The sequence below is a fragment of the Pseudonaja textilis genome, chromosome Z (genome assembly GCF_049901715.1).
Source record: "Pseudonaja textilis isolate UNSWEBS1 chromosome Z, rPseTex1.2, whole genome shotgun sequence".
Taxonomy (NCBI): domain Eukaryota; kingdom Metazoa; phylum Chordata; class Lepidosauria; order Squamata; family Elapidae; genus Pseudonaja; species Pseudonaja textilis.
This window is the reverse complement of record NC_142008.1, coordinates 1,268,469-1,329,416: the sequence shown is the minus strand read 5'-3', so window position 1 is coordinate 1,329,416 and position 60,948 is coordinate 1,268,469. Positions and strand designations below refer to the sequence as shown.

At 49.6% G+C, this 60,948-nt stretch overlaps 2 protein-coding genes across 3 annotated transcripts; one reads left to right on the top strand and one right to left on the bottom strand.

Moving 5' to 3' along the window:
* Positions 1 to 4,681: 4,681 nt before the first annotated feature.
* Positions 4,682 to 33,734, bottom strand: KIF9 (kinesin family member 9). 2 transcript variants are annotated; one of them, XM_026723410.2, is made up of 21 exons: positions 33,490 to 33,734; positions 30,667 to 30,773; positions 30,393 to 30,558; positions 29,510 to 29,616; positions 28,211 to 28,435; positions 27,820 to 27,903; positions 27,077 to 27,169; positions 26,474 to 26,621; positions 25,535 to 25,599; positions 24,344 to 24,421; positions 23,114 to 23,182; positions 21,864 to 21,968; positions 19,960 to 20,015; positions 13,744 to 13,834; positions 13,414 to 13,544; positions 12,508 to 12,708; positions 9,205 to 9,413; positions 7,155 to 7,334; positions 6,632 to 6,747; positions 5,413 to 5,517; positions 4,682 to 4,940 (listed from the first exon to the last, which is right to left on the bottom strand). In XM_026723410.2, the coding sequence occupies exons 1-21, from the start codon at positions 33,521 to 33,523 to the stop codon at positions 4,833 to 4,835; spliced, it is 2,478 nt and encodes an 825-aa protein (XP_026579195.1). In that variant the 5' UTR covers positions 33,524 to 33,734; the 3' UTR covers positions 4,682 to 4,832. The 2 variants fall into 2 exon arrangements, with proteins under 2 accessions (XP_026579195.1, XP_087773063.1); XM_087916937.1 differs by lacking the exon at positions 28,211 to 28,435.
* A 36-nt stretch (positions 33,735 to 33,770) lies between these two features.
* On the top strand, positions 33,771 to 59,679 carry KLHL18 (kelch like family member 18). The gene is given in 12 exon segments (XM_087916936.1): positions 33,771 to 34,014; positions 44,878 to 45,008; positions 45,963 to 46,103; positions 46,844 to 46,880; positions 46,883 to 46,925; positions 46,928 to 47,043; positions 49,686 to 49,846; positions 52,649 to 52,785; positions 53,832 to 54,069; positions 54,232 to 54,336; positions 54,417 to 54,528; positions 56,921 to 59,679. Coding segments are annotated over 12 exon segments (1,749 nt in total). The 5' UTR covers positions 33,771 to 33,873; the 3' UTR covers positions 57,308 to 59,679.
* Positions 59,680 to 60,948: the final 1,269 nt, after the last annotated feature.

The following is a 60,948-nucleotide window of genomic DNA, read 5'->3' as shown; positions in this document are numbered from 1 at the left end:
TGGATAATGTCAGGCTGGTTCTAACACAGATGTTTACCAGAGAAAGTTCTTCACGCCATTTACTTGAACTGGAAGGTTCTTTCGTTGAAGTCCAGTGAAAATAAAACTAGATCTGAGTATCTCCCCCTTCGCTGCCCCCCTTTAGCCCCAACTTAGACACTTAGGAGAGAGCGAGCCTCGGGTTTTTACTTCTTTTACTCAAGTGCTTGCGGCTAGATGTCAGTATTTCTCCCCCCACCCAGCAGGCCTCCCCCCGCTTGGCCAGTCCATCAGGGTCCAAGGGGATGGCTTTGGGGTGTTTGGGGAACGGCTGGGTTCTTTGGCGCCTTCGGCCGCACTCTCCGTTCGGTTCCCAAGCCAGGTGTCCTTGGCGGCTGGGTTGTTTTGTCGACATGGCTCCACGCCGGCCCTTCGCGTCCTCGTTCCTAGGTCCACAGGGTGGGCTGCCCCAAATTCCCTCCGCTCCCGATTTATGGCAGGAGGCCAGCGAAGCTGGAGATGGCAGGCCTGAGAGACTGGAATGGATGGATGGATGGATGGGGAAAGAGAGAGAAAGAGAGAGAGGGTGGGAGAGAGAGATCCTTCTGGACATGGGTGGCGGAGAAGACACTTGAGAATGGGAAGACGAGAGACGGTCAAGCAAAGTTTTACCCTGGAAGGAACCAAGGCAGGGTTCTCACTCAAGGACCAAACCATGGATACGGTCACCAAGCCCCAAAAGCCCTCCAGCTCAAAAGATCTGGGCTTGGCCTGTGGTAACATCAACTCTGCCTTGTTTGATCTCAAAAACTCAACCAGTTCAGTCCAGAAAAGGCCAGAGAAATATTTCAGAAGTCCGAGTCTTTCGGACTATTGAAAACCGCACGGATGGGTCCACTTTGAGTCCGCTTGACCTTTTTTCAAGGGAGGGATGGGGTCAAGACGGAGAAAGTGGTGGCCACAATAGAGGAGACCCTGTCCCCTCGTTCAGTCGCTAAGGGGTGTCCGGTTCTTCATGACTGCATGGATCACAGGATGCCAGCCACTCCCCTCCCTCACCCCCTGCTCTCCCCCGCCCTCCACTGTCTCTGAGGGTTACCTAAAATCACGTTCATTGCGTCGATGACACCTATGGACTATCTACTATCTCACATCCTCTGTCGTCCTCTTTCGCCTTCCATCCTTCCCAACACCGGGGCCTTCTCCAACGAGTCCTCTCTTCTCCTTTGGTGGCCAAAGTATTTGTGCTTCAGCTTCGCTATGGGTCCTTCCATGGAACGATCGACTAGCACTGATGAAGAACACGGTTGTGAAGCGAATCTGGCTTCCCCGTGGGGTTTGCTCGTTGGAAGGTCGCAAAAGGGGATCGCATCACACACAAACACACACACACACGCACACAGAGGGGATACTGTGACCGTCACAAGTATGGGTCAGTTGCCAAGCATCCGGATTTTGATCACATGACCTTAAGGGGTGCTGCAAGAGCCAGAAGGCACTTTTTTTTCAGTGACGTAACTTTGAATGATCGCTAAACGAACAGCTAATCTTCCGAATTTTGACCGTGTGACCATACTGCAGGGATGATGTTCCCCAGTTGGGTCCTGAAACACTTGCAACAAGCTCAGAGAGCACCAAGGACCCCACAGTCCTCCCTCCTCCTCTTCCTCCTCCACAGACACCTCTCTTTTCTAACACTGATGATGTTAGATAGTTGGATCCTGAAATGTCTGCAAGAAAAGTACCAAGCCCAGAGCACAATCGTTCTCCTCCTCAAACCTGCTAGCACAGATGATGTTCCCTAGTTGGGTCATGAGATGCCTGCAAGAAAACCACCCAGCTCAGAGAGCACCAGGGACCCCGCAGTCATCTCCTTCCTCCCTTCAAACCTCCCTCCCTTCTAGCACTGATGATGTTCCCTAGTTGGGTCATGAGATGCCTGCAAGAAAACCACCCAGCTCAGAGAGCACCAGGGACCCCGCAGTCATCTCCTTCCTCCCTTCAAACCTCCCTCCCTTCTAGCACAGATGATGTTCCCTAGTTGGGTCATGAGATGCCTGCAAGAAACTCACCAAACCTAGAATACGATAGAATAGAGGAAGAATAGTATAGAATACAGAATAGAACTTAGAAATAGAGAAATCATAAAATAAATACAGAATAGAATATTGGAATTAAGAATAGAACAGGACAGAATTCAGGATAGGATAAGATAGGATAGGATAGAATTCTTTATTGGCAAAGTGGGACTGGACCCACAAGGAATTTGTCTTCAGTGCAGAAGCTCTCAGTGTACATTAAAAAAAAAAACCAACGTTCACCAAGAATCGTAGCTGTATATAGAGAGCACCAAGGGTCCCACACTTCAACCCTGAGCTACGCCTATTTTATTGATAACCCGGTCATTGAGTGGCCACCTGACCACGCAAATTGCAGGGACAGAGAACCGCAGTCTACCCCTGAAGGACGCCCGCCTTGAGGCAGGCCTGACGTCATCCCCGCTCTCCCTTGAGAGCCACCCGAGATATTTCAGAGGCATCGCTGCTCCCGCTTCGAGTTCAGATCCTGGAAGTCACCGCAACCTCAACATCAGCCTCCCTTTTGACCTAATCCTAATTAAGCGCCTGGCTGTACAGGTTGTGCAATCTTTCTCCGGAGCCTTTTCCAAAGCAGACCCAACCTTATCTCTCTTTTGCCTTCTCTTATCCATTTCAATCTTCCCGCTTTTTATCTCTTCGCCCTCGTATCTTCGGTTTGTTTTACATTCTTGGCCGGTCTATTTTACTTCCTTAATCTCTCAGCTGCTACCTCAGACTTTGTTGAGGCTCCAAGGAAGATACTGGGAATGTGTCCCCCCGCTCCAGTCTTTCGAATGTGGGAAAGAGGTTTCTGTAGATAAGCCAGAAATGAAGGGTCAGGCAGAAGTTTTGACCTCCGGGGAAAAAAATTAGGAACTGACCATGAGCCCAGAGATGATAATTAAAGGGACTTTTTCTCTCCTCCCTGTTCTCTTCTCTTTAAGAGCAGGGGAGAGGCCACGCAAGCCTTTTAATACACCGCTGGGAACTCAATTTCTGCTGCAAAGCAAAGCAGGTGTTAAATAAGTCACCCCTGATTTTATGACTTTTTTTTGCCACGGGAGTAAAGCAAATCGCTGCAGTCATTAAACGAACCAGGCGGTCGTTAAGTGAATCGGGCAGTCTCCCCCACTGCTTTTTGGCAGCCAGCTGGGAAGTTTGCAAACCCCACAACCATCATAAGCACCCACGACTCTTCTGGAGGCAAGCTCTTACAGGCGGTCTCCTTGCTTACGGCCCCAAGATTTCTGTTGCTAAGTGAGACATTCGTTAACGTTGACACGAACTTGTTCGTGTTAACTTAAGTGAGTCTTTATTTTACGGCCTTTCTTGCTCCCATTGTTTAGTTGAATCACTGCTGCGGTTAAATTAATAACGCGGTCGTTAAGTGAGCCTGGCTTCCCAAGCAGCCAGGCTTCCGGCTTGTCAGGTCGCCAAAGGGGATCACGTGACCCTGGGAGACCCTGCGACCGTCGTGAGTGTGAATCGGTTGCCAAGTGCCTGAATTTTGATTACGTGACCAAGGGAATGTTGCAACCGTCCTGAGTGTGGGAAACGGTCACAAATCTGCTTCTTCTTGTCTTGCCTTCAGGTGCTTTGGAGAATAGCTTGACCACTTCTCCTTTGGGGCAGCCCCTCAAAGACTGGAAGGCTGCTATCATGTCCCCGCTTCTTCTCGTTAAAAGCAGACAGGCCGAAATTCCAGCCACCGTCCATCGTATGTTTCAGCCTCCAGCACCGTCATCCTCTTGGTTGCTCTTCTCTGCACCCTTTTTCACATTGTGGTGACCAAAACTGGATGCTGGATCCCAAGGGTGGCCTTACCAAGGCCTTATAGAGTGGGGGTTAGGACCTCCCTTGATCTTGATCCTATCCCTCTGTTAATGCAGCTTAGGATTGCATTGGCCCTTTGGGCAGCTGCAGCACACGGCTGGCTCCCATTTAAGTGGCTGTCCACAAGGACTCCGAGATGCCTCCCACGGCTACTACTACAGGTAGTTCTTGACTTACCAATGCAATTGAGGTCGCTAAGGAGACATTTGTCAAGTCAGTGTTGCCCCATTTTAAAACCTTTCTTGCCAGTCGTTAAGTGGATCCCTGCAGTTGTTCAGATAGCCACCCGGTCATTAAGTGAATCAGGCTTCCCCTCTGACTTTGTCTCATGACCCTGGGACACTGCGACTGTCCTCAATGTGAGCCAGTTGCCAAGTGCCTGAATTTTGATCGCGGGGATGTTACAACGGTCATAAGGGTGAAAAAAAAAAACTGTCACGCCACATTTTTCAGTGTTACTTTTAACGGTCACTAAATGGACTGTTGTAAGTCAAGAACTGTTGAGTCAGGGACCTCTCTGATTCTACCCCTGTGCGTTTGGTTTTCCCTGCCTCGGTGTAATTCCTCCCTTTCCTCACCACTGAACCGCATCTTCTTGAACATGTCCCGGTGTTCAAATCCGCCAAAGTCCTTCTGGAATTTTAAGCCTGACTTCCAAAACTGTTGACTAATTTCCCCAGTTTGGTGTCATTGGCAAATTTGATGACTCCCTGTTCATTGCTGCTACACCCTTGTTAGTTCTCCTGGGTGAAGTCACCCCCTGGTGTGTTTAGGAATGTTTGCCATACGTAGAAATCCTCAAATATTTATTATACTGTAAATTCTGAACGTTTAACAGGAGGGGGAAAAAAAAGAAGAAAGAAAGTAAAAGTTGTGACTTGCAGGCTGCGAGCGTTTTTACTCGCCTTGTAAAGAAAGGAGACGGGCATCGTTCTCGCTCGGCTACACAACGTCCAGCACGGATGGAGGCTTGTTCTTCACGGCAGCTTGGACGGATCCTGGCTTCTTCCTCATTTGCTCAAAGGCGCTCATGGCTCGGGAATACTTGTGCTTTCAAAGAAGAAAGAGAGAGAGAGAGGATGTTTTTTTTTTTTGCATCACAGGGAATCCTCGACTTGTGGCTGTTTGTTTAGGGACGAAAGTGGCAACAGCCCTGAAAAAAGGGGATTTGGGATTGTTTGCCATGACTGCCGCAGCATCCCCACAGTCACACGATCCGCACTCGGACCCTTGCCAATTGGCTGGGATTTTATGATGTTTGCGGTGTCTGGAGGTCGCGTGATTCTCCTCTGGCAACCTTCTGACAAGCAAAGTCGATGGGGGGGAAGCCAGATTCACTTAACGACCACGCTGCTAACTGAACAGCTGCCAGTGATTTACTGAGCGATTGTGGCAAGAAAAGGTCATAAAACGGAGCAAAACGCACTTAATGGCCGTCTCACTTTGTGGGATCCATCGGGGTTGTTAACGTTGAGGACTACCCGTGGGGCTCTTTGAACAAGGGTCAACCTGGATGGTTTACCTTACGGTCCACCTTTGCTTTGGCGTTATAGAAGGAAACGGAAGCTGGGCAGAAAGGCAAAACCTCCTGCTGCATTCGGTCGAATCTCTCTTGCTCGTCTTCATCCTGTTGGGAGGGGAGAAAGGCAGGTCTGAAGGGGGAGGGCCGGGAGATTCCCGGGAGCAATGGCGCAGACGTTTGGTGGGGGGAGGGTTTTTCGGCTTGCGGTGCGCGAATCGTGCGAGGATCGGTTGAGGCTGGGCAACTGTGGGGTCCTTGGTGCTCCCTGAGATTGGTGGTTGTCTTGCGTACGTTTCATGGCCGTTGAACATCATCGGGGTTAGAAGGGAGTAGTGGGGTTTACAGGAAAGAGGAAGAGGAGGACTGTGGGGTCCTTGGTGCTCTCTGAGCTTGGTGGTTTCCCTACAGACGTTTCATGACCCAACTAGGGAACATCATCAGGGCTAGAGGGAAAGTGGGATTTGCAGAGGGGAAGAGGAGGAAGATGATTTCGGGGTCCTTTGGGGCTTTCAAACTAGGAATCACCTCGGCTGGCTGTGGAATTCTAGGCGCTGAAGTCTCAGCGCTTGCTGACAAGTCCCCAAAATTCAACGTAGCCCTGAGACTGCCGAGATGGAGAGTCGTCTCAGTCAGGAGGAAGATTTTAGGAACCACCAGGAGAAGCCGTCAGTGCGCAACTGTTCACACACGTGCACAACAGCATCCTGCAACCACCCACCCCGAAAGAGAACCCAGCCTGGTTCAGGAGATCAGGAAGCCTGACTAGATTTTAAGTCTCTGCGACAGGAAACCAAGAAGAAACAGGATTCCACTCTAGATCCTTCTCTCTCTCTCTCTCGCCGTTCGAAGTTCCACAGTTTTTCTGGTTTTCCCCGCTTCGAGCTGCTGAGTGCAATGCCAGCCAATCCACATTTTCCTGACTTTGTAGGGCCAGAGTAATATTAGCAATATAACCGATTTGAAAGGGACCTTGGAGGTCCTTTAGTCCAACCCCCTGCTCAAGCAGAAGACAATCTACCATTCCAGACAAATGGCTGTCCGGGCTCTTCTTAAAAACTTCCAGCGTTGGAGCATCCACCACTTCCGGAGGCAAAAATCTTTCCACTGGTTAACTGTCCTCACCGTCAGGAAATTCCTCCTCTTATTTCTAGGTTTTTACTTCTCTGCTTGGTTCGTTTAGAGCTGCTCCAAACCGGCGTGGGGAGGTCAGGTGACTTACCAGAGTCAGGACTCTGTTCATGGGAATCATGCCAAGCCTGATGGATCCTCCTGGCCGCAGGGCTTCCTTCACCTCTTCCGGGATCAGGAAAGATTCGTTATACCAGATGTCGAACTCTGCAGGGCGGGGGGCGGGTGGGGGGAGAGAGAGAGAGAGAGCGCCAATGGGGGTCACCGACAGGCAGGCTGGGCAAACCACCCACCCGCAAAGCAAGCCCATCACACGCCCACGTCCACCATGCTTTTGCACGCCAGGATTGCACGCTGGCTAACCTCAATTTGGGACTCACAAACACCCTAAAGTAAGAGCTACGGCAGGTTCAGTAACCAACCCTAGAAATGGGCAGCCTGTAACCTGAACCAAGGCTGCGAAGAATTTGGGGACTTGTGCTTGCTTGAAACCTGTCTGGAAGCTCACAGAAAGTGGCATCAAACACCTGAAAATAATTGGCGCGGAGAGTGTATAATTTCTTTCTGGAAACTTTTGCAGAACCTCTGGTTTCACACCCAGCGCCCTGCCTTACCTGTGAGCAGCCGATTGCGGCACTGGTCCACCAGGTTTTGACAGTACTGGACCTCGGAGCGGAGGTCCTGCAACTCGCTGAAGTCGTCCCGGTACTGCTTCCTGAGATCCTTCAGCTTCATAATGAGGAGGAACTCTTCTTCGTCGATGATGATCTGCCCTTCATCGTTCAGGTACTCCCCTAGGTGAGAAGGAGGCATCGCGAGGTGGACAGGCGCCCAGCAGAAGGCGCCAGGACATCAGCACAGGGCCCCGTGTTGCATCCTTAGATCATCGTTCCAACAAGGAGGAGAATATTTGCAGCTCAGGGTTTAAATGAGGGGGTGTTGGTGCTCAATAATTAGGGGGCTGCCTCAAAGAAGAGGGAGGGTCAACCTATCCCCCAAAGCCCCTGGAGGCAGGACAAGCAGCAATGGGTGGAACGAGGAATTTCCTGAGAATGAGAATAATTAATCAGTGGAACTGCTGGCCACCAGAAGTCGTGGGTGCCTCCTTCACTGGAGGTTTTCAAGAAGAGGTTTGACAGCCATTTGTCTCTTGCTTGAACAGGGGATTGGACTAGAAGACCTCCCAGGTCCCTCCAAACTCTGTTATTCTGTAATTCTCTAAGGGTCTCCTGCTTCAGCAGGGAGGTTGGACTAGATGACCTGCAAGATCCCTTCCAACTCTCTTGTTCTGTTATTAACCAAGGAACCAAAGAGCCTCTACGAGCGCCCGCATTGACGCTGACAGGGCCAGCCCCAAGAACAAAAACAGGGAGCGTAATATCCACTCCTTTCTAGCACTGAGGATGTTCCCTAGTTGGGTCATGAAATGTCTGCATGAAAACCTCCAAGCTCAGAGAGAACCGAGGACCCCACAGCCCTCCTCCTCCTCATTTGCACAAATCCCACTTCTTTGTGGCGTCTACTTGGGTCACGAAACGTCTGCAGGGAAACCACCAAACTCAGAGAGCACCAAAGCGAATTCAGAACTAAACCCAGTGATGCGCAGGTAGTCCCTGACTTACAACCGGTCGCTTGGAGATTGTTTAATGTTACCATGGATCCTGATCTGAGGTTCTGACGGTGGGCCCCTCCCCACACCGCAGCCCTGTGAGGTTCGGCAACGCAAATGTGTTCATGGCCGTCTGCAGCATCCTCAAGAGTTGTGACTCTTCCATGAGGGTTCTGCCTGAAACGATTCCTTCTGGGTTTTTCTGGCAACACTGCAGCCGTCGCGCCTCACTGCTTCCCTTAGCCGCCATGTTCGCTTAAGGAGGGCGGGGTTCCCTTTACAGCCGTCACCTTCGCTTAACAACCACTGCAAAAAGGCCCGTCATGTAACAAACCTGGGTTATGACCGTCATGGACCTACCACCGTCACGGGAGGGTTAAGTGAACGGTCATAAGTTGAGGAGTACCCGTAATGCCGATTTCAAAAGGTCATGTTAAGGGAAGGCCCATTTAGTCTCGGGTAGTCCTTAAACTTACGACCGCAATTGGGCCCAACGTTTCTGTTGCTAAGCGGGAAAGTTGTTAAGCCAATTTTGCTCCATTTTATGACCGTTCTTGCCACATTTGTTAAGCGAATCACTTGACTCGTTAAGCCAGGAACACGGAATCTGGCTTCCTTGTCGACTTTGCCTGTCAGAAGGTGGCAAAAGTGGGTGTAACGTAACCGGAGAGACTCTGCAACCATCATAAACACGTCACTCCGTTGCCAAACGTCAGGATTTTGTTCACGTGGCCGTGGGGAGGAATGCGATGGTCATGAAGTGTGAAAAACAGTCCTAAGTCACTGCTTCTGTTCTTTGGACTCCGAAGGGTCACTAAACGAGCCGCTGTAAGTCGAGGACTAACTGTACTTTTCAAACCCTCCCATACATGGCAACTAGAGGAGCCTCTTTCGAAGCTGCCTGGTGAAGGAGGGAGGCAGCACAAAAGCTTTAATCGATACAGGAATTAAACCTGCATTCCCAGCTAGGGGAAAAGCCCAGCTCAGCCCACCCGGTGGCCAGGAGTTCCGCCGGCTGCCCAACCGGGATACGGAGCAAAGTCCCTCCTGCTCACCCTGCTGCTCCCGTTCCAGCTTCTGGACCTCGAGGGCCTGGCGGGTGACGTCCATTTCCTGCTTGACCAGGTTGATCCTGTGGGTCACCTCCCCGAGTTTCCTCTTCCGGTCGTTCAGGATGGTTTTGTTCTCTTTGAAGATGCGGTTGATCTCGCTGCCTCGCTCGCCCTTGAAGTCCTCGAAGGCCGAGGTCCTGGCTGGCGGGGAACTGTCCCGCGTGGGGAGAGGGAGGGGCGGGGGTGAGAAGGAGATCTTTTAGTTTAGTTTACTTTAGTTTACTTTATTGTCCTTGCACCTCATATAACGAAACCAAACACCATCTTCAGGGCACACCATGACCGTGAAAATAAACACAAACACACATCCTTCACTCTCCACACATTGAACCGAAAACCCCCGACAGCACACCAACGCTGCACTATACAGCAGAATTCAAAAGAGCTCCTGCCCTGGGATAGACGCTGTTTTTCAGCCTATTTGTCCTTGTTTTTATTGTTCTGTACTGCCTGCCAGATGGTAATAGTTCAAAAAAAGGCTGGTGCCCAGGATGAGGTGGAACTTTGAGAATGTTTTGACCTTCCTTAAGGCAGCGGGAGCTCTAAAGCTCTTCCAAAGAGGGGAGAGGGCAACCCAGGATCCTCTGGGCAATGGTGCAGTAAGTTAAAATGCTCTCTCTCTGGTGCAGCGGTAGAAGGTCACCAGCAGTTTTCCATTCCGTGGTTGTTTCCTGAGAAGCCTCAGGTGGCATAATCTCTACTGGGCCCTTTTGACCAGGGCTACAATGGGGGCACCCCAGGTCAGGTCCTCTTTTAGGGTAACACCCAGAAACTTAAAACTGGCCACCTGCTCCACTCGGTCTCCACTGATAAGCAAGGGCTGGAGGTCTGATCTATTCCTTCTACAGTCCACTTTTTATTTTTATTTGGCTATGCATAGTCCTCAACTTACAACCATTAATTTCGTGACCATTTGGCATTACAACGGCACTTTAAAAAAAAAGGGACTTCTGACTGTTTTTCGTACTTACATCATCACAACATCCCTGTGGTCACACAAACAAAATTCGCACTCTTGGCAACTGACTCGTATTTATGACGATGTCCCAGGAGTCATGTGATCCCTTCTGCGACTTTCTGAGAAGTGAAGTCAATGGGGAAGCCGGATTCGCTTAATGACTGCAGTGGTTCACTTAACAATTGTGGCAAGAAACATCGTCAAACGAGGCAAAGGTCACTTAATGACTGTCTTGCTTAGCAAATTTCGGACTCAAATGAGATCGTCATGCCAGGACTACCTGTAAATAGTCGATTTATAGACTGCTCATGCGACCGGGGTGACCCTTGTCTGTTTGGAACAAGTGTCCTTGAGCCACAGATCTGCGCATCCTTTATTCTCTGTCAGTCTTTCCAAGCAGGCAGGCAGGCAGGAAACAGGCCCCGATAAAGCAATTCTGCTTTGTGGTTAAGTCTTCGGTGACAGAACCTTGCAAGTCATAGAATCATAGAGTTTGAAGGGACCTTGGAGGTCTTCCAGTTCCACCCCCTGCTCAGACAGGAGACCCTAGACCCGTGATGGTGAGCCTACGGCACACCTGCCGCAGGTGGCAGGCAGAGCCATTTGTACGGGCACGCAAACCCCAGCCACGCTTAACTGCGCTGTGTATGTGCGCATCTCCCAGCTGGTTTTCAGCCCATTGGAGGCCATTTTCACTCTCCTGGAGGCTCGAGGGGAGCCTAGGGAACCCCAGGAGGCCGAAAAAGGGGCCCTCCGGAAATACCGGAAGTGCTGAAAAGGGCCCATTTTCGGCCTCCCAAGGCTGCAGAGGCTCCCCTTGAGCCTCTGGGAGGGTGAAGGCGGCCTCAAATGGGCCGAAAATCAGCTGGGAGGAGCGCGCGTGCCCAGTGCAGGTGAAGGGGCTTGTTCCGCGTGCATGTGCAGGGGAGGGGGCACACTGCATCGTGGATGCTGGCGCGCACGCTTTTGGCACACCACCACAGAAAGGTTCACCATCGCTGCCCTAGGCCATTTCAGACAACTGGCTGTCCAGTCTCTTCTTAAAAGCTTCCAGTGAAGCGCCCACAACTTCTGGTGGCAAGCCGTTCCACTGGCTAATCTGTCTCACGGTCAGAAAGTTTCTCCTCTAGTTCTAGCCTGGATCTCTCCTTGATTAGTTTCCATCCGCTGCTTCTTGTTCTGCCTTTGGAGAATAGATTGCCCGCGCCCTCACCCTTCCCTCTCAGTATCCCTTCGATATTTTGAAACTGCTATGGTGTCACCCCAAGTCCTTCTTTTCATTAAACCAGACAGACCCCCGTTCCTGCAACCATTCACCGTATGTTTTCGTCTCCAGGCCTCTAATCCTCTTTGTGGCTGTTCTCTGCGCTCTTTCCAGAGCGTCAACATCCTTTTGCGCATCATGGCAACCAAAATTAGATATATTATTCCAGGGGTGCTCTTATAAAATGATATTAACACTTCTCGTGATCTTGATTCTATCCTTCTGTTAACGCAGCCTAGAACTGTGCTGGCTTCTTTGGCGGCCGCAGCACACGGCACGCCCGTCCTTAAGTGATAGTCCACTAGGGCTCCAAGGTCCCGCTCGCAGTTACTGGCATTAAGCCAGGTCAGTTTCACCGGTATTGACCTTGATGTAGAGGGGAAGATGCCGCGAGGCCTTTCGCTGCGGTCTGACAGTACAAATCTCCAACTATCTCTTTTTAAAGCCTGATAATTTAGAGAGGTTTCCGTCTGCACCTTTCTCCGTCCATTATATAGTTGTGGGCTTTAGATGTCCGACCATTAAGAAATGAGGAAACAGACTATTAAGGCTGTGCTCTCTGTCGCCTGAAATACTAGGGAGAGTCCCTTCTGAATTTCTTCCGCCACCCATTACACAGCTGCGGGCTCTGCTGCCTCTTATCAGGCTGTTCCCTAGGCAGCATCTCTGCTCTGTCTCCCAAGGCCTTTCTCATATAGTAGAATGACAGAGTTGGAAGGGACCTTCAGGGCTTCTAGTCCAACCCACCACTCAAGGAGGAAACCTATTATTAATGCTGCCTTCTTCACAGCCTGAGAGTCCGGGGAGGGCCTCTTTTTCTGCCCGTTACAATGTCATGGGCTCTGCGGCCTCTTATCTGACCGTCTCCCAAGGCCTTTCTCACATGCCACTGCAAGTCCTTGGTGAAAGAAACACTGCCCCCTGCAGAGAGGGATGGGGGACTTGCAGGCTAGAGATGGGTTACGAAGAATGGCCCAGAGGTAACCCAGGAAGCCGAGGACAGGAGACCACTGCGACGGGCTACCTGGGCCTGAGGCTGCTGTCGTCCCTCGGAGCGGAGTCGGAACGATGCGTGTCCAGGCTGGAGACCTCCTGGTCTCGGAACAGACCATCTCTCCCTTCCAGCTCCTTGGCGGCGGCCACCACTTGGCTGCGAGACGCCGAAAGGGTTTCCAGATCCTTTCCGGAGAACGGGCTCCCCAGACCTTCCTTGCGAGTGGTGGCGCTGGAAGGCAGAGACGAGGCAGGCTCAGAGGGCCAGCAGGGCTGGTGGGGAGCAGGCTGAGGTCAGTGGAGGAGCCCCCCCCCGGGAGCCACTTGGGGAAGGTGGGCTTGGCCGCCTGAGGATCTCAGGGGCTCCGGGCTGGGAGACCTCATCAAAGGCCGCCCTGGGTGGCAAAATCTAGGGGAAAAGACAAGGACAGGCAGTCCTCGACTTACAACCATACAGTTAGGGACAACAACACTGATAAAAGTTACTTGTGGCAGGTCCTTGTGCTTACACCCATCCTGTGATCCTCCCCAAGGGAGGGAGGGAGGATCACCTAGGTGGGAAGGATGGGAGGAAAGGAGGAAGGAAGGAAGGACTGAGGAAAGGAGAGGAAGGAAGGGAGGGAGGGGGAAGGGAGAAAGAGGGAGAAGGGAGGAAAGCAGAAGGAGGGAGGGAACGAAGGAAGGAAGAGAGAGGGAGGAAAGAAGGATCACCTAGTGGGAAGGATAGGAAGAAGGGAGGGAGGGAGGACGGAGGAAGAAGAGAGAGAGGAAGGAAGGGATAAAGAGGAAAGGAGGGAGAGAAAACAGAAGCAGGGTGGGAAAAGGAAGGCGAGGAAGGAAGGAAGGAAGGAAGGAAGGAAGGAAGGAAGGAAGGAAGGAAGGAAAGAAAGGGAGGGAGGGAGGGAGGGAGGGGAGGACAAAACAGCCTCCAACCAACCTGGTCTGTTCTTTCCCCTTCTTGGCTTTCATTTTCTTGCCAGGCTTGGAGGAGAAAGGGGCCGTGCCAACGCCGAACCCTTGTCCATCCATTTCTCCAACCAGATGTCCCTCAGCGTCCACGATTCCTGCCTGGGGAGAGTGAAGACCAGGAGATGGGTGTGAGGAGGCCACCCGGAATCAGCCTCCTGGCTGGACCAAATCTCTCAGACCAAACTCTGAACTTCACCCCACCCCCCACAAAACCAGGGTTTGCCTTAGAACTTCTGAAACCGGGAGAAGATTCCCGAGGCAGGAAGCCCCCCCACGCTGCCTTTTTCCCCCGGCTCACCTTCTGAATGGCCGACAGCGTCGCAAAGTCGTTCTTGTCTATCAGGGCGTATTTGCTCCGCAGCCGGGCTTCCACTTCCTGATCTTGTTGGCTGAAAGCGACACACATTGGCCCGGATCACACGAGACGCTTTAAACCCCGAAGAACGCACAAGGCGGCCACGTTGCCGGCCGTGAACAACAGTCACCGTCAGAAGAGAATATTTATAGCTGAGGCTTGGAAGCTGGGCTCTCCCTGGTGGTCCCTGAGACAGGTGGGTTTCTTGCAGACGTTCCATGACCCAGCTAGGGAACATTATCAGTGATAGGAGGGAGTGGGGACTGTGAAGAGGAGGGGGAGGGGGAGGAGTGTAAGGTCATCGGGGCTCTTTGAGCTGGGTAGTTTTGTTGCAGATGTTTTACGACATCCTCAGTGTGGTAGGTGTTAGGAGGAGGAGGAGGAAGAGGAGAAGGAAATGGAAAAAATATGTGGAGCCCTCTGAGCTTAATTGTTTCCAGGCAGACCTTTGACTACCCAACTAGGTAACACCATCTGTGCTAGAAGGGTCTATATATAAATAGCAAGCAAACCCTCCTCCCTCCTAGCATTGATGATGTTCCCTCGCTGGGTCATGAAATGTCTGCAAGAAAATCATCAAGCTCAGAGGGCAACCAGGACCACCAAAAATGTCAGCTCCATTAGGAGATAACAAGAGGTGGGCTGACCCCGGCCAGGCCTGGATGCTTAGCAGGATCAACAGTTGATAGATGCTTGGATGGAACACCACCTGGAAATCTAAGGACCGAAGACAAGACGGAAGGTAGAAGAAAAAAAAAACTTCTGAAGAGTCCACAAAGGTAGAATAGAATAGAATCAAAATTAATAGAATTAAAAGTGTGATGGGACAGACACACGAAACAAGGAATTTGTCTCCGGTGCAGATGCTCTCAGGTTACATACAAGCAACAACTGATAAATCATGATCATCATCATAAAACACAAGATACAACGACAGAGGCGGGATGCTAACGGAGCGAACACCGTAAATCATAATAGGATGCTAAATAAAACAATATAAATCATTAAGATACGAGCAACAGAGTTAAAGTCATAAGAAGATAAGGAGACAGGTCACGGGAAAGATGAGAAGAATGGTGGTGATACAGCCTTACTAGGTAGTTGGACAGCGTTGAGAGAATTAGTTGCTTAGCGGAGGGATGGCACGAGGGGGGGGGGGGAAACTGCCCTTGTGTCTACATGTTCTGGCGTGCAGTGCCCTACAGCGTCGCCTTGAGGGTAGAAGTGGGAACAGTTTATGTCCAGGGTTTTAGTGGATGCCGTCATTTGCCAGGGAGCTCCGCCTGAGGGTCTCTCCAAGCGCCATCTAGTCAGCGTTGACTGCCCGAGGGAATTCTGGGAGCTGAAGTCCACACAAGTTTTAAAGTTTGCTTGACAGGAGGGGCCAATTCTATACGGCCAGAAGCGATGGCTCCCTCCACCACAGAACCCCCAACTGCTCCCCGGGCTTTTGGTCTGATCTAGCCTGTGGGTAGTACTAACTCAACTGCTTTGGTGTAGACCGGATCCCTAGAGGCTGGAGGGAGGGAACTTGCTGGAACGGTCTTGGGGTCAGACTCGGAGGTGGGACACACACACACACACACACACACACACACACACACACCCTGCCCCAACTCCCCTGCTCCTCAGGAAGAGGGTTCTCCCACCCCGCTTTCAACGACGGTCCACTTGTTCCCTGAAGCCTCTTTGATGTCATAATACAAGGGCACCGTGACATCACGAACCGAAGAATGGAAGGAAACCAGCGGTCTCTGCCCCCTTTGCTGCCCCACCTACCCACAGCTAAGCATTCCTTGGCATAACCTCGGTTCTCCATCTTTCAAAATGTACCTTTGGGACTGACTGACTGACTCTCTCTCTCTCTCTCTCTTTCCATCAATCCACCCATCCACCTGTCTCCCTTACTCCCTTATCTACTTATCTATCTATATACAGGTACTCTTCAACTTACATTTAGCGACTGTTCAAAAGCGAAAACGGCACTGAAAAAAGTGAGCTATGGCTGTTTTTCACACTTACAACCTTTGCAGCATTCTCCATGGTCATGTGATCGAAACTCAGGTGTGTTTGGCAACTGGTTCATATTTATAACCGTTGCTCTGTATCCCGGGCTCATGTGGAAACACCCCTCCCCCCAGTTTGTGACTTTCTACCTAGAAGATGAACAGACCTATGGAACAGCTGTCCTGCCCTACACAAGAGATACTACAAACAAAATCAGCAAGATACTACACAGGCATCACACCAAGACCGCCTTCAAAACAGAAAAATAGCAGCCATCCTAAGAAACCCCAAAGATAAAATTGACCTGGAAAACCAAGGCATATACGAAGTCCCCTGTGCATCATGCCCGGCCACATACATTGGACAGACCAATAGAAGAATAAGTACCCGCCTGGGTGAACCCAAAAATGCAGTATAAAAGCTGGAATACACTTCCTCACTAGTTCAACATATGAAAGCCACAGGTCATAGCATCGACTTCAATGGCACCAAAACCCTAGCCACTATAGAAAACCCCAGTCACAGAATCATCAGAGAAGCCATAGAGATAGAAAAAAGACCAGAAAGCATGAATAGAAGAGATGACTCCACCAGACTGTCAATTATTTGGAAGCCTGCACTCACAAATGAAAAAATCTCCACACCACAAGCCAGGCAAACACCTGGGCACAGACAGATCCCCCCCCTGATACCTCCAGCTCAAACACACCCCAACCAGGCACCCAGATGAAACCTAGCTTCCTAACTAATGATAGCCGTCCGTTTACTCGGAGCCAAGCTGCACTAAATGCCTCCAATACAGGAAACACAATGTTGCCAGGCAATCAAGACAAAACTACAAAACAGACAGAAGATATTAGAAACACCAATCAAGCAGAACACAGCAAACTCCAAGACCAATAAACACAGACCAAGACTCCCAACCAATCAGGATGAAGAAAAAACCATTCTGGCACAGCAGTAGGCTAGCCCCAAATTTAAAACTGAAACAACTATAAAAGTCTGACTCACAGACAAACACAATGCAGAAGCCTGATGATGGCAGATGAGATTCTGCCAAAATGTTGCTACAACTTTAAAAGCACAACTATAATGACGGGAAGTATCTAGGCGACATTTGGATGAAGTCTCATTCGTCATCTTCAGGCTTGTGTAATTCGGTTTTGTGCTTCTTGGAGTAATGTGAGCTTGCAGCTTCTTCCTTTTAACTGCTAGTGGGGGTGTAACTTGATTGGGTGGGGGCTTGGCTGTGTTCTGATTGGGTGGGAGTGTGTTCTCATTGGTTGGGGCGTTGGCTATGTTCTGATTGGCTGGGGATGTGTTCTGTTCAGGTGGGGTCTTGGTTGTGCTCAGGTTAGCCTTAGTTGCCGCGGGATTTGAGCTGGTGAGCTGTGATCCTGTTGTTTGGATTTGCGTTCGTGGTCATGCCACATCTTCATGGTGGGCGTCAGTTCGCTTCATGTATGGGTCGGAGGGGTTTGAAGCGGGTAGTGATGCAGCTGCGGTACGGCTTCTGGTCCGTGTGTATGTATGTATGTATGTATGTATGTATGTATGTATGTATTTATGTATGTTCTGTCTCACCTTTCTTCTTTCCCAATAGATGAAAGAGTACAAACTCACACAAAGGCAGGCAAGCTGTCTCGGACTTCACAGAGTTAATTCTTTGGAACTGATAATGTCCTTGCCATTCCAACACGCTCTGCCTGCCAAGTCCGAACTGATACCAAATAAAAATCTACTCACAGAAAATTGCAAGGCAGTCCACAAAAATCATTCACGAAGAAAATCTGAAGTAAGATTAAACTTTGTCCCGTACAAAGTTCCAGCCAGCTACACCCACTTTTATCCCCTGTGGTGTGGCTCAATGACTCAGCTCACTCTCTGACCCTCCCACGCCTCCTACGTTGCTGCTCACGTTTCTCCCTACGACGCTGCTTAGGATCAAGCCAACACTCTTCCTCTTGACTCCCTGTCAGGGGCTGCTCCGATATGCCTTCCTCCTAATTAATCCCAGGCTGTTCCTCTCGGTTGTCTGATGAAATCAAACTGTCCACTTAGGTAGCAACACTGATTGACAATCAACTTCACACGCTGTTGTGCAAATGGAACAGACAACAGGTGGAAAGCAGAGGCAGTTAGCAAGACATCCCCAATAAAGGAGTGGTTCTGCAGGTGGTGACCACAGACCACTTCTCAGTCCCTATGCTTTCTGGCTGATGGTTTGGTCACTTTTGAATGCTGGCGGTGCTTTCACTCTAGTGGTAGCATGAGACAGAGTCTACAACCCACACAAGTGGCTCAGTAGTGTAGCTCATCCAGGACGGCACATCAATGCGAGCTGTGGCAGAAGGTTTGCTGTGTCTGTCAGCGTAGTGCCCAGAGCATGGAGCGCTACCAGGAGACAGGCCAGTACATCAGGAGACGTGGAGGAGGCCGTAGGAGGGCAACAACCCAGCATCAGGACCGCTACCTCCCCCTTTGTGCAAGGAGGGGCAGGAGGAGCACTGCGAGAGCCCTGCAAAATGACCTCCAGCAGGCCACAAATGGGCATGTGGCTGCTCAAATGGTCAGAAACAGACTCCATGAGGGTGGTATGAGGGCCCGACGTCTACAGGTGGGGGTTGTGCTTACAGCCCAACACCGTGCAGGATGTTTGGCATTTGCCAGAGAATGCCAAGATTGGCAAATTTGCCACTGGCGCCCTGTGCTCTTCACAGATGAAAGCAGGTTCACACTGAGCACATGTGACAGACGTGACAGGGTCTGGAGACGCCGAGGAGAACGTTCTGCTGCCTGCAACATCCTCCAGCATGACCGGTTTGGCAGTGGGTCAGTAATGGTATGAGGTGGCATTTCTTTAGGGGGCCGCACAGCCCTCCATGTGCTTGCCAGAGGTAGCTTGACTACCATTAGGTACTAAGATGAGATCCTCAGACCCCTTGTGAGACCATTTGCTGGTGCGGTTGGCCCTGGGTTCCTCCTAATGCAGGACAATGCTAGACCTCATGTGGCTGGAGTGTGTCAGCAGTTCCTGCAAGACGAAGGCATTGATGCTATGGACTGGTCCACCCCTTTCCCAGACCTGAATCCGATTGAGCACATCTGGGACATCATGTCTCGCTCCATCCACCAAAGCCACGTTGCACCACAGACTGTCCAGGAGTTGGGGGATGCTTTAGTCCAGGTGTGGGAGGAGATCCCTCAGGAGACCATCCGCCACCTCATCAGGAGCACACCCAGGCGTTGTAGGGAGGCCATACAGGCACGTGGAGGCCACACACACACACTACTGAACCTCACTTTGACTTGTTTTAAGGACATTACATCAAAGTTGGATCAGCCTGTAGTGTTTTTTCCCACTTTAATTTTGAGTGTAACTCCAAATCCAGACCTCCATGGGTTGCTAAATTTGATTTCCATTGACAATTTTTGTGTGATTTTGTGGTCAGCACATTCAACTATGTAATGAACAAAGTATTTAATAAGAATATTTCATTCATTCAGATCTAGGATGTCTTATATTTGTGTTCCCTTTATTTTTTCTGAGCAGTGTATATATCCTTTATCTACTTTTATTATTTATCTAAATATATTCCTTTATCTATTCATTATCTCCCTCCTTGTCTGTTTCTCTTTCAGGATCTTTTTTCAAAACATTCATACTGTGTTCAAAAGTTCAGTAGGTAAAGATAGCCTGAAGTTGGTGTTGTGGTCCTTTTGATACAAGTCCTGGCTCCTGCCTCAGGGCTGGTTGGAGGCTAGTCTGCCAGGGAAGGCCCAGACCAAGGGAACCCTCCAACAGCCAGGCCTCCAGCCTGCTCCTTCTGCTGGCAGGAGTTTTGGAGGTGCAGGAATAGATGATGTCCCCTCCCAAGAGGGCATTTTCTTGCTATCCGTTCTGCCCAATGACATTTTTTCAGCTAGAAACAATCAAAATCATGGTCACATGGCTGCACGTGGCCGTAAATGTGAAGCACCCATGTGATTTTGTATGTGTGTGGTCTCTGTGTGTGTGTGCATGTGTGGGGCAACCGAAACTTTGGAACTAAATTGTAAGTGCCTCGTTTCGGGGCATCCACCATAACGCTGAACAGTTGCTAAGCAATCAGTCGTTAAACAAGGACTAGCTGCATTCCCCAAAACCCCTACCTTAAGATGATTTTGAACTGGTTAAAGATCTCTTGGATTTGACGGATGCTCGTGATCTGTAGGAAAGAGGGAGAAGCTGTGAGCTCAGCAGAACCCTTAACGTTTCTCCCAGGAGTGACCCACACAAAACGTGCCTTATTGTACAAAGCTGGCTATTTAAACAAAAAACAAAAAATAAATCACAGACCCCACCCCCCCCCACAAAGCCAAAGGAAGCAAATTCTTTGCCTCAGGGTGTACCCAATAGTTCTTCCTGTTCCCAACCCTACGGAGATCCACTTTACAGGTTCAACTTCCGGCCACTTAGATCCCATCTGAGCTCCAAGGAATCCCATCGACATGATCCCTGCCCTGGGTGGGTAAGTTTTGAATTCACCAAAATGGATACTGCAGATTTAAATAGAGGAGCGTAACCCTACAACCCCCCATCTCTCTCACTCTCTCTCTCTCTGCAGTGTTTCTGAACCTTATCAACATTAGGAGGTGTGTGGACTTCAACTCCCACAATTCCACAGCCAGCGCCGAAGTGAAGTGAAGGACTTCCTGTATTTCATAGAAATCTTCCTAGACTGGCAGGTTGCAGCTGGAACAGACAACATAGCTGCCTGGGGGATTCTGGGAGTTGAAGTCCACCTCTGTTTAAAGTTGCCAGGGTTGAGAATCAACCTTCTTCTCAGGGAGGCTTACTCCCTCAGTGGCAATAGATGTTTCCAGGCTGAATACTGGTAGTCCTCAACTTACAACCAAAATTCCTGTCACTAAGTGAGACATTAAGTGAATTTTGGCCCATTTGCCGACCTTTCTTGCCATTGTCATTAAGTGAATCACTGCAGTTCATAAGTGAGTCATAGCTGTTAAGTGAATCTGGCTTCCCCCTTGACTTGGCTGGCGAGAAGGTCACTGAATCCGGGAGGCTGCGACCGACATAAATATGAATCACCTGCCAAGCAGGTGAATTTTGATCACGTGACCTTGGGGATGCCGCAATGGTCCTAAGTATCAAAGTAAGGTCATAAATCACTTTTCTTCAGTGCCGCTTTAACTTCGAACAATCACTAAATGAACTGTTGTAAGTTGAGGTCTACCTGTACAGCTTTTCCAGACTGGATATTTGAAACCGGGTGACCCTGAATTCTAGTCCAGCTTAGGAGACAAAGCCAGCTGGGGCGGGGAGGGAATCTTCAGCCAGTCACCTTCTCTCAGCCCAGGAAAAGAAGCAATGGCGAAGCTCTTCCGAAAAAACTTTCTTTCAGAATCAGATGGGCTTGAACAGAAGAGGAAATATATATCTATCCAGGGGTGGGATTCCATTCTTTTAACAACCGGTCCTGTGGGCGTGACTTAGTTGGTGGGCGTGGCTTGGTGGTCATGTGACTGGGTGAACATGGCTTGGTGGTCATGTGACTGGCTGGGTGTGGCTAACTCAACATCACTCACATCGAGGCACGCATCTCCTTTCCTGGCCTCTCGTGACTGTGGTGATGCTGTAACAGTCGTAAACGTGAAAAAGGGTCATGTCAATTTTTTCAGTGCCATTGTAACTTTGAAGGGTCCCTCCACACAAGCAAAGTACCAGCAAAGGAGGGGGAAAAAACTCCAGAGAAGTTCCTGAGACAAGAAGTGTAGTCCTGCCAAGAATGTAATAAGGGTTAACAGAGAGGCAGTTTCTGTAAGCAACACCAGAATGTTTCCTTCCTGCCTTCCTTACAGGATTAGGCCAGGAATTTCTTTTAACAACCGGTTCTCCGAACTGCTTAGAAGGTTAACAACCGGTTCTTGCGAATAGGTGCGAACTGGTAGAATCCCACCCCTGTATGTGTGTGTACACTGTATATATATGTATATGTCCAAACCCTGGAAAGGATTTAAATATCCTTCGTATTATCCACCAGCAAGTGACTCACATCTAGCTCATCAATGGTGCCCTCCAGAAACCGACGGACTTGGGAGTTGATTTCTGTGATCTGGATATCATTCAGAGGCTCATAGGTCACCGGCGGGCGATTGAGCTAAAGGCGGAAGATCAAAGCAATCAATCAAGGAGTTCCCAGGAAACTTTATTTAATTGCCTTAAGTAGGGCATAGCATCATAGGATGGGAGGGGACCTCAGAGGTCTTCTAGTCCAACCCCCTTGCTCGGGCAAGAGACCCTTACGTAATCCTAGAATGACAGAGTTGGAAGGGGCCTCGGAGTTCATCCAGTCCAACCCCCTGGTTGAGAAGGAGACCCTACGCCAGGGGTCTCCAATCTTGGCCACTTTAAGACTTGTGGACTTCCAGAAGTCCTCAGCCAGAAAAGCTGGCTGAGGAATTCTGGGAGTTGGAGTCCACAAGCCTTATAGTGGCCAAGACTGGGGACCCTTGCCCTATACTTATCCAGAATAAATGGTAGCCCAGCCTCCTCTTCTTCAAAGCCTCCAGTTTACCACTGACTCTTATCTAGTCTGGCCCATGTGTAAAACGGTTACACTGGCAAAATTAAAGCCAAGTGGAGTGGCGGGGAAAAACCAGACCCACCTGTGAAGAGTTCAATTGGCTACTGTATTGCTTAATGCCTTAATGTTCTTGACTTACGACCACAACGGAGCCCAAGATTTCTGTCCCTAAGCCAGGCATTCGTTAAGTGAGCCCTTTCCCGTTTTGCAACCTTTCTAGCCATGGCTGTTAAGGGAATCCCTGCAGTTGTTAAGTGAGTCCTACGGGTCGTGAAGTGAATCTGGGTTCCCCGTCGAGTTTGGTTGCAAAAGGGACGCTGTGACCGTCATAAATGCGAGTCAGTTGCCCAGGGTCCAAAGTTTGACTGTATAACCACAGGGACGCTGCAACGGTCACCGGTCCCTTTTTTTCCCCCAGTGCCGTTGTAACTTTGAATGGTCACTGAGTGAACTGTTGCAGTGAAGGACGCCCTGGGTTTCGCAGGAGTCTTCCCAGTCTGCCGGTCTGCAGCTGGGACAGACTAGACAAGGTACAGTCCAAAGGCATTCAGGTCTTGCCCTCTTGTGCCTACGTTTAAGGGATGCCAGGCTAACTGCTCACTTGACTCCTCCTCCCCTCCCTGGCTCGGCCAGTCTCCCTCTGACAGCGAGGGATGAACCTGGGCTGGGCCATGTCACCAACCCATGAAGGGGCACCTTCCCAGGGGGCTGGTTCTTACCAAACTGTTGTGCATCGCCAACTCCTCCTTCAGGTACAGCACCTCCTTCTCCAAGTTCTTCACCATCCGCTAAGCAGACAAGAATGGCATGGACTAAGCGGTAGGAAAGTCAAAGTCAAGGGCAGCCAAAGATGCTATCAGAGCCCAGGAAGGACAAGGCGTTCCCTGGAATCCGTCAACAAGGATAAGGGACTATTGTCACGGCACTGATGACGTTGCCTAGGTTGGTAATGAGAGGTCTCCGGGAGAAGAACCAAGTTCAGAGAGTGCCAGGGACCCCACAGCCGTCGTCCTTCTCCTCCCCTTCATCCTCAAACCCTCCCTCCCTTCTAGCACTGATGACGTTCCCTAGTTGGGTCATGAGACATCTGCAAGGAAGCAACTAGTCTAGAAGACCACCAAGGACCCCACGGTCTCCTCCTTTTTCTAAAACCAGCTCCCTTCGAGCGTGGATGACGTTCCCTGATAGGGTAATGAAAGGTCTCCAAGAGAACCACCAAGCTCAGAAGGCACCAGGGACCGCATGGTCCTCCTCCTCCACCTCCTCATCCCTTGTAGCACTGATGATGTCCCCTAGCTGGGTCATGAGACATCTGCAAGGAAGCAACTAGTCTAGAAGACCACCAAGGACCCCACGGTCTCCTCCTTTTTCTAAAACCAGCTCCCTTCGAGCGTGGATGACGTTCCCTGATAGGGTAATGAAAGGTCTCCAAGAGAACCACCAAGCTCAGAAGGCACCAGGGACCGCATGGTCCTCCTCCTCCACCTCCTCATCCCTTGTAGCACTGATGATGTCCCCTAGTTGGGTCATGAGACATCTTCAAGAAAACACCCACCTCAGAGAGCACCAAGGACCCCACGGTCTCCTCCTCCTCCTCCTCCTTTCTCCAAACCCAACTCCCTTCTAGCACTGATTGTGTTCTCTAGGATTGAAAGGTCTGCAAGAAAACCACCAAGGCGAAGGAGCACTGAGGGTCTGACGACTGCCTACCTCCTCCACTTCTCCACACACCCCACTCCCTTCTATCACGGAAGATGTTACTTAGTTTGGTCATGAAAGGTCCGCAGGAAAACTACCAAGCTCAGAGAGCAACAAGGACCCCAACAGTCCTCCCCCTCTTTGCAAACCTCACTCCCTTCTAGCCCGGATGATAAACACCCCATGTACTTGATATTTTCTTACACCCGGTCACTCCTTCGAGGCAGCAGAAAGATGGCAGGAGGACATACCTCCGAGTTGATTTTTTCATTGACGATCGGCAGGGTTGTCACCCACTTCATTCTGGTGGCAAAACGAAGTGTGGACAGCTGGAAAAAAAATATGGGCATCACCCCATTTGCGACGTTATTTGGGGCTCCCAACAGTTTGTCTTAAGAGATAATCTGAATACAAAAGTCTACTTGCAGACAGTCCTTGACTTATGACCACAACTGAGCACAAAATTTCTCTTGCTAAAAGAGACAGTTGTCAACTTGTTTGCCTCGTTTTGCAACATTTTTTGCCACCGTTGCTAAGTGAATCCCTGCAGCTTTTAAAGCCGGTAACACGCTTGTTAAGTGAATCTGGGCTTCCCCGGACTTTGTCAGGAAAGGGGATCACGTGACCTCAGGATGCTGCAACTGTCATAACTGTGAGTCGGTTGCCAAGCATCTCAGATTTGATCACTTGAGCGAAATGCAACGGTCATAAGTGTGTGAAAAACGGTCTTAAGCCCCTTTTTTCACCGCTTGTTGTATAACTTCAGCCACTAAATGAACTGCTGTTAAGTCAAGAACTACCTGTAATGTGGTTTTAGATTGCCTGATAACCAGGAAATGTCTCCTGTTATTTACTCAATTTGCAGGGTTTCTAGCTGAAATATTTAAAAGAGAGAGAAAGAGAGAGAGAGAGAGAGAGAGAGAGAGAGAGAGCGCTGAAATATTTAAAAGAGAGAGAGAGAGAAAGAGAGAGAGAGAGAGAGAGCGCTGAAATATTTAAAAGAGAGAGAGAGAGAGAGAGAGAAAGTCACAAGAAAACGCCATGCTCCCTGCACTGTGACGGGCGGAAGGACCCATATTTTGTTCTCCGAACGTTCTAGCTTTTCTGAGACGGCAGCTCAGGGAGCCAGACCTGGCAGCTTAACTCTCTTCTGAAGGTGCCCAGGAGGCCTTATCTAGGCCCACCTGGCCTGAGGCTTAATGTCAGACCCGCCCTCCCCAGCTTCTCCGCTTTGCTGGCACCCTGCCGTAAAATGCAAGGGGTGGGGGAATTTGGGGAGGTAAGGGCCAGGCCGGGGGGTGGGGTGGGGTGGAGAAGACAAGCTTCCTCTTCCATCTGTCCATCTTTCCATCCATCCTTTCATCCCTCCACTCATCCTTCTTCCACCCGTCTGTTCCTCCCTCCTTCTATCCATCCCTCTTTCTTCCTGATCCGGCGCTTACCGTTTCCACGAGGTGAATGGACTCGCTGCAGATGTTAGCCACGAGGACGGTGTTGCAGTTCCCACCTAGGAAGCGACAAAAAAGAAGGGGGCTCCTTAAGAGAGGGGGGGGACCCGTCACATCCCCCCGACTCCCTCCTGCCCCGGTGGCCCCAGCGGGGGTGCAACCGGGGGGAAGAGGGTCTTTCAAACAACCTGCCCCAAGTAGGGCTTTGAAGGGGACAGCCGGCAACTCAAACGGAAGCACAAGGGCAGCTCCTGCGAACGCGGGGCCTGTGTTCAAATCTAGACTTGCGCAAAGCCACGCAGGCCTCTGAATTGGGCCCCTGGGTACTTTTCAAGGGCAGCCCCACGTAGAGCGCCCTGCAGCACAGGTGGCCTTCAACCTATGACGGCAACTCAGCCCGATATTCTTGCTGCTAAGTGAGACAACGATGAAGTGGGCCTTGCCCCATTTTACGACCTTCCTTGCTACAGTTGTTAAAGAGAACCATTTGCAGTTGTTCAGTCGGTCAGACGGTCGTTAAGTGAATCCGGCTTCCGCAATGAACCCGCTCGTCAGAAGGTTGCAAAAGGGGATCACATGTCACACACACACACACACGGGACACCACAACGGTCATAAATACGAACTGGTTGCCAAGCGCCTGAATTTAGGTCACAGGTTACTTTTCTCAGTACCGTTAGGATTTCAAGCGGTCACTGAACGCCCAGATCTAACTCGAGGACCCCCTGTAACCAAGGCAGAGCTTTGTAATTGTTCTGCCTTTCTTCCCATATATGATGGTTGCCAGCCTGGCATCACTGAATGGACGGCTGCGCACCAACCTCCCCCCCAAAATGCCCACGGCGCTTATGTGGAGCCAGGCCCCGGAGGGCAAAATCCCGCTTTCTTACGGGCGGTCAAAGCTTCAGGGGAATTTGAGTGCCTCCCCCCTACCTAAGGAATCCTTCAAGGTGTAGGTCAGCTTGCTCTGCCGGAAGGGGACGTGGTCCCGGCTGCAGTCCGACAAGGCGATGACCACCTGCTCCAGGAACGACAGGGATTTGTTGATGTACGACGCTTCCTTCAGTCCAAATCCTTCCGACTGTGTTAAAAAAGAAAATCTTTGGTCAAAGGGTTTGAAAGGGTGCGGGCTGCCCCATTTAGTGACCGTTCGAAGTTACAACGGCACTGAAAAAGGGAGCTAGGGCCCCTTTTCACGCCCGTGACCGCTGCCGCCCTCCCCCAGGGCCACGTGGTCCAAATTCAGGCACTTGGCAACTGACTCAGACTTATGACGGTTGCAGCGTCCCCTTTGGAGACCTTCTGACTGGCAAAGTCCTTGGGGAAGGCGGATTCGTTTAACAACCAGGTCACTAACTCAGCAACGGCAGTTGTTCACTTAACAATAGTGGCAAGGCAGGTCATCAAATGGCGCGAAGCTGACTCAACAACCATCTTGGAGATTTTTGGGGCTCGGGGTTTGGTCGTTAAGTCAAGGATTACCCGCTGCTGCCCCCCGGTTTTAAAAGCCACTTCGGGAACCCAAAATTTTCTCACTTTGCTCTTCGACAGCCTCTCCGAGCCTGCGAGATCGACCAGGTTGATTTTGGAAGTGACGTATCTGGCGTTGGAAAGGATTCTTGAGTGACACTGAAGTGAGAGATCAAATGGGGTAGGGCATGGGTTGGTTTTTTTGTTTTTTTGTTTAAATCAACAAATGACAACGATGCTTTGAATGACAGGCCGCTGAGTTCTTCCAAGCAATGGGCATTAGGCCAAGTTTCACCGTTACTCTTTAGTTTACATTTATTGTCCTTGCAGCTGGTACAACGAAATCAAACACCATCTTCAGGGCACACCATGACCATGAAAATAAACACAAACACACATCCTTCACCCTTCACACATTGAACTGAAAAGTCTGATGTTGCATTAATATTGCACTATACAGCAGAATTCAAAAGAGCTCCTGCCCTGGGATAGACGCTGTTTTTCAGCCTGTTTGTCCTTGTTTTTATTATTGTTCTGTACCGGCTGCCAGATGGTAATAGTTCAAAAAAAGGGGGGGTGCCTAGGATGAGATGGATTTTTGAGAATGTTTTGAACTTCCTTAAGGCAGCGGGAGCCATAAAGCTCTTCCAAAGAGGGGAGAGGGCAACCCAGGATCCTCTGGGCAATGATGTTAACCCTCTGGAGTGGCTGTCCGATCTGCCCCGGTGCAATTGGCAAACCAGACACAGAGGAAGTAAGGTTAAAATGCTCTCTCTCTGGTGCAGCGGTAGAAGGCCACCAGCACTGACCTCGATGTAGATGGTGAAGATGCAATGGGACCTGGAGGAATGCTTGTTCAGGGCGTGTTGACCCACGGATCTGTTGGTGTCGCCCTAGAAGAGAATGGAAACGATGGAGGCAGTAGGGAGGTTCATTTATTCAGGGCCGCGGATGAGGTGGAATGAAAAAGAAATAGCTGTCCAAAAGCCCTGAAGTGCATATATAAACGCAACGCAGGTAGTCCTCGTGACAGTTTAACAATGGCTGGGCGTTATGACAGCCCTGAAAAAAAAAAAACAAGCTACGGCCGGTCCTCACGCTTAACAATTGTTGTGATGTCCCCAGAATCTGGGGATGGGACATCGGGCCCTCAGCAACCGTGAGATTGAATAAACCGATAAAGAGCGTGGGCTCCCTTACCTCAAACAGGAAATTTAAAGCGATTTCTTCGTTGGGAGCAGGGTGGATGGAGAGGCCCTTGACGGAAATCCCGTGGGGGCTCTCCACGATGGACAGTGGGAGGTCGCTCTCTGAGCCGAGGGGGAGGGAAGGCAGGAGGTCCGAGATGACCTCGTTGTGTATCTCAAGGTAAGAAATCCGGACGGTGATATACTGGCTGCTGTGCTCTTCCATGGACTTGAAGACCTGGCGGGGAAAGGGCAGCTCGTTCCAATTTTTATCTACCTTACTTTCCTACCTATCCTGCCTTTATTCTTTGATTTTTAACTCAAGGAAGGGAACATGCCTTATACTCCTTCCTCCTCCACATCGACAACCCTGCGAGGTGGGCTGGGTTGAGAGAGAAAGGGATTCGCCCTAAGCCTGGCTTTTATGCTTAAGGCAGGACTAGAACTCACCGTCTCCTGGTGATTGGCTCAAAGTCACCAGCCGTGTCAAGTAAAAAAAATACTTCTTTGGTCTTTTTAGTTGTCAGCAGAAAGGGGGGATGGGGGAAGCAGTGCATTCTTTAAATGCTTCAGATAATCGCTTGGGCAACCAAAGCTTCTGGCGCTCAAAAGTATTCCTGGAGAGCATGATTGATGACTCTTGGCTACGGATGTGTCTCATTGGAGAATATACATCCAGGGGGTAGGGAGAAGACCAGGGTCAAGAGGGAAATGAATGTTGTGTCAGAGTGGCTGCAACTGGGAAACGCCGACATGTCAACTCCTAATAATTCCATCTTTTTTACTCTTGAGGGATGCGGCTAGAGACTTACGATTTGAATGGGGGCGCATGTTGGAGTCTTGACAGCCAGCTTTTATGCCTAAGGCGGGACTAGAACTCACCATTACCTGGTGATTGACCCTAAGTCATCCAACTGGTTTTCATTATTAAGGCAGGAGTATAACTCCCCATCTCCTGGTGATTGGCCCCAAGTCATCCAAGCCATCTTTCGTGTCTAAGGCGGGACTAGAACTTCCCGTCTCCTAGTGATTGGCCCAAAGTCTCCCAGGTTGCTGTTGTGCCTAAGTGGGAACCCAGGGTAATAGGGAGCCTGTCAAATGGTGTGTTTGACTGTTGTCACCAGGTGAGGGTGGTGTGTGTGTGTGTGAGAGAGAGAGAGAGAGAGAGAGCTTATTGATTTTTTAAATTTAACTTCTATTCACGGTTACAAGTTGCCAGGAATCAGAATCGAAAAGCCATGCAAATTTTCTTTCTTTCTTTCTTTCATTCATTCATAAATATATAAATAAACAAATAATAATTATCCACCACCTGCTGAATAGCTCGAGGGATGATCCCCCTGTGCTTGAAGTTTCCGGTGGTTCCCATCATGGTGAAGGTCTTGCCGGCTCCGGTTTGTCCATAGCACATGATGGTCCCTAGGGGATGGTTCGGGATCAAGAGAGAATGATTCAGGCTCTTTCCTAGAGGTGGCAAGCTCCCTTCTGAACAAGAGAGCTGGCAAGGAGGTCCTTGGAGGTCCTCTAGCCCAAACCCCTGCTGAAACAGGAGAGCCCTTCCATCATCCCTTTTCAAACGAAACCGTCGTCCAGTGAAGTCTTCACGAAAGCCTCCAGTAAAGGAGCACCTACCACCTCCAAGGGGAGCCGTTCCACCGATGGTTTCCACTGACCGGAAATTTCCTCCTTACTTCTTGGTTGCAATGGGTCTGTGCTAATGCCGATACACGGAATAGCTGCCAAAAACTCAAGGCAATCCTAAGGTGAGGAACACTTGCAAGAACTGGATGTGTCTAGTTTGGGGAAAAGAAGGATTAGGGGGTGACAGGATAGCGCTTTCCCGATATTTAAAGATACTGCCTATCTCTTACAAAAAAGAGAGGGTCAACTTATTGCCCAAAGCACCGGGAGGCAGAAAAAAGAAGTACCGGATGGAAACTAATGAAGGAGAGAAGCAATCTAGAACCAAGAAGGAATTTCCTGACGGAGAGGGCAATTAATCGGTGGAAAGGCTTCCTTTTAGGAATGGTGGGGGCTCCGTCCCTGGAGGTTTCCCAGTAGAGACTGGGCAGCTCCTTGTGTGAAAGGGTACAGGAACAGGGTCTCCCGCTCGAGCAGGAGGTTGGACTAGAAGACCTCCAAGGACCCTTCCCGCTCTGCGATTCTGTTCACCGCGATGATCACGAATGCTTTACCATTGTAGCCGTTCAGGGCCTGGGAGACGAGATCTTTGGCGACCGCATCGTAAACCACGTCTTGCGACGCGTTGTGGAGAACGCCGTCCATCTTAAAGGACCAGTCCGTCAGCTTGTTGTTAACGATGCCTTTGGAAAGGTCCCGCTCGATGTGAACCTCGATCGTCTGGAAGGGGAAGCCGGGTGAGTCCCACTTCTAAGGTGCGTCAACTTCACCAAGGGACGGAGGGGCTGAGAGGAGAAACTTCTTGGCTTCATCCCCCCTTTTTTTTACCTTGTTGTCGGCCCCGAATTTGATGACCTCTTGAGGGAAGTCGGCCGTGGGCTTGACCCTCGCGAAGGCCTTCACTTTCTTCGAACTGATGCACATGGCCATGAGGTCTGGGGAAGAGAAACACAGGCAGTCCTCATCTTACAACAGTTTAGCCACCACTCAAAGTGACAATGGCACTGAAAGAAGCGACTTATGACCGTTTTTCACCCTTACGACTGTTGCAGCATTCCTGCGGTCAGGTGATCAAAATCCAGATACCCGGCAATTGGTTCATATATATGGTGGCCACAAAATGGATAGATGGATGGATGGACAGACAGACAAATGACAGACAAACAGAAAGATCAGATAATGGGTAGGTTGGATAGATGATAGACAGATTAAATGACAGTTGCAGTGTCCCGGGGTCATGTGATCCCCTTTTGTGATCTCCTGAAAGCCAATGGGAAAGCCAGATTCACCAAATAACCATGTGACTGACTTAACAACGGTAGGGATTCACTTAGCAACAAAAATTTTGGGCTCAATTGTGGCTGGGGGTCAAAGACTACTGTAAAGCCTGAATTCCTCTAACTGTACAATTTCAGAGGGTTTATTTCTTTTATTTATAAATTTTATATGCCACCCATCTTATATCAAAATAATTGTAGGCAGCTTACAATTGTATTGATTTGAAAAATGCACATAGTAATCCTCAATGTATATTGCAATTGAGCCCAAAATTTCCATAGCTAAACAAGATGGTTGTTAAGTGAGTTACCTTACTTGCTGCAGGTGTTTAGTGAATTCCTGCAGCAATTAACAACAGAAAGTTTGTGGACGGAAGTCAAGGATTATCTGTACTAATTAGGTGGGAAATTAATATTTTTATTTATTCAGTAATATAGGCTACTCAATTCTCAATGGGTACCCTGTAAGTCCTCCCTCTGCCTTGCAATTTTGAATTTTATTGAGCCTCGCCTCTTTTACCTTTTATATTCAACTTTTATGTATTTAACATTACTGCCCAGAGTTTTCCTGTGAGGGAGTTGGGCAGTTTCTAAATGTGATAGATATAGATGGATAATAAGATAGATGCTAATGACATATAGATATAAGGAGAAACTTTCTGACAGTGAGAACAATCAACCAATGGAACAGCTTGGCCTCAGAAGTTGTGGGAGCGCCATCACTTGAGACTTTCAAGAAGAGATTGGACTGCCATTTGTCAAAAATGGTGTAGGGTCTTCCACTTTGGCGGGGGGGGTGGACTAGATGACCTACAAGGTCCCTTCCAATTCTGATTATCTGTTAAAAATCTGTTAAAGATATGAATGATGCAATCAGAAAGATGTGATAAATGATAGATCAAGAATATAATTAACCGGAATGGTTAGAAAACTGATAATAGATGTGAAAGATGATAGATCAATAAGATGAATATAGATGATTAAGAGAGATAGGTAAAAGATAATGACAGATGCAAAAGGTAAATGTGATAGACGCAATAAACAGATATCAATAAGACAGAATGTAACTGAGATAGATGCAAAACATGCCATGTTAGTTGATAAATCAGTAACACAGAATATAAATAATGAATAGAGATGCAAAAATAGATGCAATGTAAGGGACAGATATTAATGATAGATCAATCAATAAGACAGAAAATTAATTAATACATTTATTTGATTAATGTGTCACCTGTCTCGTTTATGGGTAACAATAGATGAGAAAGACAAATTTGAAAGATAACAGATAGATACTGTGAAAGGTAGATGCAATATGCGGAATGATAGATGGGATATAAATAAATATGGATACATGATAGATCAATAAAACAGAATATAGAAAACTAATAGAAAATATTAAAAATATAGATAAATGAATGATTGATAAGTAGGCTCAGGATAGATAGATGGTAGAGATAGACTGATTGAGAGAGAAAAAATACACATACAGTGGTTGGATGGATGGATGGATGAGATAATAGGCATGGAAGATGGATGAATAGATAGATTATATACATAGAATAGACATGGATGGATGGATATAAGGCATGTAGAATGGATGGATAAATAGGGTAGATGAGATATGGATGGATAGGTATTAGAATAGACAGACTTCTACAGCTGATGGATGAAGTGATAGGAATGTATGATGGATGGATGGATAGAAGACATATATGGTGGATGGATCAATGGAGACAATAGGCAAGAATGAATGATGGATGGACAGATATAATAGATACATAACAAGTATGAACAGATAAATGGGATAGACATACAGATAGGAAAATAGACATATATACAATGGCTGGCTAGGTAGGATAATAGACACGGATAATGGATGGATGGATACAGAAGATAGAGAAATAGGGTAACAGACATGTATGATAGAGGGATAAAAGGATGGATGGAGAGAGACAGACAGACGGACAGGTGATAGATATAGATTATAGATAATAGATACCATTGATATACTGTAGATAAGATACAGAAAGATTATACAGAGATATAGAGAGATAGTTAGGTAGAGGCAGGCTCTGGGCTGCTTACAATTAAAAGCCCCCCTCCCCAAATCCAAAGATAAGAGGACAAGAGCTGCCAGAGAGAAAACGCCCCCCCTCCCCCCAAAAATGCCTCAGGGTCAGCAGAGGGTCCCCGAGGGAAGGGAAGGGGCGGAAAGACCAGGCAGAATAACCGAAGTTCCCCACTCCGAGGCCAAGGAAGAGACGAAGCCGAGCGGGGCCTCCCTTCCTCTCCCCCACAAGCGCCCCCAGACTCATTTGGGGGACCCGGGGGAGGGGCGGCGCGGAGGATCCACCTGGCCTCTGCCCCCTACCCTGGCTCGGGGCCTTTCCGTCGAGAAACGCCATCCGCCGTCGCGATCTAGCGGGGCCCGGTCGCAGGCGGAGGCGGAGGCGAAAGGAGGCCCGCCGCCATCCTCTCAGCGGGGAAAAAATAAAACCGCCCCAGCTCCGGTTCCAGAAGGGAATGAGGGGCAACGGCGCATGTGCGAGCTTTTTCCGGAGGCTCTGTTGCCGAGGCGACGGGCGCTTCCGCTCAGCGCGGGCGGAACGAGGGGGCGGGGCCTGACTGGCTTCCGGTCTGGCGATCTCACGGCGGCGAAGCGACGGTGGCCGGGCGGAACCAAACCGCGTCGGGCGAGCGTGCGAGGAAGACGGCTGGTCCCGGCAGAGCCGGCTTTGGCGCGGAAGCCGACGAGATGCTGGAGGCGGCGGGGCCGGACCCGGAGTTGGACCCGGAGGACCTGGTGCACTTCTCGGTGGGCGACCTGCCCAGCCGCGGCTACGGGGTGATGGGCGAGATCAGGCGGCAGGGGAAGCTGTGCGACGTGACCCTCAAGGTGGGCCCGTGGAGGGGCCGTGATTGACAGGAGGGAGGGAAGGGGACCCAGGGGAGGGGAGGGAGAGGAGAAAAAAAGGAGGGGGTGAATAGGGAGGGCATTAGGGGAGAGAGGGCAAGGGAGGAGAACTGGGGCGGGGGGAACGTTTGGGTGACCTTTGGGACCCCCTAGGGCTCCCCCACCGTCCCCGCTCAAGAACCTGATCAATTTACAATATCTGGGAGTAGAGCCTCCCTTGAGGGTCGTTGATGCTCCCTGAGCTTTCACGACCCAATTAGGGAACATCGTCAGTGCTAAATGGGTGGGTGGGGGATTGAGGAGGGGGAGGAGGAGGAATGGGGGGAGGGGGAGAAAGGAGGAGGAGGGTGAGGGAAAGGAGGGGAGGAGAAGAAAGAGAAGGCGAGGAAGAGTGGGGGCAGGAGAATGACTGTGGAGGTCCTTGCGGCTCTCTGGGCTGGGTGGTTTTCTTCCAGACGTTTCATGACCCAATTAGGCAACATCATCAGGGCTAGAAGGGAACGAGGTGTGGGGGTTGGCAAGAAGGACATTGGTGGGATCTTTGGTGCTCTCTGAGCTTGGTTGTTTTCTGAGACGTTTCAAGACCCATCTAGGTGACATCATCCGTGCTAGAAGGGAGTGGGGTTTGCGGAGAGGGAATGGAGGGTGGCTAGAGGGGTCCTGGCCCCAGCAGATTTCCTGATTCCTTGCAGGAGTATCCCCTCATTTTAGCACCGTTGCTGCTGAGGTTCTCCCAAATTGAGCGCCTTCTATTACAGATTAGGTGCCTCCCCCTTTTTTTTGGGGGGGGGGTTGTCTGGCTTTATGTGGCTTTAGTGATTATGTTTTGGGTCAGGTTGTTTGTGTTGCAGTTGTGTTTTCTCAGCAGGTGACGCCTCTCAGACTCACGTAGAAGAAACAAGCAGTGGTATAAATTGACCAAATAAATCAGCCCTTTCTTGCTAGGTTTTGTGTGTTAAGGTTGAGGAATAGAAGACTACAGGTAGAGTCCTTGACTTACAGCCATCTGTTTAGGGACCGAAGTTACAACGGCACTGAAAAATAGTGACTTCTGACCGTTTTTCACACTTGCGTCCCTTGCAGCGTCCTCATGGTGACCAAAATTCAGTTGCTTAACAATTGACTCGCATTTATGACCGTTGCATGTCCTAGGATCATATGATCCCCTTTTGCAAACTTCTGTTGAGCAGAGTCAATGGGGAAGCCGGATTCCTTTAACAACTGCACAATTCATTTATCAACCATAGCAAGAAAGGTCATGAAATGAGGCTCACTTAGCAGCTGTCTGGCTTAGTGGAAAATTGTGGTTCAATTACGGTTGTACAGCGAGGCCCCCCTGTAGTATAAATGTCATAGAGGATAATTGTATATAGAAAATAAGAGGATATTTGGCTTTGGGCTGAAAACGTCACCAGTTTAAAGGACCCTAAACCCCCATTTCTTAAACCACCTGCCTTTTAAATTTTTTAATCTTCAATTCTTAAAGTTTCTTGACCAACAAGGTGATGTTTGGAGCTTAAATAGAAAATATCTGGCCATGCCAAAAAATAAGATACAGAATGGAATGGAGAAAGCAGAATAGGAATAGAGAAATAATAGAATATAGAATGGAATGGAATGGAAAATAGAAGAGAAGAGAATATAATAAAAATAGAAACGGAAGAGAATAGGAAATCAAATAGATTAAGGAATAGGAATAGAATAAGAGAAGAGAGAGTAGAATACAATGCAGAATATAATATGACATAGAATAAAATAGAACAGAGTAGAATGCAGAATATATATAATAGAATATAGAATAGACTATAGAAAATAGAATAAGGATTAGGAAGAGAATGGAATATAGAATAGAATTAGAATAGAATAAGGAATAGGAAGAGAATAGAATGGAATATAGCATATAATAGCATAGCATAACATAGCATAACATAGAATAGAATAGAATAGCATAGCATAGAATAGCATAGAATAGCATAGAATAGCAGATTCAGAAGGGACCCTGGAGGTCTTCTCACCTAACCCCTTGTTGAGGTAGGAGACCTTATATCATTTCAGACAGATGGCTGGCTCTCCAGTCTCTTCTTAAAAGCCTCCTGTGTTTTTAAGCACTCACAGCTTCTGGAGGCAATTTGTTCCACTGGTTAATTGTCCTCACTGTCAGGGAGTTTCTCCTTAGATTCAGGTTTCTTCTCTCCTTGATTAATTTCCATCCATTGCTGCATATCCTGCCTTCTGGTGCTTTGGAGAATAGCTTGATCCCCCCTGCTCCTTTGGGGCAGCCCCTCAAATATTGGAAGGCTGCTATCATGTCCCCCCATTAGTCCTTCTTTTCACCAAACTAGACATACCCAATTCCAGCCACCATTCGTCGTATGTTTTAGCCTCCAGTCCCCCCCTAATCATCTTAGCTGCTCTTCTCCGCACCCTTTCTAGTGCAGGGAAGGTCATTAAACAAATGAGGTCAAACAATTGCCTACTAATATATTCCGTTCTCCCTACAGTGGCTAGGATGCTGCTACGCATTAAAAAAAAAAAAACGCCCACAAAATTATGAAAGAAATAGATGTGCAGGTAGTCCTTGGCTTATGACCACAATTGAGCCCCAAAGATCTGTTGCTATCTGTTGTGAGGTATTTGTTGAGTGAGTTTTGCCCTTTGTTAAGTGAATCCCCGCAGTTAAGTGAGTCACACGGTTGTTAAGGGAATCCGACTTCCCCATTGACGTCGCTCGTCAAGAAGGTTGCAAGAGGGGATCGTGTGACCCCCGCGGGACACTGCAACCGTCGTAAATATGAGTCAGTTGCCATATGTCTGAATTTGATCACATGATCATAGATGGATGCTACGAACAGTCATCCGTCCCTTTTTTTCAGTGCCATTTTAACTTTGGTCACTAAATGAACGGTTGTAAGTCCAGGACCAGCTGCATTCGATAGGTTTTCCTTTTTCACCCTTTGCCAATTAAAATTCTGTTTCCGACACTTTTCTTCCCCTGTGTCATTCTGGGCATGACGTCACTGTCGAGATGATTAATGTCCCAAATATTGGGTGTAGCCCCTCTGGCGTAGCGTTGTGCACTGTGCATCGCACCACCTCTTAAGAATGCATCGCATCACCTCTTAAGAATGTGTCGCAGGCTACTTTACGGGGGCTTGACTGTAAAAACAAAACAGATGATAATTATGCCTGGTTTTTACATATTCTTGCGGAGAAGTCTGTGGAAATTAGATTTTAATTGCAGCCCAGTTTCTGGTACTTCATCTCCCGTTGCATATGTTAGCTTTGCACACAAGATATTTTTCCAAGAATTGAATGACTCACGAAAGGAATGCTTTCCGTTAGTCAGGTTATTAGCTGCATTGAGAGTAACAAGGGTGATCTGACAGGGTGAGCGCCGTTCCCCGATTATTCCAGTCTTGCCTATCAAAGGACTGTGGAGATTCTCAGTCCTCCAGGTCATGGTTGACCCGAAGGAGCTTTTATTTCAAGGGGCCCACTGGGCTTTCTGGTTTTTCTTTGAAGACATTTTGGCTTTTCGTGCAAGAACTGACGCGCCGAAGAAGCTTCTTGGATGAGGAGTGAAACGTCTTCAGAGAAAAACCAGAAAGTCCAGTTGCCTCTTGAAATAAAAGCTCCTTTGGAAGGTCTATCCAAGGTTTTCATTGTGTTTTAAATCCTTCAAACGTAGAAAATTATTCTTCCCACAGAAGAAAATATTTGAAGATCGGGGTTGAACTATGGGGTGCTTGGTGGTCTCTGAGCTGGGTGGTTTTCTTGTAGGCATTTCATAGCCCAACTAAGTAATATCATCCATGCTAGCAGAGAGTGAGGTGTGCGGAGAGGAGGAAGATTGTGGGGTGCTTGGTGCTGTCTGAGCTTGGTGGGTTTTTTTTGCAGACGTTTCATGACCCAGCTAGGGAACATCTTCAGTGCTAGAAGGGAGGGAGGGAGGAATGGAGGAGGAGGAAATTGGGAGGTCCTTAGTGTTTTCTGCACTTGGTTGATTTCTGGCAAACGTTTCGTTATCAAGATAGGTAACATCTTCAGTAGTAGAGGGAGTGGCGTTTGCAGGATGGTGGAGGAGGACAATTTTGGGGTGGTCTTGGTGGTCTCTGAGTTGTTTTCTTACAGACATTTTGTGATCTCGCTAGTTAACATCAGTTACAGAGGGGTTGCTCTCTGTTTACATACAGTAGATCGGTTTGCCCTGCCGGGAGTACGTCCCCGTCGCCTGGTAGTTCCAGGATTATTGGAGTATTGTTTTTTGCGCCATTATTTGTCTGGGTTTAATCCTTTCTTATCTGGGTTTCTCTTTCTGTGCAATCCTAGTTGCTGTCTCAGCTTGACCGCTTTCTTGTAGACGTTTCATGACCCAGCTAGGTAGCATCATCAGTTTGATGATGATGATGAAGAGGAGTCCATGGAGCTCTTATGAGCTTGATTATTTCTTTGCGGACATTTCATGACCCAACTAGGCAACCTCATCAGTGCGAGGGGGGAGTTGGTTCACAAGTCCAGGACATCATCCATTAGCCTTGGGATGAGTCCAGCAACTTTCTTCCTAGCAATTAAACGTTTCTAGGAAGCCTCCAAAGAGGCCATTTCCTACAATTCTTCTTTTCAGCCTCCGGAATCCATTTATCGTTTATATAAGTAGACCATCGCCGCTTCTTAAGGCCTTATGGTCTGCGAGCAACAAAGAGCTTCTGTGCTTAGTCAGAGGGTCATGTTATGTTTTTGATGCTTGATGCTACACTATTGTTTCATTTCCGATGGCCCCGCCTCAATCTACCCCAAAAGGGGAGGTATATAAACCCTGCCATAAAATCAGAACGTAAAAGGACTGGAATGGATATTAGAGGTCATCTAGCCCAACCCCATTCCCAGCATGAAGCCTTCCAGCCTCTGCTTAAAACCCTCCAGCTACTGAGATTCCACCAGAACGGAATAGCAGAGCTGGAGGGGACCTCGGAGGTCATCTAGTCCGCCCCCCTGCTCAAGCAGGAGACTCTATACCGCTTCAGGAAAATGGCTGTCCAGTCTTTTCTTTAAAAAACAGTGAAGGAGCAACCACAACTTCTGGTGGCCGGCAGTTCCACTGGTTAATTGTTCTCACTGTCTGGAAGTTTTTCCTTACTTCCAAGTCTCTCTTCTCTCTTTGGTTAGCGTCCATCCGTTGTTTCTCGTCCTGCCTTCAGGGACTTTAGAGAATAGGTTGACCCCTTCTCTTTGGGGCAGCCCCTCAGATATTGGGAGATTGCCGTCCTATCACCCCTGGTCCTTCTTTTCATTAAACGAGCCGAACCCAAATCCTGCCACCATTCCTCACACCAGGTGATTGACCCCCTTTCTCTGGCCATTCAGCCGTTGTCCAGCTGAAATCTCCTTCCTTGCCTTTTAAACCTTACACAGGTGCTCCTCAGCTTATAACCATTCATGTAGCAATCATTCAAAGTTACGACGGCACTGAAAAACATGGCTTGGGTCCACTTCTTACGTCCGTTCCAGCATCCCCGTGGTCACGTGATCAAAATTCAGGTGTTTGGCAACTGATTCGCATTTACGACCATCACAGTGGGTCACGTGATCCCCTTTGCGACGTTCTGACAAGCAAATTCAACGGGGAACCCAGATTCGCTTAACAACAATGTGACTGGCTTAACAACCACAGTGATTCACTTAACAACGGCGGCAAGGAAGGTCATAACATGGAACGAACAAAAGTTAGCAACTAAACTTTTGCGCCCGATTGTGGCTGTGAGATTATTCGCAAAGACTGAATTCCTCTAACTGTACAACATCAGAGGGTTTATTTATTTTATTTATTGATAAAATTTATACGCCTGCCTTTCTTATCTCAAAGTAACTCTGGGCAGCTTACAAAGGTGTTGGTTTTGAAAAACGCCCGCACAGGTAGTCCTCGTAAAATGGGTAAAAATTAACAACGGTCCTGCTTAATGACAGAAAGTTTGGGCACAACTGTGGTTGTAAGTTGAGGACTACTTGTAGTTGCTTGGCTTATGTGTGTGTGTCTTTGTGTGTGTGTGTGTGGCTTTTTCCCCCCCCTGCAACGACGCAGAACAGGGTGTGCTGTCTGCTATGTCTTGTCCGTTCAATTATCATGTCTGTCGGCTGTTTTCTCCAGGCTAAAAATACCCCTTTTCTGAGTAGAGACCTCTTTGTTCAATGTCCCTTTTTCCTGGGAGGCATTTCCAAGAAGCGGTGCTGATGTTCAGGGTGTGAAGAGGAATTATACTTCTCATGCGCGCTGGGATGGCATTTACCTTTCCGGCAGTGGCAGGATATTTTTGGTTCCTCTTCGGCTTTCATCCATGAGTCACCGAGATCTTTTTCAGGGGGTCCTGCTGCTCCTGCGTCTCACGAGTTTAGCCCACCTGTTCTTATACGTTTCGGTCGACTCAAGGCGGGGAATATCTCCCGTGCTTCCTTCTTTTCTTTTCTGCACAACAACAACAACAACTCTGTGAGGTTGGGTTGGGTTCAAAGAGTGCAACTGGCCCAAAGTCACCCAGCCGCCTTTCATGCCTAAAGTGGGACTAGAACTCCCAGCCTCCTGGTGATTGGCCCAAAGTCACCCAGCTGTCCTTCATGCCTAAGGCGGGATTAGAACTCCCTGTCTCCTGGTGATTGGCCAAAAGTCACCCAGCTGTCCTTCATGCCTAAGGCGGGACTAGAACTCCCTGTCTCCTGGTGATTGGCCAAAAGTCACCCAGCCGCCTTTCATGCCTAAGGTGGGACTAGAACTCCCAGCCTCCTGGTGATTGGCCCAAAGTCACCCAGCTGTCCTTCATGCCTAAGGCGGGATTAGAACTCCCTGTCTCCTGGTGATTGGCCAAAAGTCACCCAGCTGTCCTTCATGCCTAAGGCGGGACTAGAACTCCCTGTCTCCTGGTGATTGGCCAAAAATCAGTCAGTCAGCTTCCATGTCTAAGGGAAGACTAGAACTTACCATCTCCAGGTGATCAGCTCAAAGCTATCCAACTGATTGTCCTGCTTAAGGTGGGACTAGAACTCTCCGTCTCCTGGTGATTCGCCTAAAATAATGCAGCTCGGTTTCCTGCCTAAGGCACGTCTAGAACTCACTGTCTGCTAGTTTCTTGTAGCCAAACTGCTTCTCCTTGAGGTCCCCTTTTTACATCCGTTCCTTGGATTTTTCCGACTCATGGTACTTCACCTTGACCTCCATTGACCAAATGACCTTGCTGTGTGCTGTCCAGTGTTCCAGATTGTGACGACTTTGCCTCTCGCCAGAGAGTCACCAGGCTGGCTGACTGAGAATGGCCGTTTGAGTATGGCACGTGTTCAGACCTGTAAGAAAGTGGTTAAGATGCCTCCTTGTGGCAGGGTCTCGACGTTGGCCACTTACGACTTTGGACTTCAACTCCCAGATTCCACAGCCAGCGCACTTGCGCTGGCTGTGGGAATTCTGGGAGTTGAAGTCCATAAGTCGTAAAGTGGCCAACGTCGGAGACCCTGCCTTACGGAAGACCAGCCTCATTCCGCGTCCTTCAGCAAATGCCGCAAAGAGATTTCTCTCCCCCGCCATTAATAAGGCCCCTGCCGCATGCACGCACCCGCTTTTGATTGTGTTGTGCGCTCAGCCTGTCATTTTGTTGTTGTCTAAGATCACGACTGGCCGAAGTTAATGGGGCCCTTCTACTCAAGAGGATGTTCTGTGACTCTGATTCATCCGGCAATTTTAGGCCTCGTTGCTTTTTCCTGGCATAAATAGCCCCTGCTGGACCGCCGTTTCTCTCTACCTGCCTCGTCCCCGCCTGTCTGGCACAGCAGATCCTTTGAAAAATAAAAATAAAATAAAATAAAAGCAGAGGAGAGGTTCGTCTGATTTCGGAAGCACGTTTTAGGCTCTGGGAACTGCAGAGCGCTGGAAACGTGGCCGGTCTTGATTAGGAGAGGGTGTTCGTTGCTCCGGGTTGAGCTGTGGGGGTCCTTGGTGCCCTCTGAGGAGGGTGGTTTCCTTGCAGGCGTTTCGTGACCCAGCAAGGGAACGTCCTCCGAACGGAGAGGGGTTTTGCTCTCTGTTGATGTCCAAGTGCCTTGCCTTGTCCATGTTCTCAGTGTGGTTCCGTGGTTCGGCTGTAGGAAAACCACCAAGATCAGAGAGCTCCTCCCCCGCCTTCTCCTCTTCTCTACAAACCCTGCTCCCTTCTGGCACTGATGATGTTCCCCAGTTGGATCATGAAACGTCTGCAAGAAAAACCCCCAGCTCAGAGACCCCCTAGGACCCCACAGTCTTCCTCCTCCTCCTCCCTTCAAACCCTCCTCCAATCCAGCACTGATGATGTTCCCTAGTTGCGCCATGAAAAGAAAGCCACTAAGCTTATAGAAGTCATCTTCCTCTCCCTCCTCCTCTTCCTCCTCCCTGGAAACTCTTCTTCCGTCTAGGTCTAGTTGGGTCATAGAACGTCTGCAGGAAAACCACCCAGCTCAGAGAGCACTAAGGATTCCACACTCCTTCCTTCCCCTTCCTTCCTTCCTTCCTTCCTTCCTTCCTTTCCTCCCTCCGCTTCCCTCCTGCTTCCTCCCTTCTTTCTTTCCTTCCTTCCCTCCTTTTCACCTTCCTTCCTTTTTTCTTTCCTTCCTTCCTTCCTTCCTTTCCTCCCTCCCTCCCCCTTCCTACTTCCTCCCTTCTTTCTTTCCTTCCTTCCCTCCCTTTCACCTTCCTTCCTTTTTCTTTCCTTCCTTCCTTCCTTTCCTCCCTCCCTCCCCCCTTCCTACTTCCTCCCTTCTTTCTTTCCTTCCTTCCCTCCTTTTCACCTTCCTTCCTTTTTTTCTTTCCTTCCTTCCTTCCTTTCCTCCCTCCCTCCCCCTTCCTGCTTCCTCCCTTCTTTCTTTCCTTCCTTCCCTCCCTTTCACCTTCCTTCCTTTTTTCTTTCCTTCCTTCCTTTCCTCCCTCCCTCCCCCTCCCTTCCCTCCCTGCTTCCTTCTTTCTTCCTTTCCTTCCTTCCCTCCTTTTCACCTTCCTTTCTTCTTTCCTTCCTTCCTTTCTTTCCTCCCTCTCTCCCCCTCCCTTCCCTCCCTGCTTCTTTCTTTTTCTTTCTTTCTTTCCTTCCTTCCTTCCTTCCTTCCTTCCTTCCTTCCTTCCTTCCTTCCTTCCTTCCTTCCTTCTCCCCTTTCCTCCTTCCTTCCTTCTTTCTTTCCTTTCTTCTAGCACTGATGATGTTCCCTAGATGGGTCGTGAGACGTCTGCAAGGAAACCGCCCGGCTCAGAGAGCACCAAGGACTCCCCTCAGTTCAGCCCTGAGTTGCACATATTCTCTCCTATCGATACAGCCCGTCTTTTCTGTGACCCCCACCCACCCCCGACCCCCAATGGTTGGAAAACCTAGAGCTCTGTGTCACCGCCTGAGCCCGGCTGGGCCTTTCGTCTTGCTGCCTCCTCTCCTGCCTGTAAGCCGATTCTGCCATTTCTCCGTGTGGGTGGGCACCTGGGGTGTGCAGGACCCCCAAGCGGGTATGGGGCTCCCGAGACGATGCTTTGCACTCTTTCATAACAGGCTGCATCGTTTTCCTTCCCTTAACGTAGTGACCCAAAACATCCTTCGCAGAGAAGTTGGCCTTGGGAGGAGAGGCAGAGCCGTGACCCATTGCAGTAGCCAAAAATCCAAGGCTGCATTTAATAAAATATATTTAAAGTATGCTAGAGGTGACAAACCGGCCGGTTCTGGGGCACCAGAGATAACCAGAGATTCCCTGAAGGGCAAAATCAGGATTAGTTAGTGCACAATAATTATTCTTTCGGCCATGACAGGGAATCAGGCTGACTGGAAAAAAGGCAAGTTAGCCCTCGAGTTGGCGGCCATAATTCAGCCCCCAAATGCCCGTTGTTAAGTAAGACATTCCTTCTTTGCCCTCTACCCCACCCCCATTTTACACCCTTTCTTGTTGCTAAGTGAATCGATGCGGTCGTCAGTCATCCGGCTGTTAAGTGAATCTGCCTTTCCTCATTGACTTCGCTTGTCAGAAGGTCGCCAAAGGGGGCCGCGCGACCCTGGCACGCTGCCACCGTCGTAAATACGAGTCAGTTGCCAAAGCGTCCAAATGGTGACCGCGCGGGATGCTGCATTGGTCGTACGTGTGCAAAACAGGTCATAAGTCCCTTTCTTCCAGCGCTGTTTGTCTCTTTCGACGGTCACTAAATGAACGGTTGCAATTCGAGGACTGTCTTTGTACACGAGTCAGGTTTTTTTTGAATATCTGGCAGGGCCAGATTGTAAACTCTGCTTACAAACCTTTGCATTTTGGACATCCTGGGTGGTTTTTTTTTTTTTTAAATAATCTATTTTGCCTTCCTGCAAACCGGAATCAGATAAGCCGAATTTAACCCAAATACATGTTAGACAGAAGCGATTTAATCTGGCTGGCAATCTTTCTCCAGCGGGTCATTCCCCCGCCACCCGCACCCCCCCGTGAAGAGGCTTGGCACCCGGCTGCATTTTGTCAACCTTGGATGCTCACCCCATCCATGAATTGTCGGCGGTTGGAGGAGAGCCCAGCCCAGAAACCCAGACAGAAATTCGGGTGTGTGTGTGTGGAAGCCACCAGCACAAAGCAAAATTGCAAACCAATCTTTATTGTTTCAAAAATGGGTGGGTGGGAGAACGCGACACGGGCGTATTTCATTCACCGCCAATCAATTTGGATTTGAGAGCGTCCTTTCATTTTATTTTATTTTATTTTATTTTTTCCCGAAAAGAAAATAGAAAAACTGTGGGAAGAGCTTGCAGACGAAACGAGACTTTTAGCCGGTTCCTAGCTGCGAGTCGAAGGATTGATTCCTGCCTTGCTTCTCTTCCTGTCTAGGTGGGAGACCACAAATTCAGCGCCCACCGCATTGTCCTGGCGGCCTCCATTCCTTACTTCCACGCCATGTTCACCAACGACATGATGGAATGCAAGCAGGATGAAATTGTGATGCAGGGCTTGGATCCGAGGTAAAGCAGAGGGTTTTGCGGGGGGGCTCCGGACGATTCCCGTACCCCCTTGGGACGGGCCAAATTTATTTCATTTTATGGTGGGGTTTCTTGCGGACATTTCATGACCCAACTAGGTAACGTCATCAGGCCTAGGAGAGAAGGGGATTGTGGAGAGGAGGAGGAGGAGGAGGAGTGGGAGGGGTCCTTGGTTTTCTCTGAGCTTGGTTTCGTTCCTGCAGATGTTTCATGACTCAAATTCAATGACTCAACATCATCAGTGCTAGAAGGGAACACGGTTTGCTTCTAGCGCTTCCTTCCACCCCTGATAATGTTATCTGATTGGGTCTTGAAACGTCTTTGCTCCTGACGCCACCCGTCTGGTAAACTTGCAAGATTCATTTTTCCTGCCACGTATACGTACGCATCTGAACTAGGCTGCCTTGCTTCTCTGCGTCGTATAACATGCGGGTGCATGCATCGTTTTGTATTTATTCCTTTATTGGTCGCGTTTATGTAGCGTATATTGGAGGGTGGGGAGCCTTTGAGAGGCGGATGCAACGAAATTTCACTTTAAGGCACGACGAATAGTGGACATTCAGAGACAATAAAGTTACTGTTCTGTTCTGCAAGTAAACAATCCAGCCGCCCCTCTGAATTTCCTATATAAGAGGCAACTAGCAATTAAGGAAGACCTTTGACTGCCGGCTTTCTGGGGCATCCCTTTCGCAGGAGAAGTGGTGGTTTTCTAGTTTATTTCTACCTTCTTGAGGACCAGAAGCATGGCGCGTTCCTTAGGAACATCTAGAACCTGCAAGGACTACGAATTGCGTAGCAATACGTGTATTTTGGATGGCGTGGGTTACTAAAACTGGGTATTTGCGCCCTCCTCCGAGTCACTTTTTGTGAAGCGGTAAGTTAAACGAATTTGATTAATAAATCAATAACTATCGGCTCTTCTTCGCCCCATTTTAGCGCCCTGGAAGCTCTGATCAATTTTGCCTACCACGGGCATTTGGCCATAGATCAGCAAAACGTCCAGTCTCTGTTGATGGGAGCCAGTTTCCTGCAGCTGCAGAACATCAAGGATGCATGTTGCTCCTTCCTCAAAGAGAGGTGAGCGCGGATGCCAAAAAAATCTGGAAATGGAACCCCTACGGTTGGAAGGGACCTTGGAGGTCATCTAGCCCAACCCCCCCTGCTCAAGGCAGAAGACCTTAAACCATCCCCGGTCAAATAGCTGCCCGGCCTTGTTTTTGAATTTCCAATCTCCCGGGACCAAAAATATCAAGGAAATTTACACTGCAGGGTAGCCCTCGAGTTATGACCCTCATAGAGTCTACGGTTGTAAAGCAGGCCTATTAGATGGCGTGGCTGTTTCACCAGTTTGCAATGGGCTTTGTTTGCCACACACTGGTCGGGAAATGATGGCTTTTGGCGAAATGGTGTCGGCACAACCGCGCTCCCCGAATGCAACCTTAGGGCAAAGAGATTGATGCCGGCCACTCCTCTCTGCACGGGAAGAGATCCAGTAGGATCCCAGGAGGTGGGGGCTGCTGCCCGCGTTATCCAGTTGACCCATTAGGATCGGCCCTTCTTTAGCTGCTGGGGTGGTGGTGGCGGCGGCTGCTCCTGCCTCCCTTGTCTAATTGTTTCCTAATCCCCTTTTTTTCCCTCTGTCCCCCAAGGCCATTCGCACGTTATGCTGTTTTGTCCCAGCAGATGGCAGCCTTTGCTTCTCTGGGCTTGGAAAGGGAAGTAGCTCAGCCCAGGTTAGCCTTTGGAAAGGAGGCCAAGAGGAAAGATGTTTTCCGCTCAACCCTCCTCCCCCTTCTCTCTCTCTCTGCTGTCCAAAGGCTTCACCCCAAGAACTGCCTGGGCGTGCGCCAGTTCATGCGGAGACCATGATGTGCGCCGTCCTGTACGAGGCCGCCAACAGCTTGTCCACCAGCACTTCGTGGAGGTCTCCATGTCGGAGGAGTTCTTGGCTCTGCCTTACGACGACGTCCTGGAGCTGACCTCCCGGGATGAACTGCACGTGAAGTTGGAGGAGCAGGTGGGGCCCCTTCCAGACCCTAAAATACGCTCCGGGTTTTCGTTTTCCTGACCAACTATACCAGGGGTCTCCAACCTTGGCCACTTTAAGACTTGTGGACTTCAACTCCCAGAATTCCTCAGCCAGCGTGGACTTCAACTCCCAGAATTCCTCAGCCAGCGTGGACTTCAACTCCCAGAATTCCTCAGCCAGCGTGGACTTCAACTCCCAGAATTCCTCAGCCAGCGTGGACTTCAACTCCCAGAATTTTCTAGTTAGTGTGGACTTCAACTCCCAGAATTCCTCAGTCAGCTTTGCTGGCTGAGGAATTCTGGGAGTTGAAGTCCACAAATCTTAAAGTGGCCAAGGTTGGAGACCCCTGAACTATACAAGGAAGGTAACTATAGATACTCCTTGACTTACAACCATTCATTCAGTGGCCATTCGAAGTAACAACGGCACTGAAAAAAGTGACTTACGACCATTTTTCACACTTGCGACACATCCCCTTCTCGCACCATCAAAAAGGCAGGTGCTTGGCAACTGACTCGTATTTATGTCGGCCGCCGTGTCCCCAGGGGCCGCGTGGTTCCCCCGGGGGGGGGCGCTGTCGATGGGGGAAGCTGGATTCACTTAACGGTCGTGTGGTGCTAACTCAACGCAATTCCCTTTAAGTGTGGCGGGAGAAGTTGTCAAACGGGGCGAAAATCCACCCAACGAATTGCTCTGCTCAGCAAGGGAAACGCCGGGCTCCATTGAGGCCGTAAGCCGAGGACTCCCTGGGTTTGTGAGAAATCAGGAGAAAAGAAGGGGAGGGAGAGCAGACAGGAACCAACGAGAAACCGGAGAGGAACTGGTTTCCTCTTTGACTGCATGAAGTCCAGATGGTGGGAAACCAGAGGAGGAGGAATTCAAAACACATTTTTAATGCCGTTAGCAGATTATAAATCTGTCCGGGAAATTCCTCTTGCGCGCTTTCCAAGATGCTGGTTTCCAAAATCCCAGGCCCAAAGGAAAAAAGGGAATTTCCTGTAATCGGTGGGGTTCCTTCATCCTTCATCCTGCCCAGCTGCGGCGGGAGCTTGACAAAAGTCCACACAAGAACCCGCAACTGAGGAAGACCCAAGGTGTGTTGTGCAATAATTAATTATAGGCACAAGGAAAGGAAAGGGGAAAAAAACAACAACTCGACAATGCTGGACATCTTTAAGGCAAGGTAGAAAATGCAGGTAGTCCTCAGCGTATGGCCCAAAACTCTGTTGCTAAGCGAGGCAGTTGCAAAGTGAGCAGCGCCCCGTTTAGTAACGAGCTCTCCCTGGTTTTACAAGCTTTTTTCCCCTCATTTGTTAAGCAAATCGCTGCGTTGCAGGGTGCCCCGTTTGGTCGCATTGCTTGTCGGATGCCAGCCAGGAAAATTGCAAATGCTTGATCCCATGTAACTGTCATAAGTACATGCCAGTTTCCAAGCATCTGAATTTTGATCATGTGACCGTGGGGAATGTTGCAATGCGAAAAACGGTCATGTCCCTTTTCTCAGTGCCATCATAACTTCAAATGCCCACTAAGCGAATGGTCATAAGTCAAGGACTACTTGGACACACTCCGTGGATACGAAAGGGTAAATTTCGTGCAAGTTCAATTATTCACACCCTATTATTCCATATAGGTAGTTCTTGGCTTAATGCTGATTTGTTTAACAACTATTCAAAGTTACGACGGTGGCTTAAAATGGTGACTTATGACCAGGTTTGCCCTCCACCTTAATTGAGCCCCAGATTGCCATTGATCATTGCCCCGTTTTGCAACCTTTCTTTCCATGGTTGTTAAGTAAACCACAGCAGTTGTTAAGTGAATCACATTGTTGTAAAGTGAATCTAGCTTCCCCATTGAGGCTGCTTTGCAGTCAGTCCCCAAAGGGGACCAGGCGACCCAGGATGCGGCAACCATCATAAATACGAGTCAGCTATCAAGAGGACAATTTTGATTGCTGAATGTGGATCGTGTGACCAGGGGGCATGCTGCAACGGTCATAAGTGTGAGGAACACGACCATTGTAAATTCTTTCAGTGTTGTTGTAACTTTGAACGGTCACTAAATGGACCGTTGTAAGTCGAAGACTACCTGTGTTTTACAACAAAACCAAGAAGAGGCATAAGTGCCATAGAGGAGGTCATCTGCTGGACTTAACAAGAGTTCAGTGACCAACGTTACCCTGGCGCTGAAAAAAACGTTACGACCATGTTTCACACTTACGACCGTTGCAGCGCCGCTACAGTCGCGTGATTTACATTCTGACGCTTGGCCACTGGTTCATATTTACGACGGTTGCAGTGTCACGTAATGCCCTTTTGCGACCTTCTGACCAGCAAAGTCAACAGGGAAGCCAGGCTCGCTTAACAACAGAGGTTGTTCACTTAACAACGCCTTTGTGCGTTAAAAATGGGGGAGGAAACCCCACTTAACCCGATGTTTCCCCGAGCGACATACATATTTGGTCTGAATTGTGGTCATAAGTCGAGAACCACCTGTACTGAGATCAAACCTGGGGGGGGGCTGGCGGAAGGGGCCCGTTGTGACCTGCGCCGGGCATTACCTGTAGGGGAAGCGGCTCACCTGGATGCTGAGCCTCCCGCCTTCACTCTCTCTCTCTCTCCTCCCGCCAGGTCTACGAAGCCGCCCTGGCCTGGGTCAGGTACGACCGGGAACAGCGGGAGGCCTGCTTGCCGGAGCTCCTGTCCAGGATCCGCCTGCCCCTCTGCCGGCCGCAGTTCCTGACTGACCGCGTGCAGCAGGATGACCTCGTCCGCAGTTGCCACAAGTGCAGGTGGGCCGGGGGGAGGAGGAGGAAAGGCGCGGGAGGGGACACACACACACGCACACACACACACACACACACGCACACCCCTCTCCCTCCCTCCCTCCCTCCCTCCCTCTGCTGGGAGAGGTTTCGCGATACAATGGCCACAATATGCTGAAGAGAGGGAGGAAGAGAGGAAATAGGAAGGAAGGGAAGGAAGGAAGGGGGAAGGAGGGAGGGAGGAAGAGAAAGAGGGAAGGAAGAAAGGAAGGAGGGAGGGAGGAAGAGGGAGGGTGTGAGGAAGGGAAGAAAGAGGAAAGGAAGGAGGGAGGGAAGGAAGAAAGGAAGGGAGGGGGGAAGAAAGGAAGATGGGAAGGAAGAAAGGAAGGAGGGAGGAAGAGGGAGGGTGAGAGGAAGGAAGAAAGAGGAAAGGAAGGAGGGAGGGAAGGAAGAAAGGAAGGAGGGAGGGTGAGAGGAAGGAAGGGAGGAAGAGAGCAAAGGAGGGAGGGAGGGAGGGATGAAAGGAAGAAAAGGAGAGAAGGAAGGAGAGAGGGAGGAACAGGGAGGGTGGAAGGAAGGAAGGGAGGAAAGGAGGGAGGGAGGGAGGAAAGGGAGGAAGGGAGAGCAAGGGAAGAAAGGAAGGAGGGAGGGAGGAAGAAAGGAGAGAGAAGATAGGAAGGGGGGTGAGGGAGGAAGGGAGGAAGAGCAAGGGAGAAAAGAGGAAAGAAAGAGGGAAAACAGGAGGATTAAAAGAAAGAGGGAGGGTGAGGGAGGGAGGGAGGGAAGGAGAAGGAGAAGGAGAAAAATAGGAAGGAAGGAAGGCAACAGCCAAGTGCAGCATACAAACATGACTTACGACCGCAATTTTCCACTGCTAAATGAGGAAGTTTCAACCTGAGTTTTCCACCATTTTATGATCTTTCCGGCCACCGTCGTTAAGTAAAGCCCTGCACTTGTTGAGTTAGTCACATGGTTGTTAAGTGAACCCAGCCTCCCCATTGACTTGGCTCATCAGAAGGTCACAAGATGGGGTCACGTGACGCCCAGGGCTCTGCAGCCGTGGCAAGTACCAGTCAGTGCCCGAGCGCCTTGAGTTTTGATCAGGTGACCACGGGGAAGCTGCGATGGTCGCAAATCTGAAAAATGGTCATAAGTCGAAAAACATTCCAGGGCTGTTGTTGCCGTTTCCCAGTAGGGGGGATCACATGATTCCCTTTTGCGACCGACTGACAAGCCAAATCAAGGGGGGAGGGGTCCAGATTTACTTAACAACCATGTGGCTAACTTAACAGTTGTGATTCACTTAATAGTGGCAAGAAAGGTCCTAGAATGGGGGCAAAACTCACTTTACAGCAGTCTGGCTTAGCAACGGAAACCTTGGGCTCCATTGTGGTCATAAGTCCAGGACCAAGCTGTATTTTTACAAACAACTCCAGGTTTGCAACTGTTAGTATTAGGCCTTTTGCAGCTGGGTACAATTTTGTATAATTCTGAAAGGAAACTGATGGGAACATGGACCCATTTCTTTCCATTTACGACGCCTCGGCCTTTCGTTGGCTGCTGTTCACCCAGGGCTGGTTGCAGAAATTGAGTGCCTCAGTTATCCTTCCGGTCTCCCGGTGAGGATTCCCTGTAGCGCTCCGGCTAGGAATCTCGCAATTATTTACAGCGGATGAATGATTCAGTGGCTTTGATTTAAAAGCTAATGTATTCAGCCTTTGGGGGTTATTTGCCCCAGCTGTGCTTCTTATGGCGATCTGGTTATTATTATTCACCACTGACCTTCCTTCTGACAATAAAATAAATAAAACCCATAAATAAATTAAACCCCTCTGTAATAAAGTCTGCCGCCTTTAAAAATGCAAAACTGAGCGCGATCTGGGTGCTTTAAGAAATTATTTCAAGGCAAACCGCGGGAAGACGGAAACATTTTGCATGCGTTATACAATATAGTACATACTACGCGGTATAGTTTATTACACGGTATATACTGTGTGTTCGCACACAGAGATACAAATATAAAAAGACAATCATTTCGTATAGAATGAAATGCCGCTCTTCCTAAATTGGTACCTCTGTATTTTAAATCCTTGCCTGTCGTCATGGGTGTCTTAATCCTATTTCTGCACGAAACGAAGGTTGCGTCAACTCATAAAACATTTTATGTGACTGTTTTATAGTTGCCCACAGAAAGGGGAGGAGTTTGAAAGGGCAGTGCGGCAGTTTGGAATCGAAAGTGCATTCCACTCATATCTTGCAAAGATGATAACTAGGCGACCGGAGTTTCTGCTGTGCAGATCTCTAATTGGAGAACATGATTGATGACTCTTGGCTATGGACGTGTTTCATTGGAGAATAGGAACTATGGTGCACCCGGTGGGTGTGGGGGAAACCAGGGTCAAAGGTGACAGTGAATGACGTGTCTCAGAATCAGCTACACGCAGGTCACGCTCCTCGTGAACTCTTTGAAGCTTTTTGAAGTTTGGCTCAAGGCCCATGGTTTAATGAGGGCGATCGCTGGGAATCCTGGCAGCCTGGCCTTGATGATCTCAAGGATTCCTCCCGGGACAAGGTTTCATGAAAGGCAGCACAAGAATCGCATTCATCTGTTTGGCTCAGGGGGCTGGACTAGATGACCTCCAAAATCCCTTCCAGCTCTATTATTTTACAATTCCATAAGGGTTCCTCTCTTGAGCGGGGAATTGGACGAGGTGATCTCCAAAGTCCCCTCCAACTCTGTTATTCTGCAATGCTGCAAGAGTCTCCTGCTCAGGAGGGGGTTGGACTGGATGACCTCCGAGGTCCCTTCCAACGGTTTATCTGCTTTAGGGACCTCGTGGATGAAGCCAAAGACTACCACCTCATGCCAGAGCGCCGGCGGCCTCTCCTCGCTTTCAAGACACGGCCCCGTTGCTGCACATCCATCGCCGGCTTGATCTACGCCGTGGGAGGACTCAATTCGGCAGGTAACTTTCAATTCCGTCACCTGTTGAGCTCCAGACAGGTCATCCTCAATTTACGACCATTAACAAAACCTGCCAGCTGTGGTCTTTAGTCGTGAAGTTCCTAAAGCAGCTCCTCCCTGGGTCGATCCAGGTTTATGACTTTTTTTTAATGCAGCAGTTGCTAAGCGAGTCACCAGGATCGTTGAGTGAATCTGCCGTCATTAAGTGGATGCTGCGGTGGTTGAGGAAGATTTTAATGGGGCGTTTTTGTGTTTTTGCCAAGACCTGGAAGTGAACGTTGGTTTTGGGATAAAACTAGCACTAGAACTCCCCGTCTCCTGGTGGTTGGCCCAAAGTCACCCGATTGGCTTTTACAGCTAAGGCGGGACTAGAACTCCCCGTCTCCTGGTGGTTGGCCCAAAGTCACCCGATTGGCTTTTACAGCTAAGGCGGGACTAGAACTCCCCGTCTCCTGGTGGTTGGCCCAAAGTCACCCGATTGGCTTTTACACCTAAGACGGAACTAGAACTCCCCGTCTCCTGGTGGTTGGGCCAAAGTCATCCGATTGGCTTTTACACCTAAGGCGGGACTAGAACTCCCCGTCTCCTGGTGATTGGCCCAAAGTCACCCGATTGGCTTTTACACCTAAGGCGGGACTAGAACTCCCGTCTCCTGGTGATTGGCCCAAAGTCACCCGATTGGCTTTTATACCTAAGGCGGGACTAGAACTCCCCATCTCCTGGTGATTGGGCCAAAGTCACCCGATTGGTTTTTACACCTAAGGTGGGACTAGAACTCCCCGTCTCCTGGTGGTTGGCCCAAAGTCACCCGATTGGCTTTCATGCCTGTATTAAATTAACAACAATGATTCACTTAACAACTACGGCGAGAAAGTAGGTAAAATGAGGCAGCTCGCTTGACAACCGTCTTGCTTCACAGTGAAAACCTTTGGATTCAGTTATGGTCGTAAGTCGAGGACTACCTGTAACACCTTCTGAGTTCACAGAGTTACGGCTGGCCGCCCGTATAGGGGCAGTTTTGCCGATCGCTTTTTAAAACGCCAGCAGCAAATTTCTACGCAGGGGATTCGCTGAACGTGGTGGAAGTCTTCGACCCCGTAGCCAACCACTGGGAGAAGTGCCAGCCAATGACCACGGCACGCAGCCGGGTGGGCGTGGCCGTGCTGAATGGACTCTTGTACGCCATTGGGGGATACGACGGGCAGTGGCGGCTGAGCACCGTGGAAGTCTACAACCCCGAGACGGATTCCTGGTCCAGGGTGGGCAGCATGAACAGCAAACGGAGGTGCGTGGGCGGGTGGGCTTCCCACGGGTCTGGAAGGGGGTCCCAAGCGCGTTGGCCGGGAATTCGAGGAGCGGGAATCCTCCCCTCTTAAAATCGAGGTGGCTGAGCCACACTTTTGAAAAGTCGGTCGTCCTGAAGTCTCTGGTCTCTGCCTTGTTTCAGTGCGATGGGGACTGTGGTCCTGGACGGACAGATCTACGTTTGTGGGGGCTACGACGGCACCTCCTCCCTGAATTCGGTGGAGGCCTATTCGCCTGAGACGGACAAGTGAGTATCCCCGAATGCCATTGGTGAGGTGTGTGTGCCACTACCGCAACTTCCCCCTCTCCTTTGCTGACCTTGTGAAGGTGGACGGTGGGAACCCCAATGAGCTCCAATCGCAGCGCAGCCGGCGTCACGGTCTTCGAAGGCCGCATCTTCGTCTCCGGCGGACATGATGGCTTGCAAATCTTCAACAGCGTAAGTCTGTTCTGGGGCTGTGGTTTGTTTCTGGTCTGTCCCTAGCGACCAGGAGGGCCGCCAGAGTCTTTCAGGAAGAGATTCGACAACCGTTTGTTGTCATGGCCCCTATCATGGGATAGGGCCTCCTACTCGAGCAGGGGGTTGGACTAGATGACCTGCAAGGTCCCATTCTGCTATCCTGTTAAGAACCAGTGTTTTGGAGCAGAAGACTGAAGCTGTTGTGGTTCCAGTTTTCATAACGTTCTCCAAAAGTTCTGGCTTTTGGGGTTAAAGCAAGCAGAAAAGTTTATCAAGCAGTGTAACTTATTATTTTGTTATTTACTATCTATTTAGGGGTTAGTTATAAACGGGGAGTTCTAGTCTCGTCTTAGGCATGAAAGCCGCTGAGTGACTTTGGGCCAATCACCAGGAGACGGTGAGTTCTAGTCCTGTTTTAGGAATGAAAGCCGGCTGGGTGACTTTGGGCCAGTCACCGGGAGATGGTGAGTTCTAGTCCTGCCTTAGGCTTTAATGTCACCTGGGTAACTTTGGGCCAATCACCAGGAGACGGGGAGTTCTAGTCCCACCTTAGGCATGAAAGGCAGCTAGGTGACTTTGGGCCAATCACAAGAAGACCCGGAGTTCTAGTCCTGCCTTAGGCATGAAAGCCATCTGGGTGGGGCTGAGAGAGCCAATCACACACAGGATTGTTGTTGTGGGGAAAATAGGAGAAGAAAAGCCTATGATAAAAAGTCCGCCATTCCAAATTATTTATTAATAGCAAAGTCAGGGCATAACTGCCTGAAAACATTCTCTCTCTGTCTCTCTCTTTCTCTCTCTGTCTCTGTGTCTCTCTGTCGGTCTCTATCTCTCTGTCTCTGTCTTTCTGTCTCTCTCTCTGTCTCTCGTTTCTGTCTCTGTCTCTCTCAATCTCTCTGTCTCTCTCTCTGACGCTCTTTCTCTGTCTCTCTCTTTTCCTCTCTTTTCCTCTCTGTCTCTGTCTTTCTGTCTCTCTCTCTCTCTGTCTCTCTGTCTCCGTCTCTCTGTCTCTCTCTGTGTCTCTCGTTTCTGTCTCTGTCTCTCTCAATCTCTCTGTCTCTCTCTCTGACGCTCTTTCTCTGTCTCTCTCTTTTCCTCTCTGTGTCTCTGTCTCTGTCTCTCTCTCTAATCTGAGCCCTTGTCACCCCTCCAAAGAGCTGTCTCTCTGTCTCACTCTCTCTCTGTCTATCTCCCTGTCTCTGTCTCTCTATCTCTCTGTCTCTGTCTCTCTTTCTCTCTCTCTGTCTGCCTCTCTGTCTCTCCTTCTCTCTCTCTTTCTCTCTCTGTCTCTATCTCTCTGTCTCTCTCTCTAATCTGAGCCCTTGTCACTCCTTCAAACAGCTGTTTCTCTCTCTCTCTCTCTCTCTCTCTCTCTCTCTGTGTGTGTGTCTCTCTGTGTGTCTCTTTATCTGCCTCTCTCTCTGTCGGTCTCCGTGTTTGTGTCTCTCTCTCTGTCCCTCTCTCTCTGTCTGTCTGTCTCTCTGTCTCTTTCTCTCTCTGTCTTTCTCTGTCTCTGTCTCTCTCTCTCTCTCTCTCTGTCCCCCTCTCTCTCTGTCCCTCTCTCTGTTTCTGTCTCTGTCTCTCTCTCTGTCTCTCTCTCTCTCTCTGTGTCTCTCTCTGTGTGTGTGTGTCTCTCTCTGTCTCTGTGTGTCTCTTTATCTGCCTCTCTCTTTGTCGGTCTCCGTGTTTCTGTCTCTCTCTCTGTCTCTCTGTCCCTCTCTCTCTGTCTGTCTCTCTCTCTCTTTCTCTCTCTGTCTTTCTCTGTCCCTCTCTCTGTTTCTGTCTCTGTCTGTCTCTGTTTCTGTTCTGTGTCTCTCTGTGTCTCTCTCTCTGTGTCTCTCTCTCTCTGCCTGTCTCTCTCTCGGTCTCTCTCTCTCTCTGCCTGTCTCTGTCTCTGTCTCTCTCTCTGTCTCTCTCTCTCTCTCTGTCTCTCTGTGTCTCTCTCTCTCTCTCTCTCTCTCTCTCTGTGTGTGTCTCTCTCTCTGTCTCTGTGTGTCTCTTTATCTGCCTCTCTCTTTGTCGGTCTCCGTGTTTCTGTCTCTCTCTCTGTCTCTCTGTCTCTCTCTCTCTCTCTGTCTCTCTCTCTCTCTGTCTCTCTCTGTCCCTCTCTCTGTTTCTGTCTCTGTCTGTCTCTGTTTCTGTTCTGTGTCTCTCGGTCTCTCTCTCTCTCTGCCTGTCTCTCTCTCGGTCTCTCTCTCTCTCTGCCTGTCTCTGTCTCTGTCTCTGTCTCTCTCTCTGTCTCTAATCTGAGCCCTTGTCGCCCCTCCAAAGAGCCGCTGGCTGTGTCCTTTCTGGAAGCCGATCCCCCCCCACCGCGCCCTGTCCCATCTACCTGCCCTCTGCTGACCGGTGGTTTCCTCCCCGCCTCCAGGTGGAGTACTACAATCCCCACACCGCCTCGTGGCACAACGTGGCCAGCATGTCAAACAAGCGTTGTCGGCACGGGGCAGCCTCCCTGGGCAGCAAACTCTTCGTCTGCGGCGGCTACGACGGCTCGGCCTTCCTCAGCGTCGCCGAGGTCTACAATTCGGCCTCCGATCAGTGGTACCTCCTGGTGCCCATGAACACCCGGCGCAGCCGCGTCTCCCTGGCGGCCACCGGCGGCCGCTTGTACGCCGTGGGCGGCTACGACGGACAGTCCAACCTCAGCTCGGTAGAAATGTACGACCCGGAAAGCAACCGCTGGACGTTTGTGGCGCCCATGGTGTGCCACGAGGGAGGGGTGGGGGTCGGCTGCATCCCGCTGACGGCCATTTGAGGGGGGCAGGCCGGAGGCACCACACGCGTTGCATGCAGGCCGCAGGAGGGGCGTGCTGAGGAACCAGGCTGGCCCGGCCGAGAGGGGTGCATCGTCTCAAGGGGTGCTTGAGCTGTGCGCCCCTCCACACACGCACACACACGCACACACTCCTCCGTGGGCTGTCAACGGGGGTAGGGGGTGGGTTGTTGTTTTTTTGAGGTCCCAGGTAGTTGGGCCAATCCAAAGAGTTTCGTAGAAAGCTGCTTGCCCTTCTCAGGGGTCTCGGCCAAATGTCGTGGTTGTTGCCTCAGGCTTTGTTGTTACGTGGGAAGGAGGGAGGGTTGGTGTGTGAGAAAAGACGGGGAGGAAGAGGGAAAAACATCATAAGTATTACTGATAATACTGATCAGTCTTTTCTCCTTCCTTCCTTCCTTCTCCTTTTCCTCCTCTTTCTTCTCCTTCATTTTTTCCTTTTCCTCTTCCTCCTCCTTCCTTGTCTTCGTCTTCCTCTCCTTCCTCCTCCTCCTCCTTCTCGTCTTCTTTCTTTTCCTCCTCCTCCTCCTCCTCTGTCTCTTCTTTCTCCTTCCTTCCTTCCTTCTCCTTTTCCTCTTCCTCCTCCTTCCTTCTCTTCGTCTTCCTCTCCTTCCTCCTCCTTCTCTTCTTTCTTTTCCTCTTCCTCCTCCTTCCTTGTCTTCGTCTTTCTCTCCCTCCTCCTCCTTCTCCTTCTCCTCCTCTTTCTTTTCCTCCTCCTCCTTCTTTGTCTCTTCTTTCTCCTTCCTTCCTTCTCCTTCTTTTCCTCCTCCCTCCCCCTCCTCCTCCTCTCCTTCCGAAGTTGAGAAGGACCTTCCTTCTCCTCATGAATGTGAAAAACACTACAACAACAAGGAAAATAACTTTTGTTTTGGTGCATCCTGGTGTCCCGTCACCCTGACCAGCATATCCTACCATAGTTTGGGCTAAACGCGTGGATTCCTAGCACATCCCGCCGTTTTCCCACCCGGGGGAACATGGCTGTGGAAGGGCCTCCCGAGGAAGTTGGCACGGTTCAACAGGCCGCCGTCTCTGTCGGTCCCCAACTGTCGGGGTGGACTGCACCTCCCATAAATACCTAACGCTATGGCCTTCCTAGGGACCGTCTGCATTGATTATGAGTTGGGTGAATTGGTTTTGATTTGCAACTTCCTTGTTTACAGCCAAAATTCAGGATAGGATTTCCGTCCTTCCCCTTTGGAGGTAGCTTTCAACTCGGGCCTAACGACAAGCCGAGATGAAGCTTGCATACAAAAAAAAGTAAGCCTTGTGGAGATCGCGATTTGCCCCAACGTCTTGCAAAACGGAGGTTGTGGTTTGAAATTTAACCCCAAAGCTGGACGTAGCACTGTGGCTCTTTAAAGCAGCTACTTCGTTTTCTGAGAGTTGGCAATCTCGGTGCAATTTTGGGAACGAATTCGATACAAGTAGTCCTCGACTTACGACCCCCGATTGAGTCCAGAATGTTGCTAAAGTGGAAATTGATGGAGGTCTGCCCCATTTCTTGGCCACATTTGTTAAGCGAATCGCCGCAGTTCTTAAGTGAATTACAGGTCATTCAGTGAACCCGACTTCCCCATTCATTTTGCTCGTAAGAAGTTCGCAAAAGGGTGACCCCTGGGACACGGCGACCATCATAACTAGGAGCCAGTTGTCCAAAGTCTGAGATTTGACTTCTTGACTATGGGGATGCTACCGTGGTAATAAGGGTGAAAACGGTCGTAGGTCACTTTTTCAGTGCCCGTTGTAACTTTGAACAGTCACTAAGCGAACTGTTGTAAGTCGAGGACTATCTGTACTCTACTCAGCCCTGCTGTGACTCATTCAGATGCGAGTCCGCCGGCTAAAGTATCCATCCTGATGGAGAGGAAGGGAAGAAAAAAAACATATCAGAAATCAGACCGTTGTCGGGGGTATAAGGCATTCATTGGCTCCGGTTCTCTTAACACAACCGCACAACTCGCAACTGGAAACTTCTATGGTCGATTGGCACAGAAATGAATCCCCTGATTTCATTCTGGTTGACTTATCTCTATCCAAGTATCTGATTTCTGATTCGGTCCATGCAGAAGTCGGGGGGGGAGAAGGAACAACCCCGAAACTCTAAATTTTATTTTATTTCATTGGTTGGTTTTGCCTTTTAGTTTTGCTGCTAACAACACCTTACAAATGGTTGCACGATTGTAACGGCCGTCCTTAAACGAAGCCTGGAATCGAGCTAGGGAACTCAGACAATTGGGCGTAAAATAGACAAGATTTGCACATGGAGGGCAGGGTGTGTGTGTGCAAAAATAATCTTCACCTACTGCTGTTTTACTAGGTTGTGTAAGAAAGAGGGAAGGTTGGGGAAAAAACTGTCCAGGTGTCAAATTTCTTTTTCTGTGCTGTTTTGTTCTTTGCAATTAAGAGAAAAAAAACTACCCTCTTGGCTGAGACTCACAGCCCATTTTTATTCCTGGGGGTCTGGGGGGTCCCTGCATCGTTTTTTTTCAGATCCAACGTACAGCTGGCTCAAAGCACTGAAAGTGGGGAAGGGGTCAGGGGTCCGAAGGAGCGGCAAATTGTGGGCTCCCTGGTGCCTGAGCTTGGGGGTGGGGGTTTCCTTTGCCGCCGTCTCGTGACCCAGCTAGGCAACGTCATCCATGCTAGAGGAGGAGGGGAGGAAGGACTGTGGGGGTGTGTGTGGAATCCAGGGTGTTCTCTGAGCTGGGATGGGGGTATTTTGCAGACGTTTGGCGACCCAGCTAGGTAACGTCGTCAGTGCTAGAAGGCAGTGGGTTTTGCGGAGAGGAGTAAATAACATCCTCCGTGCTGGGAGGGAGGAGGACTGTGAGGTCCAGACGTTTCATGACCGAACTAGGTAACATCAGTACTACAAGGGAGTAGGGAATATGAGAAGAAGGAGCGAGAGGGTGGGGCGGGTCGGTCCTTGAACCTCTCAGAGCTTGTTTTCTTTCAGACGTTTCAGGACCCAGCTAGGTAACATTATCCGTGTTAAAAGGGAAGGGGGCTGGCTCTCCGTTTAGCTCCCCTCTCTTCTAGCTTTGTAAAAAGCAAGGCAGTTTTCTGGAGGCCCTCCGACAACTCAGCCGTTGACAGACACACAGAGGCAAACCACGTTTACACGCCGTTCAAAAGAGACAATTAAAAAAACCTAAGACCAAAAGAGCAGTCAGCACCCCAATAAACAGAGATTAACACCGCACTCACAATACAACAAACAGCAGCTCAATTAAGGAAGCACCTTAATCGACACTGAAAGAGCAAGCCAAGGTGAATAAAACCACACACTCCCTTACACTGATGTTGTAACCTAGTTGGGTCATGAAATGTCTGCAAGAAAACCACCCAGATCAGAGAGCACTGAGGACCTCACAGTTCTCCTCCTCCTCCTCCTCCTCCTCCTTCTTCCCCCACCCCCTTGCAAATCCCACTTCCTTCTAGCATGATGATGTTACCTAGTTTGTAATAAAACGCCTGCGTTAACAACCTTGGAAATCCTTGGTCCAAAAATGACTCCATTCCCCAGCGGGCAATTCAGTTTTACCAAACAGGAAGCTCCCGAAACAGTGGCGCCCTCTCAATCTCACAGGTCTTCCCCCAGCCCCATGGTTCCTGTAGTCCCCAGG

What these genes read in the sequence shown, in the direction of transcription:
- KIF9 (XM_026723410.2), bottom strand. Translation starts at nt 33,523, where the DNA reads ATGGCGTTTCTCGACGGAAAGGCCCCGAGCCAGG. An exon ending in GGCCCTGAACGGCTACAATG is followed by an intron (nt 29,617 to 30,392) that starts GTAAAGCATTCG and finishes ACCATCCCCTAG; the next exon opens with GGACCATCATGTGCTATGGA. An exon ending in CACCTTGAAGGATTCCTTAG is followed by an intron (nt 25,600 to 26,473) that starts GTAGGGGGGAGG and finishes GTCGCTTCCTAG; the next exon opens with GTGGGAACTGCAACACCGTC.